Source organism: Rattus rattus, chromosome 18, assembly GCF_011064425.1.
Source record: "Rattus rattus isolate New Zealand chromosome 18, Rrattus_CSIRO_v1, whole genome shotgun sequence".
Taxonomy (NCBI): domain Eukaryota; kingdom Metazoa; phylum Chordata; class Mammalia; order Rodentia; family Muridae; genus Rattus; species Rattus rattus.
Genome location: NC_046171.1, coordinates 4553653 through 4604591, shown reverse-complemented (window position 1 = coordinate 4604591; position 50939 = coordinate 4553653). Strand labels below are relative to the sequence as shown.

Genomic DNA, 50939 nt, shown 5'->3' with positions numbered 1-50939 from the left:
TAAGTGTTAATGCGAGTGAATTGAGTCGAGTCTGAATCCCTAAAAAGAAAATAAATTATTATTATTATTATTATTATTATTATTATTATTATAGAATTCTACGACTGAGAAGGCGCAGTAGCGCGATACGGACGCCAGGGGGCGCAAGAGCACGCGCTTTTCAGATACCGCGAGAGTTGCCCCGCGCGCCGCAACCTCGCCGGATCTGTTTTGGAACCTGGGGCGCGAAGACCTTTTCCTTTGTGTTCCAGGTCTGGCCCGTGGCGCGAGAATCGCTTCCGGGTCGCGCTGCCGGAAGCAGGAAGTTGTTGGCCCATCCTCCTCGCCCGGCGGCTGGTGTCCCCGAGGCGGGAGGAGCCCGAGAGGGCGCGGGCCCGCATGTGAGTGACTGGGGCCCGAGGCCGGGAGGGGGGGAGGCCGGCCGCCCTCCGCGGCCGCCTCAGCCTCGCGCCGCCCTCCTCGCCGCTGCCGCCACCTTCCCCCTCCGCTCCCGTCCCTCTGCGAGAGCCTCCAGCGTTCTGCTGACTGACAACATCCCCCGGCCGCTCCCCGGGGGTAGACTCCCTTCAGACATCGTTCGGAGGCTCCGCGGAGAGGGAAACGGGGTCGGACTCTGCTCGAACTTGATTCGCAGACGTGGCGGTCGTGTCCGAAAGCCCTGACCCCGCTCGCCAACTTGTCACGGATACCTTAGCATCATGAGAGTCCGCCCCTGACCCCTTCTTAGACATCTTAGCTGTCAAGGAGGAAATATTTTATTATTTATTTTTAACGTGGACTTAATGTGATAAAATTGGCGTCCCAGATTTCAGGAAGGAACGTGGGTTGGCCTACTTGACCCGGGTCAAAGAACTGTTTGCAATTCCCTGTCGGTAGAAGAAAAATCAAAACTACCCGGTGTTCCATCTCATTTTAAGACTTTACACCTTGCAGGCCACATGTCGTGAGTATGCTGTGTCAGAAACATAGAGGGACACATTTGTCTATTCCCAGTGCCAGGCGTGATGGTAGAACAGATTCCCAAACGGTGGTTTTGGTTGGCTGCAGTTTTGCCAAGATCTCCAGATTTCCCTTGACAGCTGGCCATCACGGAAAATAGAATACATTATTCCAGTCTTCACTGGTGATATTAACTCTCACCCGAGACTACAAATCCCGCAGTAATTATATGTCTGTGTAGGAATAGCTCCACGGGGGCCTGGGGGGGGTGGTTGTAAAGAGACCACAGCAGTTCAAAGAGGGCTTACATGAAGCAGAAGTAAAGGGGATGACGAGTATTCAAAATAAGGTATGAAGGCTTTAAGATCAGAGGGAGGCCCCGAGCTGGACCTCGCCATTGAGTTGAGCTTCGGGAATGAAGTGGAAGATGGTCCGGAAGGGTGGCCACATCGACAGTGGTGGGGAGGGGAGGATCTTGCCAGGCTTGAGCTCCAGAGATAGGTATGAGTTCTTTGTTGTCAGCCCTTAATGAACACACTCATGGTCACATGGTCAGTGGGGGCCATTGTCATTATAGCTTTAGAAGTCTTCAGTGGGGTCCAAGTGAGGGTGTTTGATCTTTGCCACATTCTAGGGTATATGATAAGTTGTTACCATCTAATGTATTTGATAATGGTTTTCCTGGTATGAATGCAGTACACTTACTTGTTCATAGAATCCTAGTTTATTTTGATACATTAGAGTTGGTTTGGTTTTGGTTTTCCTCCCTGGCTAGCCTGGAACTCCATGGGTAGGCCAGTCTGGCCTCCAACTTGCCTCTGCCTCCCAAGTGCTGGGATTAAAGGCGTGTGTCACCGCATCTGGCTGCTTCCGTAGGCCTATAGGTGGAAAAGTCTGGGATTTTTTGTTGTTGTTGTTGTTGTTGTTGTAGAAGTAAGTGGTTGTCAGTCTGTGCCGGGTGAGAGGTGCTAACAGATAGTGGTGCCCTATGCACAGTGAGGTGTGGTGTGGTCTTCCTGTCTCTGCATTTCCTCTTAAAATAGAGCCAAACGCAGCTTACAAAATGGAGTCACGGGTTGGGGATTTAGCTCAGTGGTAGAGCGCTTGCCTAGGAAGCGCAAGGCCCTGGGTTCGATCCCCAGCTCCGAAAAAAAAAAAAAAAGAAAAAAAAAAATGGAGTCACCTGGGGTGACACAGGTAGAGCCTGAAAACTGCTCACAGTATGTAGCAACATTAACAAGGCACACACAGCTAGGCGACAGCCCCACACAGTTTGTGATCTGAAACCGTGAGTAGCCTGGGATGTTGTCTAGCCATCATGTACTTGGTAGAGACTGCTTCTACATACTTGGGATTCTAATGTGCTCACTTGATAGTGCCCTGTGTGGAGCTTTTTATGGACATCTTTCTCTCTCTCTCATTTGGTTAACTCAAAGTTGATTTCAGTTTCCTTCTTTTTTAAAAAAAATATTTTTACTCAATGTATATGAATACACTGTAGCTGTCTTCAGTCACACCAGAAGAAGGCATCAGATCCCATCACAGATGGTTGTGAGCCACCATGTGGTTGCTGGGAATTGAACTCAGGACCTCTGGAAGAGCAGTCGGTGCTCTTAAGCACTGAGCCATCTCTCCAGCCCCAAGTTATTATTATTTTTAATTCCTATGAATGTTTGTGATTCCAAGTGAGTATATGCACCACATATATATAGGAGGCCAGAAGGAGGTCTAGGTCCCCTGGAACGTGGGGGTTAGGGAGTGGGTGTGGGATCTTAGACAGTTGTGAGTTGCCCCGTGTGGGTACTGAAAACCAAACCCGGGCCTGTGAAATATTAGTAAGTGCTCTTAATCACTGAGCGTCTCTGCAGTCTGCATTTTCTCCATTAGTCTGCTTTGAAGAACTCACTGTGGTTTGGGAGGAGATGGAGGAAGAAGTGCAGATCGATGGGTGCGATGAGGTCCAGAGGACAGAGCCTAGGGTGAAGGCTCAGAGAGCTCGCTTACTGGATGGAGCACCCAAGACCGGCTTTTTAGGAAGATGGCTGTGAAATAGGGTGGTTAGGGAGAAGGTGAGGGTTAGTGGAGAAGCAAGACAGACCAAGGAGGGACCATAGTAGGCTGTGGTAGGCAGCTTAGACTTCATCTTAGAGCAGTCATTACTGTTTCATTTACTCAGATATTAGAACAAATTTTACATACACCATTGTATAATCCTCAATTGCACACACACACACACACATCTTTTTTTTTGTTCGATACAAGGTCTTGTGTAATCCAGGCTAACCCCAAACCTGCTATGTAGCTGAACCCCTGGCTCTAACTCCCAAGTGCTAGGATTACAGGTGTGTTCCCCACATCTGGTTTTTTACCCCTGTGCGATAGGTGAGAAGCTCTAGGATTTAAGGAGGTTACCAGTAAGTGGAAGAATCTAGGTGATCCATGGTTTTCCAGGTCTACCTCCTGCGTCCTTAGCAACCAGGCACAACCGTCCCTCAGAAGGATGGAGGGCATCTTGAAAGGCCATGAGAACTAGGGGCTGGAGAGATGGCTCACTGCTCTTCCAGAGGTCCTGAGTTCAAATCCCAGCACCCACATGGTGGCTCACAATCCATCATGAAATGGATTCTGATGCCCTCACATACATAAAATAAATAATTAAAACTGACCCACTATTTAGAAAAAATGCCTGTGAATAAGAAAAGGGTTAGGCCAAAGACAAGAGCTGGGAATACAGAGATGAACGCCATCTCTGATGGTCCACAGTAGAAAAAAAATTTAAATTTATTTTATTTATTTATTATATATAAGTACACTGTAACTGGCTTCAGACACACCAGAAGAAGGCATCAGATCCCATTACAGATGGTTGTGAGCCACCATGTGGTTGCTGGGATTTGAACTCAGGACCTCTGGAAGAGCAGACAGTGCTCTAACCACTGAGCCATCTCTCCAGCCCGAAAAATTTTTTAATTATTTTTTTTTTTTTAAAGATAATAGTTTCTATCTCAGGGCCCTGAGTGGCCTGGCGCTCACTGTGTAGACAGAGCTGGCCTCATACGTGCAGAGATCTTCCTGCCTCTCCTGCTGAGTGTTAGGGTTCAGACTGTCATGCCCGTATCAAAAGCATTCGGTGGTGATTTCATGGGCAGGAATGAGACAAAGGAAAGTTTTAATTTAAATTCAGAGGACTAGTGTCTTCAATAAAAAAGACAGACAGAAAGGGAGGGGGTTCTGAGGGATGGCTTGGCAGGTAAAAGTATTCACTGTGGAGTCTGATGAGCTGAGTTTGATCCCTGGGATCTCTAGAAGGCCAGAGCCGACCTCCACATGCCAGCGTGCACAAGGAGGAAAGTAAACATTTGAAGAGGATGAGGGAGGCTGAGCTGACAGGAAAACAAGTTCAGTTACACAAACCTTCCACAGTGGGGAGTCAGGTCAGCCCTGTGGGTAAATAGGGTTGGCCCTGAGCTCTGTAAAGAATTGTGGGCTGAAGAAGATTTGGGAATCACTCACAGCTGTAGTCGAGCTGTGGCGAGAATGAACGTCAAGGACAACTGGTACATGTTGATCTCTGCTGGGAGAGCAAGACAGGTGTGCCAGGCTGAGAGGACCCAGGGAGAAAATGGGTTCTGACGGTGGGTACTGCACAGAGGTCAGATAGAGCGGTCACTGAAAGACGCCCTTTGGACTTGGCACCAGGGAAGCCATTGGTGACTAATGAGAGCCAAATTGGCCAAGTGAGAGCACAGGCATGTGACTCAGCAGGTTCGTGAACGGTGGAGGCTCGAGGAAGGCAGGCCTAGCATTACGGCTCCAGAGGAATAGAGCGTTTAAAGGTAGAAACAGGAAAAGGCAAGACTCGGAGGACAGACAGGTAAGTTTAAAGATGTGCAGATTTCTGCTAGGTGAGAAGGCAAAATAACAAACCAGGAACGTTCTGTGTTGAATCGGTCAGAGCCAGTGGCCAAGGCTGTCCGAGGTCTTCAAACGGTGTGGAGGTGTGTGCGAGTGTGTAGAGTGTGGGACTCCACGCTGAGTACTGGGTAACAGTAGAGACCAGTCATTTTAGTGGGAACGACAGTGAGGCACGTCACTGTTACAGGGGAAATTCTTTCGGGATGCTCAAATATGGAGAGATGACTGAATAATGTGTCACAGTTGTTGTCAAAGGAGTCTGATAGAAACAGCCAGGTGTGGTGTCGCACACCTTTGACCCCAGCACTCAGGAGGCAGAGGCAGGTGGATCTCTACATTAGAGGCCACTCTGGTCTGCAGAGCCAGTTTGAGGACAGCCAGGGCTACACAGAGAAATCCTGTTTTGAAGAACTAGACAGAGAGAGAGAAAGAAGCAGACACACAGAGAAAGAGAGCAGATGTGGGTCAGTGTTGACAACAGACAAGTCTAAGTGAACACTGTGTACATGTTCGTTGTTTCCTCTGTTTTCCAGAAGTTTGAAATCTTTCAAAATAAAAGGGTTGGGGGAAGATAGAGACCGGAGGTGCAGTCTGGGTGGCTCTGCTATGTGATAGATCTCTGTAATTTATAACTAAAACCTTATTGCATTTATCCTGTGGCGGGGTGGGGAGAGAATTGTCTTAGAGTTGCTGGCTGCACAGCTGTTCATGTCAGTGTTCAGGACATGTCATGTCACTGGAGGGGCTGTTGCAAAAGTGACAATTACATGCATTCTCTTCTCTTAGCCTCTTTTCTGCTTTCAACAAACTTGTTTGGCTTTTTGGCTTTTATATAAAATTTATTTTATTTTATATAGAGGTGTGTGTGTGTGTGTGTGTGTGTGTGTGTGTGTGTGTGTGTACATACGTACGTACGTACACCATATGTATATAGTGCCCATGAAGTCAGAACTGGGTGTTAGATTCCCTGGAATTGGAGTTAAAGCTGGTCATGAGCCAGGGTGTGGGTGCCAAACCTTTGACAAGAACCCCAAGCATTCTTAATTCCTGACCTCCCTCTCTTTCCTGTTTGTCCTTTTTTTTTTTTAAATCAGGATCTTCCCTAGCCCAAGATGGCCCTGAACTTAATATATAGCTGAGAATGGCTTGGAACTCCTGATGTTCTTGCCTCCCAGTTCTGGCATTCTGGGATAGTCCCACCATGCTCAGCTCTTCCTAACATCTTCAGTCCCAGCAGTCCACAAGCCTCCCTTCTCTTCTGTTCCCATGGGAACTGAGTCCCGGGTGGAGCTGTGGGAACTGCTCTTCAGACCTACCCTGCTTATCCTACCCTACCTATCCTGAGTCCCCTTCACTGTAGACAGCATCCTGCCTCACCCCTACAGGCCTCTCTTGAAAACTAGGGGCAGCTCTCTTTTCTTTGAGCAAAACCATTCTTATGTGGCAGACTGATGGGCCCTGTGTGATGTTGCCTCTTTACTACTAGATGCTAATAGGGCTCCTCTCATTTTTACAATAAAAACAAACAATCCCTACCCCACACTTTCAGACATCACCGAATGTGGTAATGATATCTCCAATGTGATCACAGTTACCTTTGGTTGAGAGCTATTGTCCTGAAGCAGCCACTTCAGGGGGTGCCTTTGTTACTTCCTTCATTTTGCAGTGCTGGGGCTTGAACCCCTGACCCAAGTGTGCCTTTAATCAGCAGGGAAAAGGTGTGAAAGCATCAACGTTTTGTCAAGCCCCACTCCCAGAGCCTGCAGGAACTCAGTACCGTATTCTCCCCAGACAGTCACACATGTTATGTCGCAGTGCCTATGTTCTGAGTTGTGTGCCCTCTGAGTGGCGTGCCGAACTCACACTAATCTGCCAGGGCAGAGCCATCCCCTGTTCAGTATTTCTGTGTGCGTGTCTGCCATCTTCTCGTTAGAAACTTCGCAGTGTCTTGTCCCCAGGGTAACCCTTCCTAATGCTGTTAAGTAAGATGCCTATGTCCTTCACCGCATGTGATTTGCATATACATTTAGCACCTCACAGAATCCTAAGAAGGGTAAGTACAAGACATTTGAGAGTGAGACTAGATTCCTGTGACTTATCATTAGAGTGTATTGTCATTGTCCTGTTTCCTTATGTGTAAGTTAAACTTCCTGATAAGTGTGTATGAGAGAACCTTGTGTGTCTAACAGCACAGTGCAGTGTGGTTTCAGGCTTACACTGAGAGTCTTGAACTGTCTCCCCCATCGCTAATGAAGGATGACTGTCTGTGAAGGGTGGGACAGAGGCCGTGGTTCCTGACTCCCCTGGTGACACTGCCTCTGCCTTTGCAGGGTTAAACCACTGTTAAGGAATCGAACTCAGTCTTCTGAACTTCCCTCCGAGGCAAAGCTCCTCTCTGCCAGGCTGGACCCTCTTTCTGGAGGTAAATGGATTGTCTGTCGTCAGCCTCAGTCTCTCCTTCTTCTCATGCTCACTGCTGGCTGTGACTTCCTGCTTCCTGTTGTTAATGGGCAAGACTTGTAGTTGTCAGTGTTATCTAATTAACGTTGTGTCCAACTACTAAGATTATCTCAGTACGATCACTTTTACAGGCTCCGGTTTAAGCAGAAAACCGCTGTCTCTGGAATTAGTCACAGAAGGGTCAAATGTATTACCATCTTAGTCTCCTCTGCGTGTGTGCTGGGGATCGAGCCCGGAGCCTTGTTCTTGCCATCACTGCTCCGAGCCCCAGGCCCTCCCAGTGGGCTTCCCACTGAACTGGGACCCATGGCTGTCTTTCCTTACCGGCTCTCATTTCTTTTGTCCCAGAGATGCTCCATAGAGTAGCAGTGGGAGCTTTATGGTCACAGATCATCACCTAACTTACTGTTCTTTGGAGATTTTCCTTTTGTGGGAGGGAGCATGGTTATATGTATTCTAGGCTTGTCTTGAACTTGCTTTGTAGCCAGAATGACTTTGACCTTATGACCCTCCTGCCTGCACTGAGTGCTGGAACCCTGGGCTTTATGCACACTGAGCAATCATTCTACCAACTGAGCTACATCCTTAGCTCCCAGCCCTCCCAGTTCCGTGCGATCACAAGATATGTGCCCCAAGTATGTGGCTTGGAAACACAACATCCTGATTGGTTTGGTTTGACCTTAGAGTGGCTCTGAATGCTTTCTAGTCCCTTCTGATTGCTCATCAAGGGCTTTATGGACAGAGTGAGGTCCACATGGCAGCTGACTGTCTCAGATGCATCTCTTCTTCACCCAGAAATTAAGACATTGACCTGGGGCTGGAGAGATGGCTCAGCGGTTAAGAGCACCGATTGCTCTCCCAGAGGTCCTGAGTTCAATTCCCAGCAACCACATGGTAGCTCACAGCCATCTGTAATGGGATCCGATGTCCTCTTTTGGTGGTCTGAAGATACCAACAGCCACAGTGTACCCACATATATAAAATAAATACATCTTTAAAAAAAAAAGACATTGACCTGGGTGACTTCAAATGATCGTTCTGTTCTGCACATACTAACAAGTAGTTTATAGCTAGGAACACATGCGGTAAGAGGATCTCTATTGGAAGGCCAGGCATGATGGCGCATGCCTTTAAAATACCTTTAATTGTAAAAGATTTCATTTTCAAGTGTATATGGGTGTTTTGCCTGTGTGGGTGTACATTTTATGCATGCAGTGTTCTCAGAGGTCAGTGATGGCATCAGGTCCCCTGGTCTTGAGTCACAGATGGTATGAGCCACCATAGGATGCTCTGAGTCAAACCCAGGTCCTCTAGAGGAGAAGCCAGTGCCTTTACCCACCATCACTCCGGCCCTCACACACGCCTGTGATCCCACACAGACAGGAGGCTCTCCATGAGCTTCAGGCCTGCACAAGCCAGCCTAGATCCTTTCTGAGTGGAGGATGCACTCCTGGTCCTGCCTCCACCTTGCGCATGTGTGTTTCCGTGCCCAAGTTTATTCGGTGCTGAGGACTGAGCCTAGGGCCCCATGGATGCTCAGCAGGCCGTCTGCCAATTGCACTCCATCCCCAGGCCGTAGATTTCTCAGAGTCCTTTATAGTTTCTTGTGTTGGTCCTCAGCCAGCCATTATCCTTCTCCTTCTCACCAAGTGTATGCAAATCTTCATATGCTCCAGACATTGACCTCTGGTAAGGAGATATACACCGTATGTATCCCGCCCTCATAGAAGTCAGACACCAGTGACTGGGCAATGGAGGGAGAACGTAGTGTAGTATGATAAATGCCATAAATATATATTAGCCTTTTTAAAGATATAATTTACTGATAGGTGGTGGTGGCACACACCTTCAATCCCAGTACTCTGGAGGTAGAAGCAGGGGGGTCTCTGAGGTCAAGTCCAGCCTGATCTACAGAGTGAGTTCAGGATAGCCACGGTTGTCTCTAAAAATGAAAAAAAGAAAGAATATATAATTTATTTCTTCAAAGTTCACCCGCTTGAGAAGCACAGTTTATGCTCACATCCTGTCACTGACTCAGGGTGAGAACGTTCAGTCACTCTAGAGAGGGCTGCCTTTTGTTGTTCTCTGTCTTCACCCTTCCCTTAGGCAGCACTGATTAGCATTAGTGGTCGGTTTTGTGTCTGCAGACTCCCCTGCTCTTGCTCTCTGTGATTGTCCCCCACATCACGGGGTTTTCAAGGCTGTGCCACACAGCTGTGTTAGGACTCCATCACTCTCGTTGTCTGTATAAATGTACCTGTCACATTCGTTTGTTCAGACTTTTGGACTGTTTCTGTTTCGAGGCTGTTAGGAGAAATGTTAGGAGAAATGCCACTGCTAAGATTGGTGTTCAAGTCTTTATGTGGACATAGGTCTAAGTTCTCTTGGGTACATACCTGTGAGTAGAGTTGTTGTATGATATATGTAAACAATGTTTTTTAAAGTTTATTTATTTAATGTATGTGAGTACACTGTCGCTGTCTTCAGACACACCAGAAGAGGGCACTGGATCCTATGACAGATGGTTGTGAGACACCGTGTGGTTGCTGGGAATTGAACTCAGGACCTCTGGAAAAGCAGTCTCTTCCATCTCTAAGCCATCTCTCCAACCCTCAGTGTTTAATTTTTTAAAAACTGACAGCTGTTTTTTCATTCCCTGTTTTATATCCCTCCCCACTAGTAGTAGTGTACTGATTTTTTTTAAAGTACTTGCATATTATGCTTGCTTGATCTTTTTTTTTTAATATTTTATTTATTTATTATATGAATACACTGTAGCTGTCTTCAGACACACCAGAAGAGGGCATCAGATCCCATTACAGATGGTTGTGAGCCACCATGTGGTTGCTGGGATTTGAACTCAGGACCTCTGGAAGAACAGTCAGTGCTCTAACCACTGAGCCATCTCTCCAGCCCTGATTTTTTTTTTTTTTTTTTTTTAAGTTCTTATTTCACACACTTCATTCCCCAAATGATTCTAACTTTCACTGGAGTGGTACACGTATATTTCTTTTTTTTTAAGTAAATAAACAATAAAACAGGGTTCCTCTATATAGCCCAGGCTGGTCTGAAATTTGTATACCCAAGCCCGGATTGACCTTGGATTTTTAACCTTTCTGCCTTGGCATTCTGTGTACTAGGATTAAAAGTACACTCAAAAGGCAGCATAGTGGTGCTGAAAGTCTTCATTCCCAACTCTCAAGAGGCAGATACAGGTGAATCTAAGTTTGAGGCCAGCCTGGTCTAAGAAGTGAGTTTCAGGACAGCCAGGGCTACACAACAGTAGCAGCAAAAGCTCTGAGAAGGCTGAGGCAGGAGGACCAGTGGTAGACTGCTTGCCTGGCATACATGAGGCCCTGGGTTCAATTCCCAGCATTGCTTAAAGCGCGCGCGCGCGCACACACACACACACACACACACACACACACACACACAATGTATGTCTTCAATCAGCGAATGTAAGAGAATGAGATTGAATCCTTCTTTATATCACACAAAAATAAATTTAAAGTGGTCCAGAAAACTAATTTATAAGCTAGAATTATAAAACTCTTAGAAGAAAGCATAAAGACCGACCTTTGTGGGGCTGGAGCAGTGGCTCAGTAGTTAAGAACACTGACTTCTCTTCCAGAGGTCCTGGTTGCATTGCCAGTACCCACACAGTGACTCCACAGCTCTCTGTAACTCTAGTGCTAGGGGATCTGATGCCATCCTCTGGCCTCTGAGGGCACCATGCACACATATGGTACACGGACATGCTTTGCAGGCAGACATTTAAAGATGTAAAACTTCTGTGATAAGGACTGAGGACTAGCTTCCTAAGTGTAAGGCCAGGAGTGCAGGCAGCAAAGGGGGGGAGCACTGGGCTTCTGCAGAGGTAAAAGCTGTGCTGTCAAGAGGATGGGGTGGGGCTGTGGGGGAGGGCTCTGAAGAGGACACAAGGGCAGTTCCCAGCGCTCGGCTTATGCAGTGCTAAACTCATGGTCTCTGCACCTGCACATGTGTGCACTTACCTGCACTCACACACATATGTAACTTAAAAAAAAAGAAAAGGTACAAAAAGGAAGTCACTTTCCGGCCTGCTAGGTAGTACACACCCAAGGGTTAGGAGTTCAAGGACAGCTTTAGCTAGACATCAGGTTTGAGGCCAGCCTGGGTTACTTTTTTCTTTAAAAATAAATAAATTTAAAAAAAAAATAGGAAGAGGGAAGGAAAATGAGCTGGAGCTGAGCTTTGCTCCAACCCTAGTACTGCCAACAGGAAGATGTCCGAGGGAATGTTTGCCTGCTGTCCAGGACAGAGCACAGTGAGAATTTCCACAGACTAATGAGACAGTCCAAGAGAAGTGCACAAAAGACAGCCCTTCCTGCAGAAGAGTGGTCTAAAAGCCCTGTAGGCACCGGGGAAGGTGCTCAGCACCACCAACTTTCAGAGAAAGGTAGATCAAAACCACAGGGAGCCACCACTTTAGAACCGTGGCTGTTTGTAAGTCAGATATGATAAGGACTAGAGAGCTCCATCGGGTCACCTCAGACCTGCCTGAGGGTTAGCATGAGGAGAGCAGCTCGCAAGAGTGGACAGGTTGAAGCAGCCCTATAAAAATTCTAGGCGGGGCTGGGGATTTAGCTCAGTGGTAGAGCACTTACCTAGGAAGCGCAAGGCCCTGGGTTCGGTCCCCAGCTCCGAAAAAAAGAACCAAAAAAAAAAATTCTAGGCGATTCTGATGTGCGAGCTGTGCTCAAGTGTTTAGGCAGAAAGAAGACTAAACAAAGGTGCCCATGGGAGGAAGGAGGCACATTGCAGGGAGAGGAGCTGTACTCTGTCACCCCGAGCAGTGACATACCAGGCCGCTGCTCTCTGTGGAGCTGCTTGGCTGCTGTTCTGTCATCCAGGTGAAGCGTATCCTCACTAAGGACTCGGCATGCGTCATGCCAGTGCTCTTTAAGGTTAGAGACTGAAGTAGGCAGATAAGGACCATCTGCACTTTTGGAGGTGGGGAGGTCCTATGCACTGGAACTCCTATATGAAAAAAATAGGAAGGCATTTAATTAAAAAAAGTTTTTTTTGAGTCTGAGTCTCTCTATGTTGCCCAGGCTAGCCTTGAAATCACACAGATCCACCTGCCGTTGCCCCCTGAGTGCTGGAATTGAAGGATTCATACCACACACAGCCTAGCTAAATGACATTTTATGACTTATGGACATAAGTGGACACAGTGGCCTGTCTGGGGCTGGAATCTCAGCATCCACGAGACTGAGTCACTCAAGCCTCAGAACTATAACACCCTGAGTAACAGAGAACAATCTTTTCAAAAGTGTGCATATACAACAGTTTGACGTTGTTTTTAGGTGTTTGTTATATTTGGTCAAAGTATTTGGTGTGGTTTGGAAGGAAAAAAACAAAATATGTGTTCTCTCAGAGAGTCAAGAAATGTTGAGGGGCTAGAGAGATGGCTCAGCAGTTAGAGCACTGACTGCTCTTCCAGAGGTCCTGAGTTCAAATCCCAGCAACCACATGGTGGCTCACAACCATCTGTAAAGAGATCTGATGCCCTCTTCTGGTGTGTCTGAAGACAGCTACAGTGTACTTAAATACGATAGATAGATAGATAGATAGATAGATAGATAGATAGATAGATAGATAGATAGATAGAGAAAGAAAGAAATGTTGTTGAAAGAGGTAGCCTTGGGCAGGAAGAACTTTAAAGAAACTGTCCTTTTCCTTTTGTTCCCTCTCAGGGATTTCATTTTGGAAGACATGGATCTTGCTGCTAATGAGATCAGCATCTATGACAAACTTTCAGAGACTGTTGATTTGGTGAGACAGACAGGCCATCAGTGTGGAATGTCCGAGAAGGCGATTGAAAAGTTTATCAGACAGCTACTCGAAAAGAATGAACCTCAAAGGGGACCACCCCAGTACCCTCTCCTTATAGCCATGTATAAGGTAACATGTCACTTGGAGAGCCCATCTCAGACGCCTCGGCGTCCCTCCCAGTTACTGCGGACTCATCTCAGTGCTGAGCAGGGTTGTTCTAGTATGAACAGGCCTTTGTTCTTGCTGTCCTGTCCTACTAGGAAATGAGACTGTGCTGTTGATTGGCATCAGGTGAAAGCTGTGTGTTTGTGCAGTGGACGTAGCACCTGGCAGTGGGATGGAGGCTTGGGGAGCCTTGCGGGCCTCAGCTCTTGAGCTTCAATGCCTTCAGAGGTGCAAGTGAATGGCTGGTTTATGGTCTGGATTAGCTCTAGGTACACTGAAGTAGCAAAGAGGCGTGGTTTTCTCCTCAGTGATACGGGACTTTCTATGTTGGGGCAACTCTTAATGTCACTCTTGTCTTTCCTTTTAGGTCCTCCTAACTCTGGGATTAATCTTGTTCACTGCCTACTTTGTAATTCAGCCTTTTAGCTCATTAGCACCCGAGCCAGTGCTTTCTGGAGCTCACACCTGGCGCTCACTCATTCATCACATTCGGCTGGTGTCCTTGCCCATTACCAAGAAGTACATGCCAGAGAATAAGGGCGTTCCTCTGCAAGGAAGAGAGGAAGACAAACCCTTCCCAGGTAGAAGGCTGTGCTTACTTAGGAATACGCTGTTCTTTTCGTTTGATTTGTTTGTTTGAGATAGGATCTTGTGTCGATGAGCCTGTCCTAGAACTTGGTCTGTGTCTCAGACTGGCCTCAGACCCTCCAACACTGGAATTGTAGGCATGAGCCATTATGCCCAACCTGAGATCCAGGGTTTTTGACAGTATTTGATGGAAAAGGGTTATTCGATCTAATAAGAGACACCTTCCTAGTATTGTCTGACTTAGCACAACCCTTGCTGTGACTATGGAATGAACTGTCCTGTCCATATTTTACAGACAGGGAAACTGGCACTCAGAGAAGTTAGGCTTGCAGAGAAGCATGTCTGGAGGGATCAAGTTCAAGTTCTTTAACGTTAGGACACCGTGGTAGGGATGGGTGTCCACAGAAGAGCCTTCTCCCCTGACTTCTCTGCCTGTGTTAGACAACTCTAACCAGGTCCTCACGCCGCTGTTATCCGATTGGGCTGGTGTTGGTCACTTTGTCGCCTTGCTCCTTCTCGCTACCACAGTGAGTGAGTGACCCTGGTGTAGTGCTCTGGAGCGTGGCAGTTTTGCCAGTCCAGCAGGTTGCAGAGGCCCTGCAGCAGTGCAGCAGCAGAGATGCTCGGCCTTACAGGCTGCGAGGAGGCGAAAACAGCAAGGAATGGGATCACCCCAGACCTTCTGTCTGGTAAAGAATAGAGGGATACTACTCAGGGGAATGAGTCCTGTCTCCTCTACCTCCTCTTCTCCTCTTCCACTGTGTGTGTGTGTGTGTGTGTGTGTGTGTGTGTGTGTGTGTGTGTGTGTGAGAGAGAGAGAGTGCTGCATGTCTGTGCACTGCAGTGTGTGTGTGTGTGTGTGTGTATACACATGTGTGCACAGCACTCACAACGGTGCAGACAGAGAGCACCTGTCGAGTTGGTTGTCACTATTGACTACCCTTTTTTGGTTTGGTTTTTGTGTTGTCGTTGCTGCTGCTGCTGCTTTGGTCATATAAATTTCACTTGGCCACCTTCTTTTATAATTTTGCTCTGAAATCTTTAGAATCCAGGATAACTTTTTTAGAAAATGTTTCCAGAAAAAAACTTGACTGGTTTAAGCTAACTTTCATAAAATCATAATGTCATTCCTTAAAGCCTGACTTTCTCAATCATAAAAATCGCCTCTTGGATTGGTCCCCTTTGAAAGCTATCTTTGTACATTTGAGGAAGTTCTGAAGAGAAAACCGAGGAAGAGAACATTGTGTGATCAGAGCTCAGCCATGAGGCTTTGTCTATGGGGATTTATTTTAAACGCCTGGAAATGCCATGTTTATTCATTGCCGTACACTTGAATACCAGTTTCCAGTACCACAGTTAATTCCACTTGAAAATTCATACACAATTTATGCAACTTGACATTTTCCCTCACAGATTTCTGACATATAAGCATTTGAGTGTTGCTGAAATCATTTACATCAAAGATATTGTGGCTACCAGGCAAAGGGGATGCACACCTTTAATCCCAGCACTCAGGAGGCAGAGGCAGGTGGATCTTTGAGTTCGGGGCCAACCTGGTCTACAGAGTGAGTTTCAGGACAGCCAGGGCTACACAGAGAAACCCTCTCAAAAAACTAAAAAAACAAAAAACAGAAAACAAACTTAAAGATACTTGTGTCTGTTTGTACAAGATGGCGCCGGCATCATTCATTCCATCCTAGATGAGGAGGGGCTCGTGAGACCCGCCCACCCCAGGAGCCATGGCACACACTTGCTGAGCAGCAGGGAGCAGTTCCCTCTGTGAGGTTGCCACTCGTGTTGGTGCTCCAGGAAATAGCACCTCACCATACTTATACAGAGACCTGACGTGAGCTCAGTGGACGGTTTTCAGTCAGTACACATCTTTACAGTGCACAGGCCTGGGCTGGCCCTCGTGTGGAGAAGCTGCATCTGTGCTCACAAGGAGAGCTTTCTGCATTCTGCACTTCAAAAGGAGGAGGCCGTGGATCCAGTGTCATTGAGGAGTTTGGGGAAATAGCAGGCCCTTCATTGCTTTAGGACTAAGGAATAAATAAGGCTTAGAGTTACAGCCACTGCCCAGCTATGAAATACTTGGATTTCAGAAACATAGACATAATAAGAGGCTTCTCCTTCAGCTGCTGGAGATTGGGCTCCGGGCCTGGTTGGTGCTAGGCAGCTCTCACTTCCTGTGACAAGCGCTTTGAAATGGCACTGTGCTGTAGACCTCGTGTTCTTTTCTCAGTCCTCACAGACTCACGTGAGGAGAGTGCTGTGGTGGAGGCTGACTGGCTTGCCTAACGCTGGAATTGTCTGCCTTTGACAACTCTGAGGACAGGGACTCTATCAGAATAGTTCAAGTCTAGTGCTCCTGAAGTAAGATGCTTGGCAAAGGGTGCCTATCCATTCTTGAGTTCTGTGACAGTTACTGTGGGTATGCTGCCTTCCACGCAGGGGACCTTGACGAGGCCGTCAGCTCCACTCTAACCGCTGGAAGGGGCTCAGTATAACAGGGACTTGCTAGAGCAGGCTGATCAGGCAGTGAGCAGTGGGGACAGTAAGGGGCCTTTGTCCTGGGCTCCGCAGATTCTGAGCACATCCTAGAGTAGAAGTCTGGCCTGCGGAGCCCTGATTGGGGAGTGCATCCTGAGGCTCTCCTGCAGTCTTCTTTGGTTTCTGTCAGTCTGCTCCTCATCTGATGTTCTTCCCAGGTAAGGGGTCTGAAAGAGGGACACGCCCCTCAGTCCTGCCCCACAGAGCTACAGCTTTGTGCTTTTGCTTTCTTCACTGTCCTTTCCACCCAGATTTATTTCAGCCTTGCTTTCTGCTGGGTTAATAATGCGTGTGAAAAGCTTCCCCTACTGAGAACTCCTGGCTGTGCCACGCTGTCTGCACAGAGCCAGCAAGAGTCAGCTTTCTCTGTAAACAACTTCCGAGGCATCAGGAGGTCCCTGACAGTAGGTCAGCCCACCCACTCCTCTGCACAGTGGCCAATTCGTGAGAAAGGGTGGGAGGCCTGGGTGTCTGAACTCACACTTCAAGGCTGTTTGGTCCAAGACACTGACTCTTGACATTTCCAACAATGGAATGATCCAGACCCCGGGAGAACTTGGAAAACAGGCTGTGAGCTTTACTGAGCACATTTCTAGAATGAGAAATCAAGTGGGGGAAATGGTGAAGCTGTTCTGAGGTGGGCACATGTCACCTGGATTTTGAGGTTGGATACTTCGGAGGGAGGGTGTGGGGACTGAAGTCTGACTGAACTGAGAGGTGGCTCCAAGATTTTCTCCTCTGGGTCACGCTTGGTTTTGTTTTCTAAGATAACTAGTTGTTAGAGGACAGTGTCTGCAGTTAGGGAGCCCTGACTTAGGGAGAGATGGACAGCTGCTGAGAGCCGGCCTGGGTGGCCTCTGCCTTGCTGCTGCAAACTGGAGTGGGTGGGTGGGAACCACAGGCAGCAGGAGACAGGAAGCAGTGTTTTATAGAGCTGGAGGAAGCCTCGCTGCCAAGTAGGAGCTTGCTCACTCTATGGCAACCCCAGCCACTATTACAGACAGACAGCACCTTTATAGGTGGAGGAGCCAGCTGAGTCCGCCCTCATCTATGCCACTAGGATACTGTGGGAGGATTCTCCACACTCCATGGCTGCCATTCCCCCTCAGTGACCTCAGGGCTGTGTGGAAAGCAAAAGCAGCTCCCCCTGACACCTGACCAGCCTGTGCTACGTGGTCCTCACAGTCTCACCCCTGATCCTCCCTGCACGGCTGCCCGCTCTGCTCCTGCACGGACTTCTTAGGGCTGCCTTGGGAGAGACTAGATCTGACTCATTGATAATCAAGATTTTGTTCTCAAGAAAAATACTCTTGGGCTAGCACAGTGGGTCACAGGGTAAAGATGCTTGCCTTGTGAGCCTTCAGCCTGAGTTTGATCCCCAGGACCCACATAAAGGTGGAAGGAGATAAACTTCCTTAGCCTCCACGTGCACTCATAAACAATAATAAAAATAATTTAAAATATTTTTATACATGACCTTAGCCAAAAGATTGAGAAGCAATTAAAGCATTTTCCATTTTGGTTTGTTTTTTGATTGACTGATTGACTGACTGACTGATTTTGAGACAGGAGCTGTCACTGTATGTTTAGTGACCTCTTGAACTGAGATTTACTTGCCTGTGCCTCCCAAGTGCTGGGATTAAAAGCAAGCACTACCATACCTAACTAAAACAATTTTTAAAAAATAAAAATACTCATTGGGGCTGGGGAGAAGGCTCATTCAGTTGGTGAAGCACTTGCCTTGGGAGCACAAGGCCCTGTGTTTGATACCTGGTACTTACCTGCGAGCACGATGGTGCACACTGTGGTCCCAGTGCTGGAAAGCCAGGCTGTTGGCTGCTTGGATACTGTTTCTGAGGGTGACATGATTGAGGCTGAGGTCAGGGTTGTCTCTGTCCTCCACACCATGTTTGTATATGTACAGGCACACCTGCACACACAGAAACACTCATGCACATGAAAAAGCCCTCCTTTTTAGTTGTAGAGTTGAATCCAGGGCTTGAGCCACAGTCCTAACCGTGTGTGTGTGTGGGGGGGGGTGCGTGTGTGTGTGTGTTTTCTCACTATACATCCCAGGATGACCTTCATAATAGTCTTACTTTAGCCTCCTCCTAAGTGCTAGGATTATTGCACATGTACCACCACACTTGACCTAAAATTTTATTCCATAAATACATATATATATATATATATATATATATATATATGATCCTTCTTAGGTCATATGTATATTAAAAACTATATGCATAATACTGTTAGCTAGACACACTGTTAATTTCTAATGCTGCCAAAACAAAGTGTGCAGTCTGGATGGCTCCAAACAAATTATCCTCTGGGAACTGTGGCTCTAGGGTTCTGAAGTGAAATGTTTGCCTATGGCAGCCCTTGGCATGTGGTCTGCAGCCGCTTTGACTGTCCTTGCTTGCTTGTGTCTGTCTCCATCCTCACGTGCTGTCTTCCGCTGCGAGTTTGGGTGTTCTCTCCTGTTGTGAGGGCAGCATTCAGATGGGATTTAGGGCTGTCCCGTGTCAGTAGGGTCCCACGGTAACTGTATCTACAAGGATGCTGTTTCCAAATCCAGAAAGGATTGGGGGTGTGAGAGGATGCTATTCAACCCATTGTATACCTTTGAAGGACTCACTATTACAATATGAGGGGTGTACACATATGTGATGGTTTGCATATGCTTGGCCCAGAGAGTGGCACTGTTAGGAGGTCTAGCCTTGTTGGAGTAGGTGTGTCACTGTGGGTGTGGGCTTTAATACCCTCATCCTAGCTGCCTGGAAGTGAGTCTCCTCAGAGCAGCCTTCAGATGACGACATAAAACTCTCAGCGCCTCCTGCTCCATGCCTGCCTGGATGCTACCACACTCCCACCTTGATGGTATGCCCCAGATAAATGTTTTTATAAGAGTTGCCTTGGTCATAGTGTCTGTTCACAGCAGTAAAAGCCTAACTAAGACAGAAGTGGATACCAGGACTCGGGCATTGCTGTGGTAGGCCTGACCATGCTTTCGTTTGGAGGATTGTGGATTTGGGGACTTTGGATTTGGAAAGCCACAGGATGCTTTAAGTGGGGCTTAATGAACCATCCTAGGAGGAGTATGGAAGACTTTGTTGCTGAGAGTGATTTGAACTGTGCAGACCTGTCCCAAGAGGTTTCAGTGGAGAATAATTTCAGTATGTGATGTAGAGACTGTTTTTGTGGTATTTTGGTAAAGAATGTAACTGCCCTTGTCTGAAATCTACCTGAGGCTAAGGTGAAGAGACTCAGATTAATTGCATTGACAAAGGAAGTCTCAGAGATGCCCATCATAAACTTTGTTGTCTGGTTTAGTCCCATGGAAGAGCTTTTTAAACAAGTGTAGCAAGCTGAAAAAGGAAAAATATAAAATATATGGTTTGAGTATTAAAGGGGCTCCAGGAAGTGAAATGGAGCTGGATCCTGTGTTCTATTATATTAAATTGAATTAAGGGAGTAATGATCTTGGGCTTGATCCCACCCAGCAAAGTTTAGAGGTCCAGGCTTGGCAGAACAAGCCTTTAATCCCAGGAGGCAAAGGCAAGCAGATCTCTGAGTTCAAGGCCGGCAGGTTCTACAGGAAGAAAAGCTGATGCTGGTCAGCTGGAGCTAAGAAACTAGTGATGATCAAGAAGAAACCGGCATCACTGAGGTGAGATCTTCTGGGAAGTGTTTTCTGAGAACACAAAGAAGCTGTGTTCCAGAGGTTGCCAAGGTTGTACCTCTTGCTATAGCTGTACTTTGTGATATGTAAGGGTCACCAAGGTGGTACTGGCTTTCAAGGCATGCAGGGGTCATGAAGAGCAGCTGAGGCTGGGCACTGTGAGAGGCTAGAGAAAGCCATTGGTGAAGGTGAAGCCTCAGTTGCAGTTGATGGCCCAGGACTGAAGGGGTCAGGCAAAGGATTTGAGGCTTGGCACCATGAAGAGAGCCTGTGAGAGGCTCTTGGTGAAACCTAGTTGCAGCAGAAGACCCCAGCGTATTGGAGATGCCAGCCAGGACCATGGGGTGATCACCAAGAACAGCAGCAGCAGTGGAGTGGATCAACCCGAGCTTAGAGCGCTACAGAGGGCAGAGCAGGAGAAGAGATGCCAGCCCTCTGGAGGAGCCCAGAAGATCATGCGTGGATCCCAGACACTGAGACAAGAAGCTGTAACATTGGCGTTGCCTTGGAGACTCCAACATGTTGGAGATGCCAGAGCTGTGGGCTATCTGCTGAGGAAAGCTGCTAACAGGGAGTGGGACCAGCCCAGGAGAAAGACGTTTGTTGCAGTCAACAAAGATGAAACAGGAGTTGGAGATCTGAAGATCATTTGACATTAGACATGGAAATACAGAGTTTGAAGTTTGCCCAATTAGGTTTCCTGACTTGCTTTGGGGATTACAGTTAAGTGATTGGATGGATCTCAGAAGAGACCTTGAACTTTGGACTTTTAACATTGTCGAGACTGCTCTAGACTGTGGGGGCTTTGGAAGTTGGACTAAGTGTATTTTGTATTATGCTATCGGTAGGCATGGACTCCATAGACTCATGTATGGACAAACCTATGGGGTCCAGGGAGTGGAATGTGATGGTTTATATATGCTTGGCCCATGGAGTGACACTATTAGGAGGTGTGGCCTTGTTAGAGTAGGTGTGTCACTGGGTGTGGGCTTTCAACCCTCATCCTAGCTGCCTGGAAGCCAGTCTCCATAGCAGCCTTCAGATGACTACTGCACATGTGGAGATTAGAGAACAGCTTTGTGGAGCCATTTCTCTCCTACCTTGGCCTTCAGGGGTCAATCTTAATTGATGAAGCTTGTGCTAGAACTACTTGTAACTCTAAGCCATCTCCCAGTCTAGTAAGACATTGGTTTTAAAACAAACAAACAAAAAAGGCCGGTCATTTAACCAAAGCACTTGAGAGGCAGATCTCTGAGATCAAGGCTAGCCTGGTCTATATAACAAATTCTAGACTGCCTGTTGCTAAAACAACTTTGTCTCTAAAGGTGGGAGGGAGGCTTGTGTTGCAAACCTTTTAATGTCAGAACTCAAGAGATAGAGACAGGTAATCTCTCTGAGTCCAAGGCCAGCTTGATCTATATGACAAGTTCCAGGACAGCCAGGCCTTGCTGTCTCGAAAGGAAAGGAAAGGAAAGGAAAGGAAAGGAAAGGAAAGGAAAGGAAAGGAAAGGAAAGGAAAGGAAAGGAAGGGAAGGAAGGGAAGGGAAGGGAGGGGGAGGGAGGGGAGGGGAGGGAGGGGAGGAAAGGAAAGGAAAGGAAAGGAAAGGAAAGGAAAGGAAAGGAAAGGACAAGTGCTAGAGAGATGGCTCAGTGATTAAGAGCACTTGCTGCTCCTCCAGAGGACCCAGGTTCAGTTCCCAACACCCATCACAACCTCTGTAAAGGTCCTTTTCCGGCTTCTTCAGATACCAGGCATACTATAGTACACAGACATGCAGGCCGCACAGACATACAAGTAAAATAATAGTAATATAATAAAAACCATGCCTTATGTCCTATCTTTTTCTGTAAATTTTTATCATTTATATCTTTAAATAATCTGGAATTTACATCTGTGTCTATTGAAAGATTAGAGATCAGATTACTTTCTCGAAAATAGAGATCCCAGCTCCTTTTTTTTTTTTAAGATTTGTTTATTTTTGTGTGCAGTGTGTTTTACCTGCACGTATGTCTGTGTGAGGGCACCAGGTCCCCTGGACGCATGTGCATCTATAAGAACCAGTCCCCCACACATCGGGTTAGTGTCGCGTCTGTCACTGAAGGACACATCCAGGCTCTGCAGTAGTTGTCTAATCAGTAATCAATACATAACTCTATCTTATGTGTGCTCCTGTTCAGAGACCCTCTGTTCAATGCATACTGTTGGTTTACCAATACCAACCTCAGTCGGCAACATTTTTATTCATGCCCGAATAAAAGTTAGAGCCATATCTTCTCTGCGAGGTACTGTTCAGTTTCCTGTACCTAGGAAATTGGACCCTGCTGGGTCACACGCCAGGAGATTTAGAAAAAGAAAAAGGAAAAGCAGTAAACGTTAGTTTCTAGACTAATTTTGAGTTCAAAGCAAAATCAAGAGGGGAAAGTACAGCAAGTTCTCACACGGCCTCTGTACCACGCATTTGCCGCCTCCCTAGGGACGCACCGTGTGACCTGTGAGACAAGCAGAGCGTCTCCAGGACCTTCTCCATGGGGCCTCAGTGCTCAGGAAGCAGGGCGGCCTCTTCACACTGCATTGCATTACACGGGTGTCTTCTGTCAGGATCCCAGCACGGGTGCTCGGTGCTCAGTCCTTGATAGAAATACTTCAGTCCCCCATTGGTGAATTTCAGTCCCCCATCTGGTGAATGTTGGGTCCACTTCTTCCTCAACCTCCTAAGAAGCTGGGATTGCAGCTATGTGCCACTATGACAGGAAGCTGATGGCTTTGACATTCTGAGATATTACCTCTTGTATTGTTCCCCCGTGTCCAGCCCTTTTAGCACTGACATGGATTGCTTAAACTTAGGGAGCGACACCCCAGGGTTTCCTCTTAGTTCCCAGTTTCTTTGTTTCTGACAGTGCTTACTTGCCAAGGCCTCCCCACCTGGACAACATCACCTCATAGTAAAACTTGAACCCGTCACAGACCTAGAGGTATAGCTCCACAGTGGGCTGCCAGCCTAGCATGCTCAATATCTTAGGTGGTTCCATCACCAACACCCCCAAACCAAACAAACCCCAGGGTAAAGGTTCAGAGCTGTGGCTGCTAGCTCACCCCACATCCGTCCTGATTAGAAGATTCCCCTTTGTCCTGGCACTCACCTCTACCTCATGGGAAGATTTTCATCATTAACTGATCTCACAAACTGACGTGACAACAGAAGTCTGCAGTGTGGTGCTCAGTGTGAGGAAATCTGCAGCTCTCCCAGGCCGGTGCTCCCTGGACAGGACGGTGTCAGCCATGCAGACACCAGAGAAGGAAGGCCATGCAGTTCAAGCAGTCTTCCTTTAACTTCTTTGTCACACCTCTGGCTTCTCAATGCTGTCTCTTCTCATCAAGTGTTCTTGCCCAACAAAGGTTAAAACCGAGGTATAACCAGGCCAGCCTCTCTCTCGGGACATCCTTGTCACAACCTAGCATAATTTCCTATAACATCTGGAAACATTTTCAAATATGCTCAAAAACTTCTGATTTCCAAGTTCCTGTGGGAGAAGCGCTAGGCGTGCTTCAAGCTCTTGAAGTCCTCGCGTCACCTTTCGCTGCAGCTCTGTCCCCTTCTGTCCCTAGTGCTCTTCCCACTCCTCGGGTGCCTTGGGAACTTGTTATGCACAGTCTGACATACAGGTCTGTTCTGTGAGATGAGGAAGGAGGCCTCACAGTGAGCAAGCTGAGGCAGGCCGACACGGGAGCCTCTCTCTCGTCCTCTGTCTCATCACGCCAGCTTGTCTTTAGGCTTCCTCGTGTCCATTACCTGGAGGGAGTTCTTGTATTTTGACAAGAAATCATCATATTTCATTTTTAGTAAGAAACATTTGAAAATATTGACGAAGGGAAGAAAAATGTGTAACTTGGCAGCCCCCTATATGCCATGTAAACAGGTAGCTCTGAGGGGATTCCTACAGACCCTAGAGAACCCTGAAGGGAAGAGGTGTCTTAGAAGAAGGGTGTAGCATCTGCCTGAGAGCCCTGGAAGTGGAGACAGCGCTCAAAGAAAGCCAGGTGCTGTGTCTGGTAGGGAACATGGAAGACAGAGTGCACACTGCAGTCCCGTCTGGTGAGGATCCCTGCATCTGCCACTGTCTTTAGAAAAAAACACGTACTATCTGTCTGTCTCAGAGAATGTTCTGTGGAGAAAAGTTTTCTGTTTTGATTTGTTTTTAGTTTTTGAGACAGGTTTCCCTGTGTAGCCCTGGCTGTCCTGGAACTCAGTCTGTAGACCTACAGTCTGTAGGCTGGCCTTGAACTCAGAGATCCACCTGCCGTGCCTCCTAAGTGCTGGGGCTGAGGGCATGGGCCACCATGCCCAGCTGAGGAACAGTTTCCCAAGTGTGTGTATTGGTTTAGAAGGCTGACTGTCTCGGCCACCTTTGGTTGTGCTGCCTTTCTGCTCTAGGATCTAGATCTCTTCAGAGTCATCTTGTGAAACATTTTTGAAAACAGAGCTCTTAACCTAGAACAAGATAAAATGAGACAAAGAAGGCCATGGGTACAGGCCCCTCAGAGAAGCCAAGCAGGAGTGCCAGGCAGCTGGCTGCCACTTAGGCTTGGGTCTGGGTGGGACTCCTGCTCTGACCACACTGCTGTCCTTGGGGTTGGAAGCAGCAGTCGGAAGGAGCGCATCCCTTGTGAGTTGAGGTGGAACTCTGTCTACAGAAGAGGCATTTCCCAGGGAAAGTCTCCATCCCCTCTGTCTTCCCTCATTCCTCCTGCCCAAAGTCAGCCTGGCCCCACACAGGTGCAGACCACACCAGAATACATGCATGTGTCCATGCATCAGGAGCTCTTGACTGGGCACACCCATGCTCTGCCCTACCCTGTGCTGAAGATGGCAGGCCAGGATGTCAGGTCAGAGACCGGAAACAGTGTAGCTGAATGCTCGGTGCAACTGTTAGGCTCCACAGAGGCATTGGCTTAAGAAAGACAATACATGTGTGTGTTGAGAGTCTTCCCACAAGGTGTAGGAAAGCATATGAAGAGAAGCCTCCTTCCCAGAAGCCCGGCCTCCACACCTCACAGAGGTCTCCACAGGAAACTGCTGCTCTCCTGTCTTCTTTTGTTCCTGGGCTACTGGGCTCACCACCCGTTCTTCTGTTCCTGTCTGCTCTCTGTCTCTTCCTCTCAGACTTTGACCCCTGGTCATCAAATAATTGTGAACAGAACGAGTCAGAGCCCATTCCTGCCAACTGCACTGTCTGTGCCCAGATTCTACCCCTCAAGGTAACGCTCCCAGAAGATACTCCCAAGATCTTTGAGAGACTCCGGCCTCTGGTGATCAAGGTAAGCAAGAAGCCAGGTTGTCCTGTGGACAGCCTGCCCATGAAAGGCTGGATCAAGCCCTGCAAAGCTGTGGTACCTGACTGTGTCTTCTTTGTCTCTGTGTCACTAAGACAGGACAGCCTCTGTTGTCTGCAGAGATTCAGAGCTTCTCTTGTCAGTACCCTGAAGTCACGGAGGGCTTCACCGAGGGCGTTCTCACCAAGTGGTGGCGCTGCTTTCCTGAGAGGTGGTTCCCGTTTCCTTACCCATGGTAAGTGGGAAGGGTCCTTAGTGCACGTGTAGGGGAGGGGCGGGTAGGTGTCAAGCAGTGAGAGCCAATACCAGGTGGTCAGCTCACAGCACATCTTCACGTCAACCTACATGGAGCGCAGGGAGGAAGGGAAGGGCTAAGGAAGAGCCTTGCCGTGTCTCGGTCTTAGGTACTTTTCTAGTGCTGTGATAAAAGGCTGTGACCAAGCCGTTTGTTTGGGTTTGTATTTCCAGAGGAATAAGAGTCAATCTCCTGCACCAAGCAGCGTCTTTAAACTCTCAAAATGACACACCTCCAGCAAGGTCACACCTAAGCCTCCCTGGAGCAGTCCCAACAACTAAGGACCAAGTGTTCAAACACCTGAGCCTATGGGGGACACTCATTCACACCATCATGAACCGATTCCGTCTCTCAACCTTGTTCTAGTGGAGAAGGCTCAGGAGGGCTGAGGGCTGAGGAGAAAGCATAATAGACAGGAGAGCTGTGTCCCATGGGCTTCTCGTCCCCACTCTGCACATCACAAGAGTAGAGTCAGAGAGGTTGAGTCTGGGAGCTGGAGAGATGGCTCAGAGGTTAAGAGCACTGACTGCTCTTCCAGAGGTCCTGAGTTCAATTCCCAGCATCCACATGGTGGCTCACAATCATCTGTAATGGGATCTGACGTCCTCCTCTGGTGTGTTAAGGACAGTGTGGTCATATACATAAGATAAATCTCAAAACAAAAGAGTTAGTGTCCAGAGCTCACTCAGAAGATGAAACTAGCTGGTTTTCCAGGTCCTTGTTGTGTCCTACAGGAAACAAGCCATTCACTAAAGCTGAGGTTCCCTCAGAAAGGAAGAACCAGCTTCCATGGAGAACTGGTTCAAAGGAAAAGTTAAAACTTCATCTTAGGGGTTTTGTTGGATAATATCATTTATTTATTGTATATGATTACACTGTCGCTGTCCTCAGACACACCAGAAGAGGGCATTGGATCCCATGACAGATGGTTGTGAGCCACCATGTGGTTGCTGGGAATCGAACTCAGGACCTCTGGAAGAGCAGTCAGTGCTCTAACCACTGAGCCATCTCTCCAGCCCTGGATAACATCTTTATAAAGTGTTTTATTACATTCATGTACTTATTGTGTACGTGCGTGAGAGTGCTCATGCTGTCGTGTGTGTGTGTGGGTGTGTGTGTGTGTGTGGCGGTCAAAAGACAACCTGTAGGATTCTCCCCACCTGTCCTGTGGGTTCTGGGATGGAAGTCAGATGGGGAGCAGATCCTTTCCTCTCTGAGCCATCTCAGTGCCCCTCTGCTGGACAATTTCTCAATGACTCTACCTTTCTTTTTCAAAACCGCATTTATTTTAGTATGTATACAGTGTTCTGTCTACATGCATGCCTGCACACCACAAGAGGGCACCACATCTCATTACAGATGGTTGTGAGCTCTGTGTGGTTGCTGGGAATTGAACCCAGGACCTCTGGAAGATCAGCCAGTGCTCTAACCACTGAGCCAGTCCCCTCAGTTGTAGGGGGTCAGGGACAAATCTCGGGTTGATTCTACCCTGCCATTTATGAGATCCAAGGGGCGGGCTCAGGTTGTCAGGGTTACACATTAGCTTCTCTGCCTGCCAGGCCATCCCTGGCTGCCCACCTTTCTTAAATGTGCCGTCTGTTTGTATGTAGAGTGCCCAGTTCCCGGGCTGCCCGGGCCACACTTGGCTCTGCCTTTGCTCCTTTCTCTTCCCTTCTTCAGTCTCTCCCCTGCGTCCGTCACTTCAGCCTCTTCTCCAAGAAAGGGTGAATGGACCCCTGTTCTGTCTTCAGCTCTAGCTGAGACTTAACATTCCACCCACACACGCAGCTAGGGAGGGCTTCTCTCTGGGGCACCTCAGGTCTGCAGCACTGTCATCGTAGGTCCCCTGCTTCAGGCATGGTCCTGCTGGGTGAATGATGAATGCCCGTGACCCCACACTGGGCTGTGGGGCAGGAGGATAGGGAAAGGTTATGCTCAGCTGCAGAGTGAAGAGGCAGCTGGCTGCATGAGGCCTGTCCCAGAAACACCACACAGGGCCTCAGGTAGGTGTGTGTGCTTGCCGCTCCAGGGGACTTCACTTTGGCTCCCAGCAGCACAGAAGAGCTCCTGTAACTCTGACTCCAGGGCATTAACTCCCTCTTCCGCCCTCTGTGGCTACTTACACACATGGCATACACATGCATGCACACTTTTTTTTTTTTTTTTTTTTTGTTTTTTTTTTTTTTCGGAGCTGAGGACCGAACCCAGGGCCTTGCGTTTCCTAGGCAAGCGCTCTACCACTGAGCTAAATCCCCAACCCCACTTTTTTTTTTTTTTTTTTTTTTTTTTTTTTTTTTTTTAAGAGACAAGGCTTACCATGTATCCCTCACTATCTATCCTGGAATTCACTGTCTAGACCAGGCTGGCCTCAAACTCATATAAATCTACCTGCCTCTGCCTCCCAAGTGCATATAAATAATAAAAATAAATAACTGAACTGAGAACAGGACCCCTGTTGAACAATCAGAGAAAGAACTGGAAGAGCTTGAAGGAGCTCGAGACCCCATATGTACAGCAATGCCAACCAACCAGAGTTTCAGGGACTAAGCCACTACCCAAAGACTATACATGGACTGACCCTGGACTCTGACCTCGTGAGGTTGCAATGAATATCCTAGTAAGAGCACCAGTGGAAGGGGAAGCCCTGGGTCCTGCTAAGACTGAACCCCTAGTGAACTAGACTGTTGGGGAGAGGGCAGCAATGGGGGGAGGGGTGGGAGGGGAACACCCATAAGGAAGGGGAGGGGGGGAGGGGGATGTTTGCCCGGAAACCGGGAAAGGGAATAACACTCGAAATGTATATAAGAAATATTCAAGTTAATAAAAAAAAATAAATAAATAAATAAATAAATAAATAAATAAATAAATAAGTAACTTTTAGAGAGAGAGAAAAGGTAGAGTCCAGCTCTTCCCCCCCTGCACCTGCCATGTGGCCCACCCCAACTCTACCCCACCACCCCACCACCAACCCCCCCCAACCCCCGCAGTGGGCTGGCTAGCCTGCTGGTGACTTGTGTCTGTTTCACACCTTTCCAGGAGAAGACCTCTAAACAGATCACAGATTTTACGGGAACTTTTCCCAGTTTTTACCCAACTTCCATTTCCAAAAGATGCCTCCTTAAACAAGTGCTTCCTGATCCAACCGGAACCTGTGGTGGGTAGCAAGGTAAGACATGTCAGAGGACCTGGGTGTAGAGCTTCCTCCATTTGGGATACAGACTGACAGGATGAAGGCCTTCTCTGCATACAGACTTGGAGGAGACTTGAAGGTCCCCCTTCCCCCCACTGCTGCTGGCCCCTGGTTTGAAGGAGCATGGCCAGAAAGTCTGCCTGCAGATCTGTGTCTTGCTGCTTCTCCTCCTTAAAGGAGTGTGGAGCTGGTCTGACATCCCTACCTCGAATCAGAAGGTAGACGGGCTGTCTGTCGGTGTGTAGTGCGCCATCACGGTCCTGGGCTTTTCTTTTTGTAAATTGAGAAATGCAACCCAAGAGAGAACCTTTTACCTAAATTCAGGAGGACTCTGAAAACCCCACCCACAAGCATGAGCGTAGGAAAGGCCAGCACTTAAGCCCTGGCCTCTGAATGGCACAGGAAGGCAGCAAGCACTGGCTGCGGTCAGGGTGCGTCCGTCTACTTTGAAAAAGGTTAGGGATAACGTTTCCCACCTGAGGCCCTGCCAGCCCTGGTGTGTGTCCACAACCTCCTGATACTCCTTATTCCAAACTTGCCGACATGTCCTGAAGGGGTGTAAAAGGCTCTAAAACCCACGTCGTGTGCTGCCTGCAGTGTGAGGACAGGCTGAGTGCTTTGGCCTGCGTGTCCAGCTCAGGGCCCCAGAGTAATTTCATTTTCATAATTACGATAGAATTCTGGGCGAGGGCCCTCCTCTTGGTTTTCCCACTTGAATACTGAAGTAGATTTCATCAGCTTGCTGAACACTGAGAAGTCCAGCCAGGGGAGTAAGAGCAGCCATTCAAATGGTTATCAAAGTTATCTTGTGGAGTGTTTGAGAAGGGAGTGGCCCCAAAGACAGGGATCCTGAGAGAGAGCCAGGTTTCTTAGAGCATGTGTATTCCCCACCCTGTCCCAAGCTTGCTTTCTGAGCAGCCCACTGCTCCACCCTGTCCTCCTCCTGGTCCCCGGTCCCTGGTAAAGCCAAGGCCCAGAATCCCAAGGCAGCCTTGGCGCAGAGAAGAAGCAGGGTCTGGTCACCACTCAGCCCCCCTTCCCTACTCCTCAGTGTTGCCTAAGGCTGGCCCTCAGTCTTCTTCCCATCCTGGGCATGAAGGGGTGCGACCCGAGTCTCTGAGCCCATGAATGAGGGCTGCACCCATCTGACTGTGGTCTTGCAGGACTGCTTGCAGGGCTACAGGGATGGAGCACCTGCCGGTGTGGCTGCCTGTGCCCCAGGCTGCTACTGAGATGGCTCCATGAGGCTGTGTGACACACTTGGGACGCTGGGTGCTCTTGGCTGACCTTGAGGATGTTGCCCATTCAGTCTATAGGTGGCTGCAGAGGCTCAAAAGCTTATGAACACTTCTGATCTTGCAGAAGATCCAACCTCAGTTCCCAGCACCCACATCGGGCAGCTCCCAACTCCTGTGACTTCAGCTCCAAGGATTCTGCTCCCTCTTTGGCCTCTAAGACTACCCACACATAGGGACACAGATAACTAAGGAAAATTTTTAATTAGTTTACTTTAGTTTATGTATATGAGCACACTGTAGCTGGCTTCAGACACACCAGAAGAGGGCATCAGATCCCATTACAGATGGTTGTGAGCCACCATGTGGTTGCTGGGAATTGAACTCAGGACCTCTGGAAGAGCAGCCAGTGCTCTTAACTGCTGAGCCATCTCTCCAGCCCCATTTTAAAATTTTAAATAATAACCCGTATTAAAGCTTTTACTCTGGTCTCGGTTCCAGGAGATGTCATGATTAGGAAAGACTAGTTTGTTTTGTCTTTCAAGATATAATTACAAAATTGGTTATTAATCATGCTTTCCTCATTGCTCAGCTAGCTAAAGACCACGTGAAAGGCCAGGCACTTAGCACAGCCCTTAGATCCCTGTGCTCCAGAGGGAGAAGCAGAACTATGTGAGTCCAAGGCCAACCTGCCCTACAGAAAGCTCCAGGACAGTCAGACCTGTCACTCACCGCCTGCTCTCTCTTCTTTCTCCAGATGCATGAGGTGCATGACCTGTTTACCATTGGCAGCGGGGAAGCCATGTTGCATCTTATCCCTCCCTTCCAGTGCCGAAGACACTGTCAGTCCGTGGCCATGCCGATAGAGTCTGGGGACATTGGTATGTGGGGTTCCAGGAGGACAGAGGCACTACTTCCAAGTGTCAGACAGAAAGCAGCTGAGATGTCACAGCTGATGTGCAGACATCATTGAGAATGGTGGTGTCTGCTGGGCATAGCGACTTGAAGGTAGAAGGGATTCTAGGAGTTATTTAGTACAGCTCATCGTTTATAGATGATGAAGCTGAGATGAGAGTCACATGGCCTTCCCAGTGCCCAGCATCTGCTAGGCAGCCTCAAGCCTCTGCCTCACACAGGCAGGCCAGAGCAGAGCCAAGGCCAGGTCTACCTGTTGTGAACTTAGACAGTGTGAAGTAAAGAGCCACCACTCTCACCTGGGGTGTCTCCTCTGTGTGGGCCCCACAGCCATGTCCAGACTCACAGCACGAGCCACCCTTGATTCTGGCTCTGCACTTCCCAGTCAGTTTCCTCAGAATCTATTCCAGTCAGTCCATTGACAGCAGTCCTCGCGGCAGAACGAAGGTGGCAGCAACTGCCCTGCTGTCCTGCACGTGCTGTCTCCTGAGACCTGGTAAGGTCTGGAGCCCCTGCTAAGCTGAGGCCACTTCAGTTGGGTCCTTTGAACATTGCCCACCAGAAGTCCTAGATGCTCAGAAAGCTCTCGCCTCAGTGAGGGCCCGAGCTGGCGCCGAGGCAAGCTTTGCTCCGCACCCCAGAGCCTTTGTTTCAGTGTGGGGATGGGAAGTAAGTGTGACCCAGACCAAACAGTAGTACTGGGGTCCAGCTGGTCTGGCCCAGCCATGCGAAACCGTGACATCAGTGGCTGTGCATGGAAACAGTGGGCCCTGTTGCCTGCAGTGGAGTGACCTTACATTGAGGGTGGCTGTTACAGAAAAGGGGGTTGGAGATGTGCCAGTCTCTCTGTCTTGTCCTCTACAAGTACCAGTGTTCAGACAAGTACAGAAGCACTTTAAATGTCCCCAGGTCCACATCATCTGCTCCCACAGCCCAGAGTCAGTTATAGGATTGAAGAGGAGGTGTCTGACAGCTGCCCAGGAAGCATTGATGGACGACAGCACCTGGGACACAGAGGCCAGGCCGGCTGTCAGAGCCTGGATGGCTAGCCTGTGGCAGGAGGCACAGAAGTGGGGCAGATACTGAGGAAAGAACAAGGCTGGGAGAGTAGGGCAGTGGTTGGCACCCGCACACCTGGTAGGAGTGGAGGGGATAGTATTGCTGCTGCTGACCTGGGTAAGGACTAAGGTCAGACCACGACGGGTGTAGCATGGCTGCCCAGGACCCTTCCCAATGGTCCTGGGACACTGACTATGGTTTACTTCTGGTTTTTCTTTTACCAAAATATTCTTTAACCTGGAAGTGGAGGGAAGAAATTATAGATCACAGGGAATTCAGGAGTGGAGACATTATCAAGGATACCAAGTGTTAGGCACACTTGGCATGACTATGTCATGGCATAGTCCCAGCAAGAGCATGTGACTTTTCCTCAGTCACCAAGTAATGGTGAGTGCGTGCTCTCCACACTCAGCTTCTAGACAGGTACCAGCCACTGCATCCGAGACGCTCCCGCGCCCGCTCCCGCTCCCGCTCTGTGTACTTACTTAACTTACTTTTGGTCTTTTTGAGATGGGGTCCGGCTGCACAATTGTGGCTGGCCTCAAACTGGAAGACTTCCCGCCTTGGTATTACATGTGTGAGGAATACAGGTGTAGCCCTGCACCCAGCCAGAGACCCACCCTGCTCCATGCGTAGGACAGGCTCTGTGTTTCCTACATGGCAGCAGCCAGTCACCGTCCTCACACACTCAGATAACCAGGTCAGAGCTTTCTAAACAGCTCTTCACATTGTTCATGGCCCCGAGGGGGAGGCGGGAGGCTCTGAGGAGGCCCCGGCAATGGACCTTCTGAGTCAGGATGTCGGAAGCCGCTGTCTTCACATACAGTGGCCAGGGTCTACAAAGGCTCTGAGAAGCCATGGAAGCTTCTCTCTTCAGAAGTCCTTCAGGACAGTGTTTACAGAGCACATAGAAAATGCTGATTTAAGTTTATCTGTGTGTGCGCTAGTAAAATCATCTGGGGCTGAGAGATGGCTCAGTGGTTAAGAGCACCGACTGCTCTTCCAGAGGTCCTGAGTTCAAATCCCAGCAACCACATGGTGGCTCACAACCATCTGTAAAGAGATCCGATGCCCTCTTCTGGTGTGTCTGAAGACAGCTACAGTGTACTTATATATAATAAATGAATAAATCTTTAAAAAAAAATCATCTGAGAAATAGCCTTGTGCTCCCCACAGAACCTATCCTGTTTTGCTAAAAAGTGTAAGGTGAAGCCAGACCTAGGCAGAATGACACACCTGAAATCCTAGCATTCAAAAGGCTGAGGCAGGAGGATCCCAGGCTTGAAGCCAGGGTAGGCTACATAACAGGAGCCTATCACACTGACTCCAAACACATCCTGAGAACCGGCAGCTAAGGCTGTCCTCAAAGCAAGCTGCTTTGTGACCAGCCATAGCAGGGTGGAGAGAAAAATGTCTGCATTTGGAGTCTCTCTTTGAATATCAGGTCACAGAGAACTAGCAAGGAATCCTTATTTAGGTTTCGGAGAACCCAGAGACCTTCAGAGCAAGAGCAGCTGTACAGTAGACTCTGTCCCGCTGTCCCGCTGTCCCGCTGTCCCGCTGTCCTGATGTCCTGCTGTTCCACTTCCAGACAGTCACTGCTTTCCTCTTGCTGTTTTCCTCCAAGGCTACGCTGGTGCTGCCCACTGGAAGGTCTACATCGTAGCCAGAGGGGTCCAGCCTTTGGTCATCTGTGATGGAACCACTCTCTCAGAACTGTAGGAAACAACTGCTTGGAGACCTGAGACCTAGGCTGGAAAGAGTGCGGAGCGGGGAATAAAACACTGAAACACTTCCCACGGTTGGTTGCTTAGTTACCTGCCCTGGATGCTCGGCTGTCAGCTGTATGCTAGAGACAGTGGCTTGGGCCTCGCCCTCTTATCTGTCTAGATTCCTCAGGAAGGATCAATGGAGACTGGCTGCTGGTCAAGACTCTGCTCGCATTTCTCCTCTCCCAGGCCTTTGGACTCCAGGGAATGGGAAATAGGCTGGTGGCCCTGTGAAGTGCGTGGACATGGTTCCTCTATTGTCTTCTTGGTGTGCAGTGGAAGGCAGCAGTACCACCTGATACTGTTTGTCCACTCTTGCCACACCACCCTGTACTTGGTGGGAAAGCCATGGCTGACTTTAATCGGTACAGTTTGACAGGGAGAATGAATTTGGAGCCAGTGTGGGGGATCGGATCGCTGGAATTGCATGTGTAAAGGTGCCTGCCATGGTGCACACCTTTAGTCCCAGCACTTGGGAGGCAGGTCCATATCTTTATGAGTTCTAGGCTAACCTGGTGTCCATAGTGAGTTCCTGGCCTGCCAAGTGTTACATAGTGAGACCCTGTCTCAACCCTGCCTGCCCTGCCACACTCCCCCAAAACCTCCTAGATCTAGGGGTGTAGCTCAGAGGTAGGGTGCTTCCCTGACACAGCGAGCCCTGAGTTCAGTCCTCGGCATCACAAGGAGGAGAAAGGGTAGTGTACGTCCTCCATACTGTCCATGACTCCCGGAGTCTTTGTGATGACGCTGGAGACTGGGTTACAGTTCAGGATTACTAACTGAATCCTGTCCCCACCCCCACAGCCAGCAGTTTGTCTTCTCTGAGTCCAGCCCCCCAGCTGCCCAGCACCCTCTCCCCAAGGCTGCAGAGCCCTTGTCCACTGCTGCTGTGCCCCTCCCCCTCAGAAGGAAGGGGTTGGGATGGCTGGCCTGAGGGAGCCTGAGGGAGGCAGGGCGTCTCCCTGAGTCTTACCTTCAGGCCTGACTTCTACAGAGATGTTTGTCTGCAGCCTCAAAGCTGATGTGGTGTGGGTGAGGGAGGAGCAGCAGAGCCCAGGCGTTTGCTATAGGTACACAGCTCACTTCACCGCCCTCTGTCCTACCATTTTTGTACGGAGGCACGGCAAGAGGTTAGCTTAGTCAGGACGCGGGAGTAACCCAAATGGTATTCTGCTGTGCTGACTGCTTCCCCACCAGCTTTTGGGGTGTCCTTATCAAACAATGCAAGTAAGGATGGTCTGCTCTCTCCTTTTTTAGGCAGGGTCTTGCTGTGTAGCTCTGGCTAGCCTCAAACTCATACAGACCAGACTGGCCTCAAATTCACAGAGACCTGCCTGTCCCCAGTGCTGAAGAGTAAAAGCGTGTACCACTACTCCCAGCTTCCTCTGCCTTCTTCTCGGTCTCTTATTGCCATGGCTAGGTACTTAGTAACTGATTGCCCCTTACAAAGATGGACCAAAAACTTGAGTGGCCTCTGGTTCCAAATCGCAGAAGTCAGATGGCTACACAGGTCAATAGGCCAAGGCGGCCAGTGGTGCTGAAGTCGTGACCCTCTGTGAGATCCTCTCTGCCCTTGGTGGGACCCTGTACCTTCTCCCTGGCCCTCATTCCCTACATCCCATCCACAGCAGTGGGGAGCATGAGTGGGGCTAACTAAAGAGGGCTCTGAGAGGAGTCTGGGGTGGTTGTGGGTTTGTGAAAGTCAAGCTTTCACAAAGCTCAGGGTGGAAGGGCTCAGAGCCGCCTCAGCTCAAGTAGGAACTGCACCTGGGGAGCTTTTCCTGAAAGAATGGACCCTTTGTATGACTCTTGGAGGAACAACAAGCCTTTGCACAAAGTCCATTGCTAAGCAGTTAGGATCTCAGAGGTTGTGGTAAGAGGATGAGCAGAGGCCAGCCCTGAACTTCCAGGGTCCTTCCCCTGGTGCGTGCGGAGCAGGGTTACACCCAGGGCCTGGGCTTCCAGAGCCTGCTGAAATGTGATTGTTGGAGTTAAACACAGAGGGCTCTGAGACGGCTCAGGGGTGAAGTGCAGAGCCACTGTCTCAGCTGGGGGGGTTACCTTGTGTTCTTTCCCTCTGTGACCCCATGCTTAAACTCAAAACTGAAAAACTACGAAAACCTTGCTGTATTGGCCTTAAGGGCACCTGGGAAGCCCCAAAAGTCCCAGGCTGCTCTGTAGCACAACAGAGAAGGGTCAGAGGCCAGTCCAGGCTTCTGTGTGAGCTTCAGCAGACCCCTGTGTGTGCGGAGTAAGGGAGAAATCCTCAGAGGCTTTCCACTCTAACTACTGCATAGAAGTCGCTCACCTCAAGCTGTTCTGCAGGAGGGGCGGAGCCAGTGTGCTACCCCCAGCCAGCTGGGCCCTGGAGACAAGCAGCAGAGCGCGCTCTGCATGCCTGGTGGTGTGCAAAGGAGGGCGACGGTTGGCAAGGTGAGGAGCTGGGAGGGTCAGGACCAGTCTAACTGCCTTACCTCAGGTGCCAAGGGGAACCAGCAATGTGACTCCCAAAAAGATGGTATTGCCCACGGGGTAATGGAGCGCTTACTAGACAGTGCCATGAACTCTGTGTGAGTTGGGTTCCTTCTCTGTGGGACTCCAGGCTCTCTGGGGGGGCAGGTATTTTGAGCCACCTTGAAGCATTTGCATCCAAGTAGCAGGAGCTCACACAGTCAACTCTAGAGTGGACACCACAGATGTTTGCAGTTTGTGGTAGAGCCAGGGCTTGCCCTCACCCCACTCTGGGTTTTATTACGGAGGAGAGGGAGTGACCTGTAAAACTCACCAATTTGGTGTCATTTAGAGCAAATTTGGGTGTGGGCTTGTTTATGTCTGAGACAGGCTCTTCTTATGTAGCCCTGGCTGGCCTTAAGTCACAGAGATCTGCAGGTCCCTGCCTCCCCAGTGCTGGAGTTGTATAGTTTGTCTTCTAAAAGAATAGCCTCCCAAGTCATTCTGCCTCCCGTGCACCTGGAGATGTAGGTGCTGTCCTTCTATCGTAACATAGCCCTGTGAAGTAGATCCCCATTCCACAATGAAGGAATCCGAGGCTAGAACAGGAAACTACCGGTAGGTGGGCTGGCTGTCCCACCCAGGAAGAGTGCCCCTCGGGGGTGGGAGACTGACTGACCAGGAAGGACAGCAAGGCAGGATCCCCGAGGGAAGGACAAGATGGAGGACAAGACTCCCATCAGAGTCTTTATGTAAGCCCTCTCCCCATGTCCCTCCCCATCTGAGAACTCTTTTTTGACCGCGTGTAGCTGGAGCACAACCGTGTCCAGCCATTTCCCCATCACTGCCTTTCCAGATGTGTGTCCAGCTCCAGCTGCGGGTCCCCTGGGAGTTACGTCACTTGTTTGTCAGCTCCCACTCTTCTCCCGAAACCCGGCGGAGGCCCCAGTGGTGTCGCGTTCCTTCCCCACAGGTGACCTCAGCCTTGTCCCTGTGGCCTGGATGTGTTCCGCCCATCACCTCCACAGCAACGTTCAAGTGTCAGTGTCTCCTTGCCCAGCCGAGGCCAGGTAGTTGGGGGGTGGGGGACTTGCCCACCACCCAGCTGATGGCTACAGAAATGTGCTTTAATGGAACTTCAGGACCCATGCATGTCCACGAGGAAGCAGTAGGTGCTTATGGAGAAGGTCCTGTGGCAAATGAAAAGCAAGGCCCTGGGCAGGCGGCTAGCCTCAACTAGCCTCCAGATAACCAGCAGCTCCCTCCCAGAAAAGCTAGCAGGGAGAAGGGAGATGGAAGCCAGCTTGCCTGGGCACAGTGTGACTTCAAGTTCTGGGCTCCGGAGGGAGAAGCCTTCCAGCCAGCTCGTCGGTGGTCCAGGCCCCTCCGTGTCTGCGTTCCTTGCCTCGCATAATTTGGGCATTAGTGCTAAATACATTTCCTCCCTCTAGAGAATGGAATGTCCAGACTCCCGAAGCAGAGCTGGGTTGGAAGAATGGTTACATAACCAAGCAGGGACCCTCCCGCCTCTCCCAGTGCCTGTCAGTCAGGCAGCGGTCACTGGTCCAAGAGCCACAGCTGCCAGCACCCTGCAGAGAGGGGACCCCACCCACCGTGTTTTGAGTTTCAGACAAATTGGGAAGTCAGAACATCTGCTTTGCACCAAGTTTTACCTCATTACACCACAGCCTCTCTGGGGTGGGGTCCTCCTGGGCAGCCGTCCTCACTCACCCTCTCCACAGCGCCCCCTCCCCCAAGCATCCCTTGGTGCGGGACCCAGTGGGCATGGGCACTTCCAGAGCACCCTGAATCACAAGGCAGCCTCCCTTCCACATCCTTCCGTGGTTCTTCCTACAAAGGGGCCCACAGCGGCCTTCTGCCCGTCCCTCCCTGTTCCCCTGACTCCTATGGAAAGACCAACAACAGATACCCAGAGTAGGGGAGAAAAAGCACAAGGTAGCCAAGGATGCCCCAAGCATAGCCTCGTCCTGCTGTCCTCAGGGAGCAATGCAGTCTAGAAAGTCAAGCTGTAGCATGTGTGTGGGCTGTGTGAAGAGAGGGGCATTTACCAGTCCCAGCCACAGGAGCCCATGGATGACCGTGTACAGCGGTGCCACAGTAATTCAGTACGGTGCAAACTCAGAGAGGTAGAGAACGGGTGTAAGTTAGGTTCTGTGTAATGGAATTTTTACCTTTCGCAATTAAAAGTGTGTACGTTGCTTGGTAAGAAGGAACCTGTTCTTGGTGTCCTTTAATCGTCCCCAGAAAGTGGGGTGTCTCTGTCTCTCTCTCCCTCTCCCCCCCTCTCTGTCTGTCTGTCTGTGTGTCTGTCTGTCTCCCCCACCCCCCAGGACTGCACTTGCACTCACAGTTCTCATCCTCCAGTAGCAGCATCTGCCCAAGGCTTCTCTTATCTGCTGCCCCTGAAGCCCAGGGTCTCAGCCCTTCCCACACTCCCTCCCTCATCCATGTGTTTTTTACTCAAAATTTAGATGTGCCAGGGCTCCTCTGTCCTTGCCCGGCAGCCACACAGAACCTTATATGACCACACGTCCTCCAGGGTACCCCACTCAGAGTGGCACAAGTAGAGACCCCAAGTCCCCTGCTGGCTCAGCCCAGACAAGTGGCACTCAGTTAACGTGGCTTTAAGTCACTGCTGTGTGCGTATGTGTGTATATGTGTGTACATGTATGTGATACAGTTCATGATTCTTTTTGTATAATGTGCAGCAGGGCCATATTTTTATCCTTTCTCTCTGCTGTTATTTTCAGACAAGGTCTGTGTGTAGCCCTGCTGGTCTGGAACTTACTATAGACCAGGCTTAGCCTCTAACGCACAAAGCCCCGCCTACCTCTGGCTCCCAAGTGCCGAGGTCATAGCGACACACCACCATGCCAGCCCAAGGCAACCTTACTTCATTTTTCTTGCTTCCATGTTCTTTCCCTCTCTCCCTTCCCCCACTGACCCTCAGCTTCCCCTGCTAAGCTGTGCACACAGCCATGCCCCGCTCGGGTCCTCTGATCATAGTCATGTGGGGGAGGGGCGTTGCTTTATCATATATGGGTTTTGGGGGTTGTTTGTTTTGGTTTGTTTTTGTTTTTGTTTTTGTTTTTTTAGCAAGGGGGTTCTCGTGTAAGCCAGGCTGGCCTCTAACTCTTTATACAGCTAAAACTGATCTGAACTTCACACCATCCTATATCCACTTTCAGAGGACTGGGATTACAGTCTGCTACTATGATACCCGAGATGGAAACCAAGGCATCATAAGCGCCAGGTGAGCCACGTGACACAGCCGCTCAGAAAGAGTCTTCCTAGGGTACCCCGTACCTCACAGTGCTCAGCTCCTCATGGGGCTTCGCTCTCGGTCTTTCTCACGGTTAACACTTTGTGCTGTGTGTGCCTGGTCTATCTATCCAGCCGTCCTGCTGTCGGGGAACCAGGGCAGAGCGACCGTTTGCAGCATACACCGAGAAGCTTGTGCTAAGTGTTCATTTACACAAAATGAGCATCATTGCTCATTACCACCCTGTTTACTCTTCACGAGTCACTGTCCTCCAGAGTCAGAACTCGTCTGCCTGCTCAGAATTAAACATTTGAACACCTCTGCCCCCAATTAGCATTTGGTTCATGTTGAAGGGAAGTGAGGTAGCCTGTTCTCGGCGCTAATCTTAGCCCTTGAGAGCATTTGAGAGTGACTTGAGAGCCCTCCCTCCTTCCTCTCCCCTCCCTCCTGAGGTTCTCACCCGCACCACTCCCTCCCAAGGCCTCTATGCTAACACTAGGACCTCAGGAGTGAGGAAGCAGTGAGCCATCCCTTTGCCCTGCCCTTGGGCTTACTCTGCCTTCTGCACAAATTGCCCAGGGAGAGCTCCCCTCAGTAAGTCTCGCCTGCATGGCAGAGCGAAGCACTCCTGGTGCATACCCAGTGCCCAGAGCTCATCCCTGCTGCTCTGAACACCCCCCACACACACCCACACCCCTTCACCACGTCCACAGTGAACCTGGGAGCCTCCCGAGGCTCACTCCCCTCTCATCCTCTGCTCTCCTCAGGTCCACGCGCTCAGGCATCCAGTCCCACTGCTATGCTGTGTGATGCTGGTTCCTCACCACAGTGTGACTGCGTACTTCCCACCACCCCACCTCTCACTGCAGCAAGCTGCTGCAGCTGTCTCCAGAGCATACGTGCCATGGCCTCCCTGTTTGCTGGGACTCCATAGCCTCCCGGCCAGCCTCCGTCTTCCTCCCCTTCCTCTTCCTTCCCATCCTTGATGCTGTGCTGGACCATTGTGGTTCTGACACGTCCAGGCTGAGGTGTTGGTTTTTATAAACTTCTCTTTTTAGAGCAGTTTTTAGTTTCACAGCAAGATCAACACACACACACACACACACACACACACACACACACACACACACACACACTCTAGCACACACAGCCTTCCCAAGTCCCACCACCCTGCACCAGATAAGAACGGACAGCCCTTACAGCTATGAGCCCATGCTGACCTGTTGTTCCCACCTATAAGCTATAGCCTGCCCCAGGTTCACTCTCGCCATGCCTCACTGTGTGGGTGGGATGGGAACAAGTATAGATCATTCGCACTGTTATAGTACTGAGTATGGTAGGTAGGTTGGGGTTTTTTTTAATCAATGGTGGTTTTGTTGTTGAGAAAGGGTCTTTCTACATAGCCCTGGCTTTTCTCTTCACTATGTAGACCAGGCTGGCCTCTAAATCACAGAGACTGCCTGCCTCTGCTGGGACTAAAGGCACGTCACTAAAGGTGTCACCACACCTGGCCCAGGCAGTATGAATAGACTTATTGGTCAGATCTATTGGTCAGAAACATTTTCCACCACTATCCTCATAGGCTATACTTTCCCAGAGCGCTATGTGATGAGGTCATCATACAGTACATAGGCTTCAGACCGGCTTCTTCGTGGTAGACACGGACATGATCCTTCTGCACCTCAGTTTGGCAGAACTGAGCACAGCACAGCACCCCATTGCCTGCACTTCCCAGGGCTTCTCCGTTCGTCAACCAGCAGCCATTCTTGATCACGTCTAGGCTTGTACAGAGGTGAAGCTGCTAGAATGCTCTACGACATGCTGGCTCCATGAAGACACATTTTCAGTCCACTTGGGCATACAACTGCTGGATCTACAGTACGAGTAGTTAATTTTTTTTTTAAAGATTTATTTATTTTATTTATATGAATACACTGTAGCTGTCTTCAGACACACCAGAAGAGGGCACCATTACAGACGGTTGTGAGCCACCATGTGGTTGCTGGGAATTGAACTCAGGACCTCTGGAAGAACAGTCAGTGCCCTTAACCTCTGAGCCACCTCTCCAGCCCGAGTAGTTAATTTTTATGAAGCCATCAGATCTTCTTACCAAGTGGGTGTAACAACCTTGCATTCCCATCAGCAATGACATGTGGGGTTTTTTTGTTTGGTTTTTAATTCTTTGACAATCTCCTGCATGTATGTCCTGCATTTTGGTTACTTTCACCCATTACTCCCTCTCTCCCTCCCTGGCGCCGCCCTCCCCATTTCACGTACATTGCTGCCGGTTTACTTTGGCTTGGCTGCTTAAGGTTACTTACTGGCATGTGCACAGCTTACTGCCGTCAGCTACCCGCATGAAGAAACGACTGCTCCCACCCCAGCAGCCATAAACTGCTAACACAGCTCTTCAGGGACAGGTGGGGCCTCGGCAACTCCTCCCTCAGCCATGATGGGGTATGAACAGAGCCCAGTCTTAGCTCAGGTTTTGAGCACAGCTGCTCTAGTGTGTGCAATGGCCATGCCGTGTCCAAAAGTCAGCATCTCATGGTCCTCCTCCCACGTCCCAGTCCTTATGTCCTTCCCGCCCGTCTGCAATGTACCCTGAGCCTCGGGTGGGTGATTCGGATCTCAGCTGGTGCTTAGCATCCAAGGAGCGCTCACTCCTAGCCCTCTTGACCAGTCACGAGTCCCTGCGTTAACTCTCACCCAAGCTCTTGAGAGATTTCATGGCCCTCGATCTCTGCCAGCATTTGGTGACGTCCACGTCTGGATTTTGGCCCTTCCGTCTGGTCTGTATTACTGGTCTGGTCTGTATTACTGGTATTACCATATTATTTTAATTTGTGATTCCCTAATGATGTATGATGACAAACATTTGCAATTTCAGCTGTATGTCTTCATTAAGAAGTTCCCTGGGCTCTTTGGCCATTTTTTTTTTCCAGAGCTGGGGACTGAACCCAGGGCCTTGCGCTTGCTAGGCAAGCACTCTACCACTGAACTAAATCCCCAACTCCTTTGGCCATTTTTTTAAGGTAGGTTGTTTGTTTTCTTTTTCTTTTTCTTTTTCTTTTTTTTAGATTTATTTATTTCTTATATTTATATATACTGTGCACACTGTAGCTGTCTTCAGACACACCAGAAGAGGGCATCAGGTCTCATTACAGATGGTTGTGAGCCACCATGTGGTTCCTGGGATTTGAACTCAGGACCTCTGGAAGAGCAGTCAGTGCGGGGTTGGGGATTTAGCTCAGTGGTAGAGCACTTGCCTAGCAAGCTCAAGGCCCTGGGTTCTTTCCCCAGCTCCAAAAAAAAAAAAAAAAAAAAAAAAAAAAAAAAGAGCAGTCAGTGCTCTAACCACTGAGCCACCTCTCCAGCCCGGTTGTTTGTTTTCTTACGTTGAGTTTGAGAGCCCTCTGTATGTTTTGGTACCAATCGCTTGTTAACTGTGCCTTTCTCCAGACTGAGGCCTGCGTCAAGACTGACATTGTCGTTTTAGAGCAGAAGTATGCCCTCTCCTTGTGTGTGGTTTTCCTGAATGAGTCCCAATGAAGCCCAGGCTAGCCTCAAACCCTCAGGCCTCTTGCTCACCTTTCTGAGCACTGGGATTCCAAGTCTGAGCCACCACACCTCATTTTCAGTCAAGCCAGCTTACGGACTGTGCCCTTGGTGTTGGCTCCAAAAGCCTCCTCTGGGGCTGGGGAAGTGGCTCCTGCCCTTGCAGAGTTCGGTTCCCAGCACCCACATGGTGACTCATTGCCGACCATAGCACTAGTTCCAGAGGATCTGGCCTCTTTTGGCCTCTATGGGCATCACATACATACGTGTGCACACATGTGACATACATGTAGGCCAAACACCCACACACGTAAAATTTCTAAACATCACCTCTGTATTCAGGGTCACCTAGGTTTTCTTCTAGTTTTTAGTGTTTGACTCTATATAACCCATTGTGTGGGTTTTACTTCTCTTCCTTCCTTCCTTCCTTCCTTCCTTCCTTCCTTCCTTCCTTCCTTCCTTCCTCCCTCCCTCCCTTCCTTCCCTTTTCTTTCTCTCTGTTCTCAGTGTCAGGAAGCACACTGCTGACGGCAGGTGCGCGTCTCTTCGCGGCCGTCTCCCGTGTCCCACTGTTCTCAGAATTTATTGCAAGGACCACGCTGTCTGCCTGCCGTGGCTTTTCCTGCAGATTCTGATCAGCGAGAGCCACCTGTTTCTTTTGGGTTGAGTGTGGTTGGTTTTCTGAGTATTTTGCCCAGTGTGAAGCTGAAAGTCATCTGTTGGCGTCCAGAGAACACACAATTTCGTGGAAACTGCAGCACTGGGTGCGCACACCGTCATTTCAGCGGACCGGAAGTTCAGCGGACCGGAAGTATAGGCCTTAACTAGTGCGCCAGCTGGCTTTACGTCAACTCAACAACAGATCAGGCCATTGAGGACGAGGGGAAATCACTTGAGAAAATTCCCCCACCGGGTTGGCCCATAGGCAAGTCTCTGAGGCATTTTCTTAAGTGATGATTTTGGCGGAAGGAGCCAGCTCACTGGGCGGGGTGCTGCCCCTGGGCTGGTGGTCCTGGGTTCTGTAAGAAAGCAAGCCACTCCCCCATGGCCTCTGCATCAGCTCCAGCCTCAGTTTCTGCCCTGACTCCCCTTGCTGATGAACTATAACTGTAAGCTGAATAAATCCTTTCTTTCCCAAGTAGGAGAGGGAAAGTCACGGGATCTGTCACAGCACTAGAGACACTAACGGAGACACACAAGCATACATAAAACTTACCCGGATTCCATCCCCAGCGCTGTGTAAGCTAGGCACAGCGCACAGGTAATCCCAGCACTGAGTGTGGAGGCTGGGGGACCAGAAGTCCAAGGTCATCCTAGGCAGTGGCCAGCCGAGAACATGTGTCTCAAGTAAAAACATAAATAAATGAAAAAATAAAGAGGAGGGCCGGGGAAATGGCTGACCCAAGTTCGACACCCAGCACCCACCCAGAGCTCCATAACTGTAACGACAGATCCAGGGGATCAGAGGTCCTCTTCTGGCTTCATGGACAGGAGGCATGTACATGGTACACTTACATACATTCAGATAAAGCACCTACACACATAAAATTATATATATATATTATATAATATATATAATCTAAATATATACTGTGTGTGTTAAATATAATTTACATATAATATATATATATATTGTGTATATATACATACACACACACACATGTATATATATATGTTAAACACAGACAGGTTGTGATGTGTGATGCAGAGGCTCAGACCGTAGCCTCACACAGGCCAGGCAAGGGCTGCACTGCTGGGTGACATCGCAGGCTATTTCAATTAGAAGTTATGATTCCCATCCCATGACGGCATCTTTGAACATTAGTCCCTTTTCCCTCAGTTTTACGACTGCATTCCTCCAACATGACACTCCTCTCGACTTTCCTAATGGTCTTCCTGACAAGCCCCTGGACACCGTCCTCAAGATGATAGTTCACCAAGTGTCTTTGATTGGTCTGCACAACAGCGTATTTTTCTGTCAAAAGTCATACATTCCTTTGTTTTCGATTACTTCTGTGGGTGTGGGCGTTTTGCCCGCATGCGTGCCTGCATGCGTACCTGCACACCACGTGCATGCCTGGTGTCTGCAGAGGCCAACACAGGTCACGGGAGCCCCTGGGACTGTAGCTACAAACAGATTTGAGTCTCTCTGTGGGTGCTGGGGATCAAAGCCGAGTCCTCTTGGTCAGGAGCCATCTCTCCATACCCACTGTTTACGACCTATGAATATATATTATGGGTCCGTGTTTACCGTGTTGCAGATGTCTCCCCTGGAGTTAACGGTTGTGAGCTGCCAGACACAGATGCCGGGAGGGAGCCAAACAGGCCCTCTGCAAGAGCAACAGTTGTTCTTAATTGCTAAGCCATCTTCCCTACCTTGCTAAATGAATCCTTATTTGAACTGCGTGAGGATATTTGCATATCTGTATATATCATTCGCTGTGTTAATTTAAAAAAAAAAATTTTGGGGTTGGAGAGATGGCTCAGCGGTTAGAGCACCCTTTGTTCTTCCAGAGGTCCTGAGTTCAATTCCCAGCAACCACATGGTGGCTCACAACCATCTGTAAGGGGATCTGGTGCCCTCTTCAGGCAGGTGGATGTCTATGCAGCAGGGCATCATACATTTAATAAATATAATTTGAATCTTAAATAAAAGGAGAGGGAGAGGTCATTGGATCCCCTGGAACTGGAGTTTCAGACAGTTGTGAGCTGCCCTGTGGGTGCTGGAACTGAACTTGGGTCCTCTACCAGAGCACCCAGCATTCTTACCGCTGAGTAAGCACCCAGCATCCTTACCGCTGAGTAAGCACCCAGCATCCTTACCGCTGAGTAAGCCATATCGCCTGACCCATCTGATCGTGTTTGAAAAGTACTCACTCACCAGGCTGGACAGACGGCTCAGCAGTGGAGAGCACGGGCTGCTCTTCCAGAGGTCCTGAGTTTGATTCTCAGCAACCACATGGCGACTCACAATGTAATGGGAAATAAAATAAGAAAAGAAATACAACACTCAAGCCAAATCCAGCTTGGTAGCCCTTGCTTTTCTATTGCTGAAACCCTCACACACAGGGCCACCTTGTCCCTCAGGTGGGACCACTGGCAAACCTTACTTTGGGCTTGCCAGGTGACTCTGCCATCCTCTGTGGTGTCCTTTAGCTTCCAGAGCTGTCTTCCAAGCCACCAGTGGGCAGCCCAGCCGGCCCCGGCTGGCAGACGGACCCCGACCCACACCCCTGAGCCCTGCCCTTTCTACACAGAGAGAACAGAGCTGAGACCCCGAGCTGGGCCAAATCAGGAGCAAGCAGATGGCCTCAGCCTGTGGGAATATTGCCTGTTTCTGTGGTTGGCTCCTCTCTGGCCCTCCCACGCTCCCTACGGCCCAGTTCCACCCTGAACCCTGTGGATGCTCAGCACAGCCCCACGCCAAACAGAGCCTTCATCTCCTGACGACTCCCAGCCCTGAATGCCTTTCCCCATGGCCTGGCTTTGAAGAACAAAGACAAATTATTTCTTTTACGGCTGAGCTTTACAGCATTCTGAGTGTGTGTGTGTGTATGGTGTGTGTGTATGGTGTGTGTGTATGGTGTATGTGTATGGTGTATGTGTGTGTGTGTGTGGTGTGTATGTGTGTGTGTGTGTGTGTGTGTGTGTATGTGTGTGTGTGTGTGGTGTATGTGTGTGTGTATGTGTGTGTGGTGTGTATGTGTGTGTGTGTGTGGTGTGTGTGTATGTGTGTGTGTGTGTATGTGGGTGTGTCTGTGTGTGTGTAGCTATGTGTGTGTCTGTGTGTGTGTGTGTGTGTGTGTGTATGTGATGTGGGTGTGGTGTGTGTATATGTGTGTCTGTGTGTGTGTCTGTGTGTGTGTGTATATGGTGTGTGTGTGTGTGTGTGTATGTGGTGTGTGTGTGTGGTGTATGTGTGGTGTGTGTATGTGATGTGGGTGTGATGTGTGTATATATGTGTGTGTGTATGTGTGTCTGTGTGTGTATATGGTGTGTGTGTGTGGTGTGTGTGTATATGGTGTGTGTGGTGTGTGTGTGGTGTGTGTGTGTGGTGTGTGTATATGTGTGTGTGTGTCTGTGTGTGTGTGTGTGTGTGTGTGTCTGTGTGTGTTGGGGTGTCTCTACCTCTCTCCTGCTCCCCGTGTGGCTCAGGCAGCTCACTTGGTGACAGCAGCTTCGTGCTCCTGGCTGAGCACCCTTGCCACACAAGAAGCTTGAAGGGCAACCCCAGTCCAGAAGATGCCTCTCAGCCCACAGATGGTGCTCCTTTTACCTCACCCCTGGAGCTCAGCAGCTTGACCCCTGCCAATGTCTGGGCATCTCATGTGGAGCCCGACACTGCATCAGGGGCTGTCTGTTCCCCTTGTGTAGCTGTGACCAAAAGCCGGACAAGAAGCACTGAAAGGCAGGGGGTTTGTTTTGGATCAGCGTTTAAGAAGGAAAGTGACTCATCACGGCAGGAAGGCACAGCGCTGCATCTTCAGTCAGGAAGCTGAGGAAATCAGGAAGTGGGGCCCAGCTATAAAAACAACGGAACAAAACAAAAAACTTAAACCAGTTGGGTGTGGTGGCACATGTCTTTCATCCCAGCACTGGGGAGGCAGAAGCAGGTAGGTGATCTCTGAGTTCGAAGCCAGCCTGGTCCACAGAGTGAGTTCCAGGACAGCCAGGGCTGCACAGAGAAACCCTGGCCTTGAAAAAAACAAACCACCCTAGGCCCCGCCCTAAAGCATTCTCCCTAAAGGTTTTACAACCTACAGCTGCGGATGGCGTCTACACCAGGAAGCAGAAAAGGAAGCCAAGGGAAGCAGCAAGGGGCAAGCCTCCAAGGGCAGGCTCCGAGTGACCTCCTTTCATCACCCCCCCAACTGATGTCACCGTCACCTGAGTCCATCTTGGGGACAGATTACCATTGGTCAGTTGAGAGCAGCGAGAATCCAGTAATGTCTGGAAATGCTGAGCACACACCGGAAGAGGGGTCCCCCAGGCTTACAGTAGCTCTGGACCTCAGTGGTGACACTAGGAGGTGAGTCCCACACTGGGACTCCCCTTCCACCACCAGGCTCCCGTCCAAGCCTCCGAGGCAGCAGCTACTCCAAACCTCACATGACGGTGCACATAGGTGGCCGGACGGAAGTGGATTAGCCAAAATCGATGCCAGAGAATGGAATGGGAGAATAGAGCCAGACTGGGGGGCCTGGAGCCCAGTGAGGAAGATAGCCATGAAGTGCCGTTGGAGAAACGTTAGTCATGCGGGGTGGAGGGGAAGAGACCAGGCTGGCCTGGTTACCATGGATCTTAGGTTTAGAACCATAGACTGCCCACAGGCATCAAGAGACCCTCGAAGATGTGTTCAAAGACTGTTTGACCAAGCAGCATTTGTACTGGGGGTGGGGAACAAATATCCATCAGAAGGAAAACAGACAAAAGGATGGCCCGCTGTGCATGCGTTTATGCGATGGAATACTTTACAGCCCGGTTAGGAGAGCACCCATACAGATCTATATGCCTTGACATCGACGGGTCAAAAAAAAAAAAAAACAAAAAAACAAAAAAACCCAAAGACAAACTCACAGGTAAAGGACAAAAAGCAGTCTCACAAGGATAATAGCCCAGGTTGTCCGTGTGCAGTAGCCTCTCCAAACCTGAATAAACCAAGCTGAAAGGGTGGTTCCACAGCCACACCGGGCACACTGCACGTGCCTGCGTCCCTGCGCAGCGAGCATTGGCAGCTACTCAACGGACACTCTCACATGCAGGACATCTGCTGGACCACGCCGGGGCAGTGATACCGGGTGTCCCCATCGCACGGATGTGTCATGCATAGTAACAGAGCGACAGAGACTATGTAATGGTCAAAGGACAGGTTCCATCCAGGCACGGGAACACATCCCGTGAGTTGCAGATCAGAGGACACTGGGCCTTTGATGCTGTCTCCCAGGCTGAACGTGGGCACGTGGCCCCTCTATGATTATCAGTACTTTCTTTTATTTACCTATAGTTTCCAATGACTGTATACGAGGCTGTCGTAAGGCTCCATAGTGGCCTTTAGGAGCGCCACCCACAGAGCACAGATTGACAAAGTGACCGCTACAATGGCATGAAGGTATAAGGTTTTTAGTCCACGTACCTGGGGTTGCACATCCAGCAGGGAGAGGCAACCCCGGACCCAAAAAGCACACAACTTTTTTTTTTCTTCTTTTTTTCGGAGTTGGGGACTGAACCCAGGGCCTTGCGCTTGCTAGGCAAGCGCTATACCACTGAGTTAAATCCCCAACCCCAGCACACAACTTTTATTCGTTACAGAGGGCAGACTTCAGCAAAAGGGTTAGCTGACCCATTCTCATTGGTGGGACACAGGACAAAGATCTGGTCAGGTATTGGCTGGCCTGCTCAAGGGGCTGTTCTTGGCTCAGTTGGTCACTTTCCTCATCCAGCCCTACACCTGGCCTTGGAGAATCACTGGGAAAGGGCTAAGTTGTTACGTCTCTTGGGGAGGGGGGTGAACTGGGTGGTCGGGCAGGGTCAGGATGACATCTTTCGGTTGTTCTCGGAATTTACCACAGGGAGGGGTAGGGGGGTCTTTCGGAGAACAGTTGTCATTTTTTTTTCTTTTCTTTTTTTTGGAGCTGGGGACCGAACCCAGGGCCTTCCGCTTGCTAGGCAAGCGCTCTACCACTGAGCCAAATCCCCAACCCCCTGTCATTGTTAATTAGCTTAGTCAGAATTGCCTCAATATCTTGATCGCCAAAACTTTATCATATCACTGGGCATCCTGACGTCAGATGTACCTCTCAGAAAGGTCACAAGTTTGTCATAGGCATCCTGCCCACCAGATGTATTTCTCAAGCCTTGTTTTTGTAACTTTGTTTCTCGTAGCTATGAAACTTTGAAACTTTATTTCTTCAGGGCGTACTGTGAGGAAGACTACCCTTAAGACAGGCAGAAGCGGGGTGTGGTGGTGCACACTTGGAATCCCAGAACTTGGAGGTTGGAGGATTGGGAGTTTGAGGTCATCCTCAGTTACATAGTGGGTTTAAGGTCAGCCTGGGCTATATTATATGACCTTGTCAGGAAAACAAACAAACAAAAGACAGGCCACAGGCAAAAGAGGAAAATGGAGGACCGGAGGAAGGGCTCTTTAGGGACATCTGACCCCTCAGCTGCTCTCGTCTTCACATTCTTCTCTGGTCCCCAGTACCAGCTGTCAGTGCACAAACGCTAGCTCCGGCCAGTGGCGAACACCTGCGCAGGCTGGCCTCCTGCAGTGGTACACACTCCTCTCCAGGTCTCCAGGCTCAGCAGTGTCCGGACAAGCGCCCCTCTCCACTCCCAGCTCCAGAACCAGGCCCAGATCCCAGGTGTCGGCGCCTGCGCCGCCAGTGTGTGAATATCGAGCGTAGGTCTGCGGGATTGAGAGAAAACAAGTACACGGGTCACCCGTTTTCAGCGAGTGCCACCAAGGCTTTACTGAGAACTCCTTATATACCAGAGGCAAAAGCCGTGGAAAACAACAAGGCAGGTGAAAATCCCCAACCAGGAAAACAGGAAAAGTCTGTGTGGTGAAAGTTCGACCCAATCAGGGGCATAAACAACTTCTTTTTTTTTTTTTTTTTAAAGATTTATTCATTTATTATATATAATTACACTGTAGCTGTCTTCAGACACCAGAAGAGGGCATCAGATCTCTTTACAGATGGTTGTGAGCCACCATGTGGTTGCTGGGATTT

General features: G+C 49.5%; 1 protein-coding gene across 4 annotated transcripts; it reads left to right on the top strand.

Annotated features, from left to right (window-relative positions):
* The first annotated feature begins 273 nt into the window (after positions 1–273).
* On the top strand, positions 274–35285 carry C18H6orf89 (chromosome 18 C6orf89 homolog). Of its 4 annotated transcripts, none has more exons than XM_032888413.1 (9): positions 354–380; positions 7185–7276; positions 13053–13260; positions 13664–13877; positions 25282–25436; positions 25547–25686; positions 28783–28912; positions 30929–31052; positions 33773–35285. In XM_032888413.1, the coding sequence occupies exons 3-9, from the start codon at positions 13072–13074 to the stop codon at positions 33865–33867; spliced, it is 1047 nt and encodes a 348-aa protein (XP_032744304.1). In that variant the 5' UTR covers positions 354–380; positions 7185–7276; positions 13053–13071; the 3' UTR covers positions 33868–35285. The 4 variants fall into 4 exon arrangements, with proteins under 4 accessions (XP_032744302.1, XP_032744304.1, XP_032744303.1 ...); XM_032888412.1 differs by lacking the exon at positions 354–380 and adding an exon at positions 448–943; XM_032888414.1 differs by lacking the exon at positions 354–380 and adding an exon at positions 6817–6907.
* Positions 35286–50939: the final 15654 nt, after the last annotated feature.

Excerpts from the sequence above, each read along its gene's own strand:
- C18H6orf89 (XM_032888411.1), top strand. Across the intron at positions 25,687-28,782 it reads TTCCCGTTTCCTTACCCATG|GAGAAGACCTCTAAACAGAT; the intron begins GTAAGTGGGAAG and ends ACACCTTTCCAG. Across the intron at positions 31,053-33,772 it reads GATAGAGTCTGGGGACATTG|GCTACGCTGGTGCTGCCCAC; the intron begins GTATGTGGGGTT and ends TTTTCCTCCAAG.